Consider the following 72,089-nt stretch of genomic DNA (forward strand, 5'->3'; position numbering starts at 1 on the left):
GGTTGATTAATTAAGTCACAATTATCATACAGTGAATTGTGAATCTAAGCAACCAACATCCAAAAAGCCCCCACCCTCTCTCTCTCAAACGCACGCCCCTCACTCTCCCCTCTCACCCACGGCCGGCCACCCCTAGTGGCCACGTGGTGTTGCGCGGTGGTTCTTGGCTAGTTGATCGTTCGTTCATCTCCATAGAAGGTCGATAGAAGGGTTCTTTTGCGACTAACTAGCATTAGTGGAGATCTTACTATGTGCCCGTGGACCAAGTAGAGGAATCACGTTTGAGGTTCTTTATCCCCCCATTGTTCTTGCTCGATCACCGTGAAATCACGCTTCAAAGGTATAATTCTTACTTCTTTATGAGTTATGCATGAGATCCTTGGTTTGGTGCTATGTGAATATGATTCATGTTATTTCCGCATTTAGTACCTATAATCTCCTACAGTGGTATCAGTTAGCCTCTTGCATTTACATATATTGAGTAATAATTCTTTGATAATCCACAATTTTAATTCAATTAGGAGAGAAAATATTTAATTATGGGTCAATTGTTAGTTTAAATGTGATTTAACAATATAGAATCATTAAAGGTGTTTAATTTGCTCCATATTAACCATAATTTGATCCGAATTTTGACCCAAATTAATCGAAAAATTCTAACCCCTAAACCCTTATTTTTGAAAATTTCGATTGTTGCCCTAATTTGTGAAATTTTGTGTTTAATTTTGATTTATTTCGATGGTAATATGTTTAAGGAATTTAATCTATTTGATTACATGTTAAAATTATGAATTTTTCATGACCAAATTATTTAATTTAAGTGTTAAATTAAATTGGGGATTAATTTCATCAAGAACCCTAATTTCAAAATTGAATATGATTTAGTTTTGGAATTAATTGGACCACATAAAGTTTAATTTATTTTTACAAAAATCTGTTTTGTTTTAATTAAAAAAAAAATAGGAAAAGGGTGAATTTACAGCAGCAGCACTACGGCTGGGTGGCGCTGCCACGGTGGTGCCGCTGCTGGTGGTCCGGAGGGAGGGTCGAGGAGGGGCAGCTGCAAGGATAAGAATAGCAGCAACAGCAGTGTCGCGCTGCAGGTGCACGGTGCTGCTGCTGCCCTGCGCCGCTGCACAGCAGCGTACACCTTGCGGTGTACGGCCACAGTGGCTGGCTTCGGCTGGCCACACCACGGTGGCTGGCGGTTTTTCAAAAAAAAAAAATTATTTTATTTTAATTTAGATAAAATCTGATTTCAAATTTTAAAAAGTATAAGTTTAAATTTTAAAAAGATAATTAACAAAATTAAAGTTGTTATTTTTGTTAAGTTTTGATAATTATGGAGCAAAAGATTCTATTTGGATAATAATTGATTAAATAATGTGATTATCCCATGATTATTTATGGATAATAATAATTGATTTAAAATATGTGATTGGTTAGTAATTAGGATAGAATTTCCTAAATTAGTTAGGATAATCATGGAAAATAAATATGATTTATCTTCCATAATTCAAATAAAATTTTATTCTATCTCATACCTAAATTAAAATATATGATATTTTATGGTTGGTCATTAATATATGATATTATCTAATTACAGTAAATAATTAAAATATGAGATATTTATAGCCATGTTTCCTTTATTGTGAACATTCGATGTTGTAGTTTAGGAAAGCATGATGAATGATTTATTATATGGCACTTTATAATATATGATATTGTTTATTGCTATGTATAGACTAGTATGGCCTATAGATTCTAAATACGATCTGCGCATCGTGATGTATTTTTGTAATCTAAATACGGTCTGCGTACCGTTAAGTATTTTTGTAATTTACTTTATTTTATTTAAGTAGTAGATAGAGTAGAATAAAATTACAGGTTGCAGTTGATCTAAAAGCCAATGAAGTGAAGGCCCAATGGAGCAAGATGGATGAGATCCATGAAGGTTCAAGTGGGAGCATTTTGCTTTATTAGTTTTCTTAGGATTAAGGGGCCATACTATGTCATGTTTTATTGCATTACTAGATTATGCATGTTTAGGTTTATTTATGTTGCTTGATGATGCGCTAGAGTTCACTATATAATCACAACATAATAAATCTAGATCCCAGTAATATTGATGCAACTTTTCCAATTAAAAACCCGATGAAAACCTTGATCGTTTGTGATGGGTCAGCCTCAGCAGAGCGTTATAATATATCTTGGGGAAGTGGGGGTAGATCACGCTCTACACTTTTAATTGGTTATTGTAACACCCCAATAATTCTCCCTTTTCCAAACCACTTACTTTAAATAAAATAGTAGAGAACCATTGACGTGTTACCACCACGTGTTAAAACGTTAAGGCTTTATCAAAGTATTGCAGCGGAAAAACAAACTTAAATCTTTAAAATAACATACTTTAGAAAACGAATAAGTCAAAGCTTACAAATTGGAACCATATAAGGCCCTTATTTAAAACCAAACCAATTTTCAAAATCCCAAAACATAATTAAAAGAGTAAAACGTGAATAAGTTCAACACAAAGAACGAATACTCTCAATCACACCAATCCCTTGACAATGCGTATGTCAAATCCCCGAACTTCACATCATCAAGATAACCTGTGCAATACTGCTCCCTAATAATACAAGGGTAATAATTGGATCATCACAGGGTCATTTAAAGGCGAAGGCCATGACCAAAAGAAAACACACACAAAAGCACGCAATCATCAAAGCTGAGTACATACAAGCTACAACGTACAAAACCTAGCATGCTCAATTAATTATAATAAATAAACATACAACACGAATTCATTAATCAAGACTTTACACTTAGACAATTCAATTGAATCAACATACTTATGAACTAATTCCAAACACTTGACTCTTTATATATAATTTAATTAATTTAATTTATTTAGTTTGGAGTAAGCAATAGACGAGGTTGTCCAATCCACCAAATCATTTTGGTCCCAAATGACCATTTGAAATAAAAGTTTAGCGCAATTCAAGAATGGGCGCGACTCCATTCTCACAAAGTTTGTCTAGGATCCCATCTAACTTTCATTATAAAATAAAATGTAAATACCAAAAGGGAAGAGGACATGTTGATCAAACAAGCCTCGAAAAGCCACGGGCTACCACCGTGTACCCCAACCCATAATTGTCAATACTCTAGAAGTGCACGCTTTCCAGAGTTTTATTGCTCATCCATGTTTCACTTTACGTGATTACAATTTTAATTAATAGCCGACTCATTCAAGAAGACCATACATAACAATCATACATCAATTCATTTTTAATGTTATTTAGGACAATGGTGATCACATCACAAATTGACCTTTTATTCCAATTAAACTTCCAAATTATTCAAAATTGTTCAACATAGTCAACCCACCTAGCCATTTCGGCTTAATCCACCTTTACTCAACATACTAACAAGTTATGATTGAGTAATAAATAAATAATAATAACCTTGTGGAATAATTAATAAATTCATTTCACTTAAACCATTAAATTCCAATCCTTTAATAATCCAAATGTGGTTAACAAACCAATCCAATAAAATATGTTTGTATCAACATTCCATACAAACAATTAATCCAATATAATTCAACATACTTGCATCCATAATTCCATACAAGCATAATTAATTCACCAAAAGATGCCTCATAAATATAAATCCATGAATTAATAAAATATTTAACCAAACAATTTCCATCCAAGTGTTCTCTAATCATGAAACTAAGTTCTTTTCTTTGAAACCTAAACATGATACTACTTACAACGAAGTAGACATGTACGTACCTCGGGTAAACAATTCTTTGCGCCACTTTTAATTAATTAAAAGTCTCTTAGAGAAAAATTACCTCCTAGAAAACAACCAATAATCACAAATTAATACTTACAAAAATTTCCAGCAATATAATCTAGATTAAAAGTCCTTAAAACTTCATTAAAAACATGTTTTTATGGTTAATTAATCATTAGAAATTGACTAGGAACAAAAGCCCCAAATTAATTAGTCATAAGAACCCTAAAATCTCAATTTAAATAAATTGAAACCCTAGGTTTTAAAGTTATAAAATCTGAAAATTATAACATAAACAAAATCTGAAATTTATAAGTTTAAGCTATCAAAAACATGGTTTTGATACTAAAAATATAATCTTTACACTAAGAAATCAAAACCCAAAACTAATTATATGAAGATTAAAAAAAAATAAGAAAATAAAGGAGGAGGAAAGGGGGCAGCAAGGTGGGCCACGGATGGGCCCACGGTGGGTCGCCGGCGGCGGCGAAGGGTGGCAGTCCGGCCAGCAGGTGGCAGTAGGGGGGTGTGAGTGAGGTTTCCTCACGTAGGAGAGGAGGAAAAAGAAAGAAAGAAAAAGAAAGAAAAAAAAAAGAAAAAGAAAAAGAAAAAGGAAAAGAAAAATAAAAATAAAAAAAATAAAATAAAGGAGAAAGTAAATTAGACTAACCTTTTGTGTGGGGAAAATTTGGGGATGTATGGGGTATTTATAGGAGAGAGAGTGGTGTAGGGTTAGTTTTAAGATTGGGCCTCATATAATTAATGGGCCAATTAGGTAAATGAAATGGGCTAGCTTTGTTTAATATGTATGGCATAAATTGTTGAATGTACAATTAGAAATTCTTTAAGAACAAAATCAATCATCAACCCAAAAATAATTTGGAACTTTAAAACTTAAATCACGGAAAAACACATATAAAAATTATAATTAAAATAAAATTCATTTATAATATATTTATAAATACGGGGGATTACAGTTATATTCAACAAAGTTACCTAAAGATCAGTTTAGAACCTTGAAGCTAAGGGTAATAATTAAACATGTGATGGTTAATTATTCAACCAAGAATTACAAGAGTTGTAATTAGTAAAGAGTTTACTCACCTTGAAAATGTAATGGTTGATGGCAGGGCCTCAGTTCGGTTAATTATTGCACAAATAAAGGATCTTGGAATCATTTTATCCAATAGGGATCATTTAAAATTGAATAAAGTGCTTTAAAGCTACCAATAATTACTAATATTGTTTGTGGTACTTTAAATTCGTCAAACATAATTATTGAATTTTGCCTCGTTTTGTTTTTGTTTGTAGATGAATAACTTATATGACAACACAGATTTACCAATGAAACTCAATTTAAGGCTAAATCTCAGAAACTACAGGCAATGGGAGGGCGAATTGAGAAATGTTCTCACAAGCCACAAGCTTGAAGCTCGTCTGTATGTACCCATTGAGAACAAGTGTGCTCCTGGTCAGGACCCTGAAATGCATGCAAAATTAGTTTTGGATGCACAAAAGGTCAAGTACCTAATAATGGAATCTATTCCAAACTGTTGGTATAATAGGTTTAGACGGTATGAGGTGACCAACTTGTATCAATGTCTTCGTGCTATCTATAAAGGTGGCATGGGGGCATTGGGTAGTGGAGGTGTCAACGATCCAAATGTAAGAGAGATCGTTAACTCGATCCCTCAGATTTACTATTCCTCGGCTGACAGTTTAAGGTATGAGACTTACAGGATTCATGGTAAGATAATGGCAAAGAAACTCTTACCTGGTCAGTCAGTGAGGAACCATGTCAATGAATTGGTTGATATGATCAATCAAATGGATGTCCTTGGGAAACCGGTCGATGATGATTCTGCGTGTGACATTATCTTGTTCTCGCTCCATGCCGGTTTTGACATTTTAAGACTCTCTCATAATGATGAGGGATCATCAGCAAATTTGATCAACATCTTACTTAACCATGCTGAGGAGTACCTGATAAGGAGAGATTGCCAGTGTTTCTTTTGTGGTGGATGGCAAGCCCATACACCAGGGTGTCCCCATTACACACCAGTGAAAACAGAAGGTAAGGTGTTACTTGATGTTTTTGTTGTAGAGATTAATCTTACATCATCTTCCACTTGGGTATTCGATACCGGTTGTGGTGCTCGTATCGTTAATGACGTGCAGGGCTTGAAAGGAAGTAGGAAGCTAGATCCAGGACAAGTAACACTTCGAGTAGGAAATGGAGCAAAAGTTGATGCACTTGCTATTGGGAGTTATCATTTAAGACTTCCTTCTGGACTTATTTTAGTACTTAATAACTGTTATTTCGTACCTAGCATTACTAAAAACATTATTTCAGTTCCTGTTTTAGATACTGAAGGTTTTTCATTTGAAATAAGAGACAAACGTTGTTTTATTTCGAAAGAAAGTATGTGATATGCTAATGCTAAATTAATCAATGGCTTGTATGTTTTAGAATAAGCAACTCATGTCTACAACATAGATCATAAAAAGCAGAAAACAGATGGTTCAAACCCAACTTACCTATGGCATTGTAGGCTTGGACATATTAACCAAAAGCGCGTCCAGAAATTACATAAGGATGGACTCCTTTGTTCTTTTGATTATGAATCATTTGAAAACTGTGAGTCATGCTTGCTTGGGAAAATGACTAAGTCACCCTTTACGGGTATAGGTGAAAGAGCTAGTGACCTTTTGGGACTCATACATACAGATGTGTGTGGACCAATGAGTGAAAAAGCTAGGGGTGGGTTTAGTTACTTCATTACTTTTACTGATGATTTAAGTAGATATGGTTACATTTACTTAATGAAGAACAACTCGGAAGCCTTTGAAAAGTTCAAAGAATTCCATAATGAAGTACAAAACCAGCTTGGGAAAACAATTACGGCATTACGATCTAATCGTGGTGGCGAATATTTAACCCAAGAATTTGATGAACATCTGATTAATTGTGGAATACTTTCACAATTAACCCCTCCAAGGACACCTCAATTAAATGGAGTGTCTGAAAGGAGGAATAGGACTCTACTAGACATGGTTCGGTCCATGATGAGCTTTACTGATCTTCACATATCCTTTTGGGGATATGCATTAGAAGCAGCTGCAAGAATACTAAACAGAAGCCCATCCAAAGCTGTAGAAAAGACTCCATATGAGATGTGGAATGGAAGAGCTCCAAAGTTGTCTTTTCTCAAGATTTGGGGATGTGAAGCCTATGTAAAACGTTTACAAGGCGATAAACTACACCCTAAATCAGACAAGTGTTTCTTTGTGGGCTATCCCAAAGAAACAAAAGGGTATTACTTCTACAATCGCGAAGATAACAAAGTGTTTGTTGCTCGCGATGGTGTCTTTCTAGAAAAGGAATTTCTATCTAGAAAGCCAAGTGGGAGTAAAGTGGTTCTCGAAGAAATTCGAGACAAGCAAGCTAATTCCACTAGCGAGACTCCTATCATCCACTTGAATCTAATTCATGCGAAAATCTTCAAAGAGTTGGAGAGAAAATTTCTACTGTTGCTCCTACCCCACGTAGGTCTACCAGAATCAGAAACACACAGTTTGTCGAGGTTATGTTAACTGAGGATTCTGAAATCTTCTTTTTGGAGAATGAGGAACCCACAACCTACAAGCAAGCTTTTGTGAGCCCCAACTCAGATAAATGGCTTGAGGCCATGAAATCCGAAATGGAGTCGATGTCTGAAAATAAAGTGTGGACCCTAGTAGACTTGCCTAATGGGGTAAAACCCATTGGTTGCAAATGGGTCTACAAGATTAAAACAGACAAGGATGGAAATGCATACATCCATAAAGCAAGACCGGTTGCAAAAGGGTACAGACAGATTCATTGTATTGACTATGATGAAACTTTTTCCCCAGTAGCAATGCTTAAGTCCATTAGGATCCTTCTAGAGATCGCCGCATTTTTCGATTACGAAATTTGGCAGATGGATGTCAAAACCGCCTTCTTCAATGGGTTCTTGACGGAGGAAGTGTATATGACACAACCTGAGGGTTTTGAAGATCCAGAAAATCCTAGAATGGTATGCAAGCTTGAGAAATCCATTTATGGATTGATGCAAGCATCCAGGAGTTGGAATCTTCGTTTTGATGAAGCAATCAAAAGGTTTGATTTTGTCAAAAGCGAAGAGGAACCTTGTGTATACAAGAAGTCTAGTGGGAGCAGCGTAGTTTTCTTAGTCTTGTATGTGGATGACATACTTCTCATGGGAAATGACATACCAATGCTTGAGTCAGTCAAGGAATGGTTGAAGAGTTGTTTTTCCATGAAAGACTTAGGTGAAGCCGAGTACATTTTGGAAATCAAGATCCATAGAGACAGGTCTCGAAAGATGATTGGACTAAGTCAAGAGACTTATATTGATAAGGTGCTTGACAGGTTTGAGATGACAAACTCCAAGAGAGCTTTTCTCCCCATGTCCCATGGCATTACGCTCAGTAAATCTCAATGTTCGGTTATGCTAGATGAGATGAGACGTATGGCTATCATTCCTTATGCTTCTGTAATAGGATCGATTATGTATGCCATGATTTGTACAAGGCCGGATGTTGCATATGCTCTAAGCATGTGCAGCAGGTTTCAAGAAAATCCAGGTGAAGCACACTGGACAGCTGCCAAGAACATCCTTAAGTACTTAAGAAGGACGAAAGGAATGTTTCTAGTGTATGGTGGCGAAGATGAGTTGGTTGTCAAAGGTTATACGGATGTGAGTTTCCAAACAGACAGGGATGACTTCAGATCTCAATTTGGATACATTTTCTGTCTCAATGGAGGAGCAGTGAGCTGGAAGAGTTCGAAGCAAAGCTTTGTCGCAGACTCTACGACAAAATCATAGTATTTGGCTGCTGTTGAAGCAGCTAAGGAAGCTGTTTGGATATCGTACCAAGTGCTCAAAAGGGAATCGAGATATACTGTGACAATAATGGAGCTATTGCTCAATCGAAGGAAGCTAGGTCACACTTCAAATCCAAACATGTAGAGAGGAAGTTTCACCTCATTCGAGAGATCGTTCACAGAGGAGATGTCAAGATGAGCGAAATTCACACGGATGAGAACATCGTTGATCCGCTTACTAAACCCCTTCCAATGCCTAAGCATGAGAAGCATACTAGTGCAACTGGATTGAAGTGAATGGTGTAATTAGAAGTTTTTATTTGTTTTGAGAAAATAAATTACATATGTAATACATTCATTTTCAGAATTATGTTTAATCAGAAATTATCATTTCTCTTATTTAATTGTGGTTTAATTATTAAATAAAATGTCCTAAATAATTATGAATAGATGGGCTCACTAGATTGATGACCTTTTGAATGAAACCCCACAGGTGAACAAAATTCATACATTATTTAATTTCCTAGCTTGGAATCATTAAAGTGGACATAAATGATTTCAATTTGGACTAGCATGTTAAGATTGATTGGATAGCGCAGTTTCATGGGCTATAGGAGCGTAGTGATGCTCGGTCAATCACATGGATATGCATGAATGATGCATGATCGAACTACAGACCTACTTTGAAGTTCAAGTATAGAGCTTCCGGATATATTAGTGGATTCCTTTGACATGAGTGGAACATTGATCTCATTCAATGGATGATATAACTGTGGTACATTCAAACGTCTGCCCGTAACTGGAGATTATAAAGGGTGTTTCCTGGTTATTTCAGAAGTTGAGTGGGAGATTTGGTTACCACAAGATTGGATAGAGTCTACCTATTAAATTAGGAATGTGTCTTGCTTTGGCCTCTTAAAGAGGGAGAATTCAGAAAATGCATGGCCGTGCTCAAATGTGTTACATAGTAACCATTTGTTTTGTAATTCTAACTCAGATTTCAAGAAATGATTTGTAGAATAATATTGATTACATAAGATGCAATCATATTATCAAATCGACACAAAATGACTTAAGGAATTTGAATATTCCGCACTTGTCTCAGACAAGTGGGAGATTGAAGGAATTGTGTCTTCGATAAGTGCAATTACTAGATTTATCAAGGATCAATATTATGGAGATAATAAGTTCATTCTATTGGGGCGTCATCCTCTGTTTCTAGACTATGAGATATGATATTTGGGTTAGTCAAATAGCTCAAAGCCCTTTCGAATGGATCCTATATTAGTCACACACAAGGGTAATGGGTTAAGCAAGTTAGAGGCCCATTAATGGGCCTCATGAGCAATAAATTAGTCATAAGTATGATTGGGCTAAGTGTAGTTTGAATGGGATTAGGAATTGGGCTTGGAATTGGAATTGGACTATTATTTAGAGATATGATCTATAAATAATAGTCATGCCTAGGGTTGATTAATGAAGTCACAATTAACATATAGTGAATTGTGAATCTAAGCAACCAACATCCAAAAAGCCCTCACCCTCTCTCTCTCACACGCACGCCCCTCACTCTCCCCTCTCACCCACGGCCGGCCACCCCTAGTGGCAACGTGGTGTTGCGCGGTGGTTCTTGGCTAGTTGATCGTTCGTTCATCTCCGTAGAAGCTCGATAGAAGGGTTCTTTTGCGACTAACTAGCATTAATGGAGGTCTTACTATGAGTTATGCATGAGATCCTTGGTTTGGTGCTATGTGAATATGATTCATGTTATTTCCGCATTTAGTACCTATAATCTCCTACAACACCCACTCAATTGGACTCCCGGAATTTTGACGTTACGGGACCCGGTGGCGAAAAGTCTTGAGACACTAGAGGATACATCTTAGGGGCATATAATGACGTTTGGAACCATATATGACCCTTATATGTTGCCATAAATGTCCGTGGTAGGCTTAAGGTCACGATATCGGTGCAAGTTTGGAATGGGTAAATTGACTGATTAAAGGCATATTGGATGATTCCACCCACTTAATTGGACTCCCGGAGAGTATTAGGAACCATGGTAAACATCTCGGCAATTTTTATTTCCGGGCAAAAAAAGGTCAAAAAATTCCAAAATTGAAGGCTATAATCTACGCTTTTTGAGGAATTTTGAGGTTACGGGGCCCGGTGGCGAAAGGTCTTGAGACCTTAGGGGATACATCTTAGGGTCATATGATGACGTTTGGAACCATATATGACCCTTATATGTTGCCATAAATGTCCGTGGTAGGCTTGTGGACACGATATCGGTGCAAGTTTGGAACGGGTAAATTAACTGTTTAAAGGCATATTGGATAGTTCCACCCACTTAATTGGACTCCTGGAGGGTATTAGGAACCATGGTAAACATCTCGGCAATTTTTATTTCCGGGCGAAAAAAGGTCAAAAAATTCCAAAATTGAAGGCTATAATCCACGCTTTTTGAAGAATTTTGAGGTTACGGGGCCCGGTGGCGAAAAGTCGTGTGACCCTAAGGGATATATCTTAGGGTCATATAATGACGTTTGGAACCATATATGACCCTTATATGTTGCCAAACATGTCCGTGGTGGGCTTAAGGTCACGATATCGATGCAAGTTTGGAACGGGTAAATTGACTGTTTAAAGGCATATTGGATGGTTCCACCCACTCAATTGGACTCCCGGAGGGTATTAGGAGCCATGGTAAACATCTCGGCTATTTTTATTTCCGGGCAAAAAAAGGTCCAAAAATTCCAAAATTGAAGGCTATAGTCCACGCTCTTTGATGAATTTTGAGGTTACGGGGCCCAGTGGAGAAAAGTCTTGAGACCCTAGGGGATACATCTTAGGGTCATATGATGACGTTTGGAACCATATATGACCCTTATATGTTGCCATAATTGTCCGTGGTAGGCTTGTGGTCACGATATTGGTGCAAGTTTGGAACGGGTAAATTAACTGTTTAAAGGCATATTGGATAGTTCCACCCACTTAATTGGACTCCTGGAGGGTATTAGGAACCATGGTAAACATCTCGACAATTATTATTTCCGGGCGAAAAAAGGTTTAAAAATTCCATAATTGAAGGCTATAATCCACGCTTTTTGAGGAATTTTGAGGTTACGGGGCCAGGTGGCGAAAAGTCTTGTGACCCTAAGGGATACATCTTAGGGTCATATAATGACGTTTGGAACCATATATGACCCTTATATGTTGCCATACATGTCCGTGGTGGGCTTGAGGTCACGATATCGATGCAAGTTTGGAACGGGTAAATTGACTGTTTAAAGGCACATTGGATGGTTCCACCCACTCAATTTGACTCCCGGAGGGTATTAGGAGCCATGGTAAACATCTCGGAAATTTTTTATTTCCGGGCGAAAAATGGTTAAAAAATTCCAAAATTGAAAGCTATAATCCACGCTTTTTGAGGAATTTTGAGGTTACGCGACCCGGTGGCGAAAAGTCTTGAGACCCTAGGGGATACATCTTAGGGTCATATAATGAAGTTTGGAAACATATATGACCCTTATATGTTGCCATAAATGTCCGTGGTAGGCTTGAGGTCGCGATATCGGTGCACGTTTGGAACGGGTAAATTACCTGTTTAAAGGCATATTAGATGGTACAACCAACTCAATTGGACTCCGGAGGGTATTAAGAACCATGGTAAACATCTCTGCAATTTTTATTTGCAGGATAATTAAAAAAGGTCAAAAAATTCCAAAATTGAAGGCTATAATCCACGCTTTTTGAGGAATTTTGAGGTTACGGGGCCTAGTGGCGAAAATTCTTGTGACCATAGGGGATGCATTTTAGGGTCGTATAATGACGTTTGGAACCATATATGACCCTTATATGTTGCCATAAATGTCAGTGATAGGCTTGAGGTCACGATATCGGTGGAAGTTTGGAACGTGTAAATTAACTGTTTAAAGGCATATTAGATGGTACTACCCACTCAATTGGACTCCGGAGGGTATTAAGAACCATGGTAAACATCTCGGCAATTTTTATTTGCAGGCTAATTAAAAAAGGTCAAAAAATTCCAAAATTGAAGGCTATAATCCACGCTTTTTGAGGAATTTTGAGGTTACGGGGCCTGGTGGCGAAAAGTCTTGTGAACCTAGGGGATACATCTTAGGGTCATATAATGATGTTTGGAACCATATATGACCCTTATATGTTGCCATAAATGTCTATGGTAGGCTTGAGGTAACGATATCGCTGCATGTTTGTAACGGGTAAATTGACTTTTTCAAGGCATATTGGATGGTTTTACCCACTCAATAGGACTCCCGGAGGGTATTAGGAACCATGGTAAACAACTCGGCAATTTTTATTTCCGAGTGAAAAATTTTCAAAATTGAAGGCTATAATCCACGCTTTTTAAAGAATTTTGAGGTTACAGGGTCTAGTGGAGAAAAGTCTTGAGACCCTAGGGGATACATCTTAGGGTCATATGATGACGTTTGGAACCATATATGACCCTTATATGTTGCCATAATTGTCTGTGGTAGGCTTGTGGTCACGATATCGGTGCAAGTTTAGAACGGGTTAATTGACTATTAAAAGGCATATTGGATGGTTCCACCCACTCAACTGAACTCCGGGAGGATATTAGGAACCATGGTAAACATCTCGGCAATTTTTATTTCCAGGCAATGAAACGTCAAAAAATTCCAAAATTGAAGGCTATAATCCACGCTTTTTAAGGAATTTTGAGGTTACAGGGCCCGGTGGCGAATAGTTTTGTGACCCTAGGGGATGCAACTTAGGGTCGTATAACGACGTTTGGAACCATATATGACCCTTATATGTTGCCATAAATGTCCGTGGTAGGCTTGAGGTCACGATATCGTTGGAAGTTTGGAACGGGTAAATTAACTGTTTAAAGGCATATTGGATAGTTCCACCCTCTTAATTGGACTCCCAGAGGGTATAAGGAACCATGGTAAACATCTCGGCAATTTTTATTTCCGGGCGAAAAAAGGTCAAAAAATTCCAAAATTGAAGGCTATAATCCACGCTTTTTGAGGAATTTTGAGGTTACGGGACCCGGTGGCGAAAAGTCTTGTGACCCTAGCGGATACATCTTAGGGTCATATAATGACGTTTGGAACCATATATGACCTTTATATGTTGCCATACATGTCCGTGGTGGGTTTGATATCACGATATCGATGCAAGTTTGGAACGGGTAAATTGACTGTTTAAATGCATATTGGATGGTTCCACCCACTCAATAGGACTCCCGGAGGGTATTAGGAACCATGGTAAATATCTCAGGAATTTTTATTTCCGGGCGAAAAAAGGTAAAAAAAATTCCAAAATTGAAGGCTATAATCCACGCTTTTTGAGGAATTTTGAGGTTACGGGGCCCGGTGGCGAAAAGTCTTGAGACCCTAGGCGATACATCTTAGGGTCATATAATGAGATTTGGAACCATATGTGACCCTTATATGTTGCCATAATTGTCCGTGGTAGGCAAGAAGTCACAATATCGATGCAAGTTTGGAACGGGTAAATTAACTGATTAAAGGCATATTGGATGGTTCCCCCACACAATTGGACCCCAGAAGGGTATAAGGAACCATGGTAAACACCTCGGCAATTTTTATTTCCGGGCTATAAAAGGTCAAAAAATTCCAAAATTGAAGGCTATAATCCACGCTTTTTGAGGAATTTTGAGGTTACGGGGCCCGGTGGCGAAAAGTCTTGTAACCCTAGGGGATGCATTTTAGGGTCGTATTATTACGTTTGGAACCATATATGATTGTTATATGTTACCATAAATGTCCGTGGTAGGCTTGAGGTCACGATATCGGTGCAAGCTTGGAACGGGTAAATTAACTATTTAAAGGCATATTAGATGGTTCCACCTACTCAATTGGACTCCGGAGGGTATTAAGAACCATGGTAAACATCTCGGCAATTTTTATTTGCAGGCTAAAAAGGTCAAAAAGTTCCAAAATTGAAGGCTATAATCTACGCTTTTTGAGGAATTTTGAGGTTACGGGGCCCGGTGATGAAAAGTCTTGTGAACTTAGGGGATACATCTTAGGGTCATATAATGACGTTTGGAACCATATATGACCCTTATATGTTGCCATAAATGTCCGTGGTACGCTTGAGGTCACGATATCACTGCATGGTAAACATCTCCGAGCGAAAAAATTTCAAAATTGAAGGCTATAATCCACGCTTTTTGAAGAATTTTGAGGTTACGGGGTCTCGTGGAGAAAAGTCTTAAGACCCTAGGGGATACATCTTAGGGTCATATAATGAAGTTTGGAACCATATATGACCCTTATATGCGGCGATAATGTCCGTGGTAGGCTTGAGTTCACGATATCGGTGTAAGTTTGGAACGGGTAAATTAATTGTTTAAAGGCATTTTTAGATGGTTCCACTTACTCATTTGGACTCCCGGAGGGTATTAGGAACCATGGTAAACATCTCGACAATTTTTATTTCCGGGCGAAAAATGGTTAAAAAATTCCAAAATTGAAGGCTATAATCCACGCTTTTTGAGGAATTTTGTGGTTACGGGGCCCGGCGACAAAAAGTCTTGAGACCCTAGGGTATATATCTTTGGGTCATATAATGACATTTGGATCCATATATGACCCTTATATGTTCCCATAAATGACCGTGGCAGGCTTGAGGTTACGATATTGGTGCAAGTTTAAAACGGGTAAAATTGACTGTTTAAAGGCATATTGGATGGATCCACCCACTCAATTGGATCCCAGGAGGGTATAAGGAACCATGGTAAACATCTCGGCAATTTTTATTTCTGGGATAAAAAAGGTCAAAAAATTCCAAAATTGAAGGCTATATCCACGCTTTTTGAGGAATTTTGAGGTTACGGGGCCCGGTGGGCGAAAAGTCTTGTGACCCTAGGTGATGCATCTTAGGGTCATATAATGACGTTTGGAACCATATATGACCCTTATATGTTGCCATAAATGTCCGTGGTAGGCTTTAGGTCACGATATCGGTGCAAGTTTGGAACGGGTAAATTGAATGTTTAAAGTTATATTAGATGGTTCCACCCACTCAATTGGACTCCCGGAGGATATTAAGAACCATGGTAAACATCTTGGCAATTTTTATTTGCGGGCTAAAAAAGGTCAAAAAAATTCCAAAATTGAAGGCAATAATCCACGCTTTTTGAGGAATTTTGAAGTTACGGGGGCCGTTGGCGAAAAGTCTTGTGACCCTAGGGGATACATCTTAGGGTCATATAATGACGTTTGGAACCATATATGACCCGTATATGTTGCGTTAAATGTTCGTGGTAGGATATAGGTCCTGATATCGGTGCAAGTTTGGAACGGATAAATTGACTGTTTATAAGCATATTAGATGGTTCCACCCACTCAATTCAACTCCTTGAGGGTATTAGGAACCATGGTAAACATCTCGGCAAATTTTTTTTTCTGGGCGAAAAAATTCCAAAATTGAAGGCAATAATCCACGCTTTTTGAGGAATTTTAAGGTTACGGGGCTCGGTGGCGAAAAGTGTTTTGACCCTAGGGGATACATGTTAGGGTCATATAATTACGTTTGGAACCATATATGACCCTTATATGTTGCCATAAATATCCGTGGAAGGCTTGAGGTCACGATATCGGTGCAAGTTTGGAACGGGTAAATAGACAGTTTAAAGGCATATTCTATGGTTCCACCCACTCAATTAGACTCCTAGAGGGTATTAGGAACCATGGTAAACGTCTTGGGAATTTTTATTTCTGGGCGAAAAAAGGTCAAAAAATTCCAAAATTAAATGCTATAATCCACGCTTTTTGAGGAATTTTGAGATTACGGGGCTCGGTGGCGAAAAGACTTGAGACCCTAGGGGATACATATTAGGGTAATATAATGACGTTTGGAACAATATACGAGCCTTATATGTTGCCATTAATGACCGTGGTAGGCTTGAGGTCACGATATCGGTGTAAGATTAGAACGGGTAAATTGACTATTTAAAGGCATATTGGATGGTTCCAACCACACAATTGGACTCCTGGAGGGTATCGGGAACTATGGTAAACATCTTGGCAATTTTTATTTCCGGGAGAAAAAATTCCAAAATTGAATGCTATAATCCATGCTTTTTGAGGAATTTTGAGGTTACGGGGCTCGGTGGCGAAAAGTCTTTAGACACTAGGGGATACCTCTTAGGGTCATATTATGACGTTTGGAACCATTGTATGACCCTTATATGTTACCATAAATGTCCGTGGTAGGCCTGAGGTCACGATATCGGTGCAAGTTTGGAACGGGTAAACTGACTGTTTAATGGCATATTGGATAGTTCCACCCACTCAATTGGACCCTCGGAGGGTATTAGGAACCATGGTAAACATCTTGCAAATTAGTATTTCCGGGCGAAAAAAGGACAAAAAATTCCAAAATTGAAGGCTATAATCCACACTTTTAGAGGAATTTTGAGGTTACGGGGCCCGGTGGCGAAAAATCTCGAGACCCTAGGGGATACAAATTAGGGTCATATAATGATGTTTGGAACCATATATGACCCTTATATGTTGCTATAAATGTCCGTGGTAGGCTTGAGGTCACGATATCGGTGCAAGTTTGAACGGGTAAATTGACTGTTTGAAGGCATATTGGACGGTTCCACCCACTCAATTGGACTCCTGGAGAGTATAAGGAACCATGGTAGACATCTCGGCAATTTTTATTTTCGGGCGAAAAAAGGTCAAAAAATTCCAAAATTGCCGAGATGTTTACCGTGGTTCCTAATAAAAATTGCCGAGATATTTACCGTGGTGACTAATAAAAATATAGCCTTCAATTTAGGAATTTTTTGACCTTTTTTCGCCCTGAAATAAAAATTGCCGAGATGCTTACCGTGGTTCCTAATACCCTCCAGGAGTCCAATTGAGTGGGTGGAACCATCCAATATGTCTTTAAACAGTCAATTTACCCGTTCCAAAATAGCACCGATATCGTGACCTCAAGCCTACCACGGACATTTATGGCAACATATGAGGGTCATATATAGTTCCAAACGTCATTTTATTACCCTAGTATGTATCCCCTAAGGTGTCAACACTTTTTGCCACCGGGCACCGGCAACCTCAAAATCCCTCACTTTTTGGAATTTTTTGACCTTTTTTCGTCCTGTAAAAAAAATTGCCAAGATGTTTAATGTCGTTCCTAATACCCTCCGGGAGTCCAATTGAGTGGTTGGAACCATCCAATATGCCTTTAAACAGTCAATTTACATGTTCCAAAGTTGGACCGATATCGTGACCTCAAGTCTACCACGGACATTTATGGGAATATATAAGGGTCATATATGGTTCCAAACGTCATTATATGACCCTAAGATGTATCCCCTAGGGTCCCAAGACCTTTCGCCACCGGGTCCTGTAACCTCAAAATTCCTTAAAAAGCGTGGATTATAGCCTTCAATTTTGGAATTTTTTGATCTTTTTTCGCCCGTAAATAAAAATTGCCGAGATGTTTACCATGGTTCCTAATACCCTCCGAGAGTCCAATTGAATGGGTGGAACCATCCAATATGCCTTTAAACAGTCAATTTACCCGTTCCAAACTTGCACTTATATCGTGACCTCAAGCCTACCACGGACATTTATGGCAACATATAAGGGTCATATATGGTTCCAAACGTTATTATGTGACCCTCAGATGTATCCCCTAGGGTCCTAAGACCTTTCGCCACCAGGCCCCGTAACCTAAAAATTCCTCAAAAAGCGTGGATTATAGCCTTCAATTTCGTAATTTTTTAACCTTTTTTAACCCTGAAATAAAAATTACAGAGATGTTTACCACAGCTTCTAATAGCCTCCGAGAGTCCAATAGAGTGGGTGGAACCATCCAATATGCCTTTAAACATTCAATTTACCCGTTCCAAACTTGAACCAATATCGTGACCACAAGCCTTCCACAGACATTTATGGAAACATATAGGAGTCATATACGGTTCCAAACGTCATTATATGACCCTAAGATGTATCCCCTAGGGTCTCAAGACCTTTCGCCACCGGGCCCCGTAACCTCAAAATTCCTCGTAAAGCGTGGATTATAGCCTTCAATTTCGAACTTTTTTCACCTTTTTTTCGCCCGGAAATAAAAATTGCCGAGATGTTTACCATGGTTCCTACTACCCTTCGGGAGTCCAATTGAGTGGGTGGAACCATCCAATATGCCTTTTAACAGTCAATTTACCCATTCCAAACTTGCATTGATATCGTGACCTCAAGCCTACCACGGTCATTTATGGTAACATATAAGGGTCATATATGGTTCCAAACTTCATTATATGACCCTAAGATGTATCCCTTAGGGTCTCAAGACCTTTCGCCACCGGCCCCCGTAACCTCAAAATTCCTCAAAAAGCGTGGATTATAGCCTTTAATTTTGGAATTTTTTGACCTTTTTTTGCCCTGAAATAGAAATTGCCGAGATATTAACCGTGGTTCCTAATACCCTCCGCAAGTCCAATTGAGTGGGAGGTACCATCCAATATGCCTTTAAACAGTCAATTTACCCGTTCCAAACTTGCACAAAATATCGTGACCTCAAGCCTACCACGGACATTTATGGCAACATATAAGGGTCATATATGGTTCCAAATGTCATTATATGACTCTAAAATGTATCCCCTAGGGTCTCAAGACTTTTCGCCACCGGGTCCTGTAACCTCCAAATTCCACAAAAAGCGTGTATATAGCCTTTAATTTTGGAATTTTTTGGCCGGGAAATAAAAATTGCAGAGATGTTTACCATGGTTCCTAATACCCTCCGGGAGTCTAATTGAGTGGGTGGAACCATCCAATATGCCTTTAAACAATCAATTTACCTGTTCCAAACTTGCACTGATACCGTGACCTCAAGCCCACCACGGACATTTATGGCAATATATTAGGGTCATATATGGTTCCAAACGTCATTATATGACCCTAAGATGTATCCCCTAGGGTCTCAAGACTTTTTCGCTGCCAGGCATGTAACCTCAAAATTCCTCAAAAAGCGTGGATTGTAGCCTTCAATTTTGCAATTTTTTGACCTTTTTACGCCCGGAAATAAAAATTGCCATGATGTTTACAGTGGTTCCTAATACCCTCCGGGAGTCCAATTGAGTGGGAGGTACCACCCAATATGCCTTCAAACAATCAATTTACCCGTTCCAAACTTGTACCGATATCGTGACCTCAAGCCTACCACGGACATTTATGGCAACATATAAGGGTCATATATGGTTCAAAACGTCATTATATAACCCTAAGCTGTATCACCTAGGGTCTCAAGACTTTTTGCCACCGGGACCCATATCCTTAAAATTCCTCAAAAAGCATGGCTTATAGCCTTCAATTTTTGAATTTTTTGACCTTTTTTCGCCAGGAACTAGAAATAGCCAAGATGTTTACCATGGTTCCTAATACCCTCTGAGGGTCCAATTGAGTGGGTGGAACCATCCAATATGCCTTTAAACATTCAATTTACCCGTTCCCAACTTGCACCGATATCGTGACCTCAAGCCTACCACGGACATTTATGGCAACATATAAGGGTCATATATGGTTCCAAACGTCATTATATGAACCTAAAATGTAACCCCTAGGGTCTCAAGACTTTTCGCCACCGGGCCCTGTAACCTCAAAATTCCTCAAAAAGCGTGGATTATAGCCTTCAATTTTGGAATTTTTTCGCCCAGAAATATAAATTGCCGAGATGTTTACCACGGTTCCTAATACCCTCGGAAGTCCAATTGAGTGGGTGGAACTATCCAATATGCCTTTAAATAGTCAATTTACCCGTTCCAAACTTGCACCGATATCATGACCTCAAGCCTACCACGGACATTTATGGCAACATATAAGGGTCATACATGGTTCGAAACGTAATTATATGACCCTAAGATGTATCCCCTAGGGTCTCAAGACTTTTCGCCATCGGGCCCCGTAACCTCAAAATTCCTCAAAACGCGTGGATTATAGAACCTTGTTGGTTTTATTAAGAGGCTTTGTATGGTTCTTCCTTCTTCTTATTGGCTTTCGTTGGTGTGATTCTATTCTAAGCTTTTGTATTAATAATAATAATAATAATAATAAATAGTGGATAATAAATACATAATAACAATAATTATGTGGTGGGTTGTGTTGTCATGAAGCTGATTAGCAGTGTCAATTTTGATTCATTGTTATGTAATGCAGCTTTAAAAAATGTACTTGATTATTGAACTTGAATAAGGCATGACCTGGACATTCTGGAAAACATTTGATGTGCTGCAAAGATTGGACTTTCTCTTGAAATCATACTTTGGACGTAATAATTTTGTTGTGATATTTGAGCAATAACTCTTGGGTTTCACTTGAATTGTTGTTTCATTTTTGTATTGTGGTGTTGGTTTTTTCTATAGCTCTATGTTGTAGGATTTTCTTTATTATCTATGAATAATCTTATTGAAGGATTTTATTCTGATTTATTGTTTACAATGTTGGCCTATTATTGGAGGATTTTCTTTTGATTTATTATTTACAATGTTGGCCTATAATCTATTATTTATAATGAATATTCACAGGAAAATCCTTCAAATCCTTGAAGTGAAGGATTATTGAAGGATTTATCTGTGATTTATTATTTTCCCAATTCTTAGGAGAATCTGTTTGTTAAAATATTATGATGGTTCCCGATTTAGCTGTGTTGCTGTGTTTAATTTTCTATCTATGTGGTTAAGAAGAATAATAAATCTTGTGTTGCTTGAATTTGCCATTTTCTAACAACTAAATCTTCTTTTCCATTGTATTTGTAGCTTTGTCATAGGGTATAATTCAGTGCGATCAGGTTGATCACACGTATTCTGAGTCTGCTGGTATGTTACTATCATAAGACTCATTGATATTATATTCTGTATTATGGGTAAAGTGTGATATTGGTTACTGAATTGTTTATAGTATTATTGTGTTGTGGATGTTCCTCCATGTAAAGTTTGATATTGGTTGGTGAATTGTTTATATTCTTATTTTGCTGAACATGTTGGTCTTAAGTTGCTAACTTTGTTCTGCAATTGTATGCTATTACATAGAAATCTTTTTTGAGGCATGATAATTGTAGTATGCTCAAAATCTCTGTTCCTTGTGTTGGCCAATATTTGTTTTGATCTTAGGGACATATTTAGTATCATGGGAAGAATCTTTACTAATTAGAGTTGATTAAGTGTATGAAATTGATGAAGTGTATGGTTTTAGCAAGTTGAATTGGAATTTAAAATGCTGCATGACCAGTATTATGAGAGGTTGTAGGACTTTTATGTAGAGTGTTTGTGTTTTAAAATGCTGAGTGGGAAAAGCTAGGATGAGTGTCATTGTTATGCATAATAGGTATTTAAAAATCATCATAAACAAATCCCTATGGCTTATTGCATTACACAGGTTAAGGTGTCAATGACTGCAACAATTTCCATTCCTCTTCAGCCATTGCTGGAACAGATTACTGATTGTATTGGCCTTGAAAGACCGATTTATGTAATTGATGATTTTACCTCAAACAAAGTTTCTGTTAGGATTAAGTTGAAAAATGGTCAGCAGACCTGTGTTTTCAATGGTGAGGGAGCAGGCAGCTTGAGGAAAGCATCTGAAAAGGCTGCGGAAAAGGCAATTCATGGGTTGATGGATTTGTATGATGTAGCTGTTGATGATTTTACTGCTGATAGAATTCGAACTTACAGGAGATGTGCCAATTTATTTCGAATGAAGCGACGCCAGTTACGACTTACAACTGGACATGGAACTGAGCCTGCCAATGAGTCTATTCCTGATTACAGATCTCACTTGCCTGTGTACACTGTTGCCATTGATTATAAAGCATACTTGAAGGTTGTGTTGGTACGCACTGGTGCTGCTATGACTCCAATTGTGACTGTTGAATTTAGTGGTGAGCAGTATTTTGCTTGGACTGCTGTGACTTTCTATCCAAGTGAAGATTTACCTGAATGCATATTTGGTGATGTACGTCCTGACCCTGAAGTTGCAGAGCAGAGTGTGGCGAAGAAAGTGATATATTTGCTGTTTTACAACTATAATTTCAATATAGTTGATGCAAATTCTGGTCGCCATTCTATAAAGGGTGCCCTTTCCATTCTTGAGAAAGAGAAGACATTGACTGAGGAGGTGTGCAGGCAACAACCTGCAGTTCAAGGCGAAGTGGTATCTGCTGGTACTAAGGATCAGTGTGTCACTCTTGATGGTAAAGAAGCAAGTATTCCTGCTCAAATTGCTGTTCCACGCCCTCCTAAGAAGCGTGTGTCACGGCCATCATTTGGAGCTCCTTCCACTTCTGCTGCTGGGACTGGAAAGGTTGTGAGGAGTATTCTTGGGGAACTTGAGACTGTCTTTAAGCGCAGGAAGATTGGGTAGATGCCTGGATGTTGAATAGCTAGCCACTTTTTGGGCATTTAGTGTGGTTTTAGTTTTCTCAGTAGCTTTGGATGATGTCTGTGTCATGGTTTTTGGCCAGTTGTTGATGCTAACTGGTGATCAGTAAAGAATATTAGCTGCACCAATGTATTCCTATTGAGACTTTTAATTTCCTAGCCAAAATGAACTACTTCAGGCTATAGTATGTAACTAGATGTTATGAACATGTGTGCTGCAAATCTGATCTTAGATTTTGCAACATGAATATCCTAATGTAATGGTAAAGTCTGCCTTTTGTAATGCTATTGTGATTGGAATGACAACATCTTGCTATTAAGTCAACATTTATCAATATGTGGCTTTATTTAGCTGAGTATAAACAGTGGCATGCTACATTTAGCTTCTGTGTTGTTGTAGTAAAATTATAACTAGAATTCTTTGGGTTGTCAGCGTTTACAGGGTTATATCAGATAATGCGTACTATGTTGCAGCAAAGGCGTGGGCTTTTGCAGAATTAAATCACATGCTACATTTCAAAGAGAAATGAATTGAAAGATGCTTTCATGCCAAGTCTAAAACATGGGTTCCAATCTCTATACATGCTTTTTAGTAATCAATATATGAATATATTCTATGTTTTTATGTGCGTATGCATGTGTTAGTTTACAGTTAGTAAGAATAAATTTGAAAAGAAGCATATGTTCATTTGGATAGCTCAAAATATTAATATCCTATTACATAAATAGAGGGCGATCATTCCCTATAACTTTAGTTTACAGTTAGTAAGAATAAATTTGAAAAGGAGCATATGTTCATTTGGATAGCTCAAAATATTAATATCCTATTACATATATAGAGGGTGATCATTCTCTATAGCTTTAGTTTGTGATGCAAAAATACTTGCTGCAGAATCGAACACTAGATCGTGCAAATTAGTAAAGCGCATAACTAAGGATGCAGAGTTTCCTATTGCTGCAAAGCAACCTGTGACTGTAGTGCAATGCCTGCCAAGTTCGCCTGCAGTAGCAACACGTAAATCAAAGCGTTCTGAAACTTCTATTGATGCTGGTACACGTTATTGTGTCAAATCAAGTTGTACGCAGTATAGCACCAAGCGTTTGAAGGGTTTACAGCCTGGAATTAATTTGAGTGACCTTGACCAGGCCACAACTGATGTTCTTAAGACTTCAAAAGATCCTAAAAAACGTGGCCAAAGAACAAAACAACAAAATGGAGGTATTCACAGAATTTTTCCTTTCTTCAAATAGCCATAGTTACTTTCAACGATCAATTTCAATTACTATTGTTCACATATTCTATTTATGTATCAGTTGAAGCTATTGCCTTGATATGTGATAGAGATGTACCTACCGAAGCTCTTAAGCTGCCTGCTCCTACATTCTGTTCCAAGTGTTATGCAAAAAGGTTTGCCTATGAGCCATTGTTCTTTTGCTGTCTGAATGGTGGTGTTCAGTTGGCTGAAAATCCATGGCCACCACAATTAATTTGGATGTTTACTTCTAAGGATAAATTAAGCGATCATTTAGAGAATATTGTCGCATGTATAATAATTTATTTGCATTTACTTCCTTGGGGGGATCCGTTAAAGCTGATACTAAGAAAGGAATATACGTATTCAAGCTGCACGGTCAGATATATCATAACCTTCCTGACTTATTGCCTCATGATACGCGCCCCAAGTATTTGCAGATGTATTTCTATGATGCAGAGCACGAGATCAGGAATCGTACATCTACCTTTCCACAAGTGCAGCAACAAATAGTTGAGCTCCTTATGCAGATAATGGAGTGCAATCCATATGTTCAGTTTTTTCGTTCACTGAGGGATATTTCTGTTGTTGAAAGCACTGAAATTCATTTGAACCGGAATCTAGTTCTTGACCAGAGAGTTTACAATGCCCCAACTGCAAATGAGGTGGCTGTCATATGGTCAGAAGAAACATCGTCTAGCGAATATAGCAGTGTTCATATTGTTGCTTATGGTCGAAAGAAGACAGATAAACCTCATCGAATTAAGCATTATTATGGGTGCTATGATCCTCTTGAATATCCTTTTCTATATCCGCATGGAGACAGTGGATGGAATGAGAGTCTAGAAAAAATAGATGGAACTACCAGTAGCAGACACTTGCAGGAAGAAGTTTGCCCTGTAGAGTCAATGAACAGTGTTGAGGATATACTGGCTGAAGAAGAAGCAAGTGAGTCATCATTTTCTGCTTTTTGTGCTTCTTTTTGGTCTAATAAGTGTTTATTTATTTATGTTACTATATAAAGTATTAATACTCTTTGCAGTCAGCTAATGAGTATTTCATTAGGAATATTTATATGTTATACTATACTAATTTTTTATTTAGATCTTATTCATGAGCTTATCAGCTAAGAAGCCTATTTTGTTAATTTGTTATTGTATATTAGCTAAGAAGCCTATTTTGTTATGATTCTTAATTTTATATTTATGTATATAATGCAGATATGACCAATGGCAAGCGAAAAAAAGTGCAGAAGATTTCTTGTAGAGAATATTATGCATATAAGTTGCAAATAAGACAGGGGGAACTACTTACTGCGTGCTGCACGATTACTGCAACAGTATATAGTTCACATGTATGTAAAGCTAGAGAACACAAGGCTGGAATTTTTCCGTCAAAATCAAGCTGCCATTCGTGCTGATCTTTAAAAGGGAATTCTTGATTGTTTTGAAAGCGGAGAAAATAATTCTGCAAATGTGGGTCATTATGTCATATTACCCCCTTCTTTTTTGGGTGGTCCTAGAGATTTACGTAGTAGATACTTGAATGCAATAACTTTGGTGCAGCGGTTTGGAAAACCAGATTTGTTCATAACTATTACATGCAATCCAAATTGGCCAGAGATTAAACAAGAACTTGCTCCTGGAGAGCTTGCCCAAAATAGGCCAGATTTAATTGCAAGGGTTTTCCATGCAAAGTTAATTGCTTTTAAGAAGCAAATCATGGAGGAGAAAATTTTTGGAGAGGTTGCTGCACTGATATATGTTGTTGAGTTTCAAAATCGTGGCCTTCCTCATGCTCATATTTTATTGATATTGGCTCCCGGTTATAATATTAAAGATGCAGCAGCTTTTGATAAGTTTGTAACTGCAGAGATCCCCTCAACACAAAATCCTCACTTAAGGCAAGCTGTGTTGTCTCACATGATGCATGGCCCTTGTGGGAAGGAAAATCCTGAATGCGCGTGTATGAAACACAAGGGCCGATTGGGTGTTTGTAATTCGGGCTGTAAAATATCTCTACAAGTATGTATACAAAGGGCCATGATCGTATTTCTTTTAATGTTTCTTCTGTGGATAATCCAAAATCCAGAGATGAAATAGAGCAGTTTTAATCGGGACGCTGGGTTTCTCCTTGTGAAGCTGCATGGCGTTTGTTCAGTTTTGGACTCTTTGAAATAATACCACCAGTCTTGCCTCTTCAATTCCATCTTCCTAATTTGCATACTGTTCAATTTAGGCCAAGTGAAAGTGTAGGCTCTGTTGTCAATGACAGCAAGAGGCAAAAAACTGCTCTCACAGAGTTCTTTGCAATGAATGCTGCAAATCCAAATGGTCCACAATATTTGTATTCAGAATTCTCAGAGCATTTTGTTTGGAAGCATCTGCAAAGACTTGGACTAAGCGCGAGACTAAAAAAAAAGTCATTGGTAGGATGGTCGCCTTTGTATCCCCATCTGAAGGTGAGCGCTATTTTCTGCGCCTTTTGCTTGCAAATGTTCACGGACCTAAGTCCTTTGAAGATTTTAGGACTGTTAATGGCTACATTCATGCAACTTACCAAGAAGCTGATGTCAAGCTTGGTCTTATAGTCAAAGATGATGCTGTGGACAAATGTATGTCAGAAGCTTCTGAAACTCATATGCCCAGGGCTTTAAGACGTGTATTTGCAACTATACTCATTTTTTGCAATCCTTGCAATCCACTTGCTCTCTAGAACAAATTTTTTCCTCATCTTTCCGAAGATTTTGCAAGTAATCTTTCAAACCATGCTGATAAGGTTCTACAGCTAACAATCCGTTCTGTTGAGCAGTTTTTAGAGGAAATGGGTAAAACTTTGGATGAATTTGGGTTAGATTGTCTAATCCATGAGATAGATGATGAAATCAGAAGGACTCGGGATATTGTTGATGCTTTAGATGCACCAGTACCTGATATGTACAAGCAAGCATGCTTTAACCTCAATCCAAAACAACAATATACTTTTGACTCCATTATGGAGCATGTTACAACAGGACAACCAGGTACATTCTTTGTTGATGGGCCTGGGGAAACAGGGAAAACTTACCTATATTGTGCGCTTTATGCAGCCACAAGGGCAATGGGTAAAATTGTGCTCCCTACTGCTACATCAGGCATAGCAGCATCCAATATAGTCACTGGAAGAACAGCACATTCCCGATTTAAGATTTCAATTGATCTTGCTGCTTCAACCTCTTGTTCTGTTCCTAAACAAAGTAGCTTAGCTGCTTTGCTAAAAGAAACATGTTTAATAATTTGGGATGAAGCTTCAATGGCCAAAAAGGAGAATATTGAAGCTGTGGATATTCTTTTGCGTGATTTGTGTTCGTCATCTTTGCCTTTTGGTGGGAAAGTCATTGTTTTCGGAGGAGATTTTAGGCAAGTATTGCCTGTCGTGCCCAAGAAATCACAAAGTGAAGCCGTGGAAGCAAGTTTAGTTTGCTCCTCTATATGAAACCAATTTAAGAGATTTAGACTCACTGACAATATGAGAGCAAGGACAGATAGCAAATTTGCTGATTTTTTGCTTGCCATGGGTAATGGTCAGCTGCAGGCTGCAGAAGTTCAACAAATACAGGTGCCTGGTCATATGATAGTGCCTTATGATGAGTCAAATAATCCTATAGCCAGCCTTACTGATTTTGTTTTGCCAGAAATGAAAATGGCAATCTTCAATCAAAGCATGTTTGTTGATAGAGCAATCTTGACTCCTCTCAACGCTGCTGTGGATGAGATCAACTCTACCCTAATTGATGAGTTCCCTGGGGAATCTGTTTGTTACAAAAGCTATGATTCATTGCTTGATGATACAGAAAGTGTTTATCCAACAGAGTTCTTAAATAGTCTTTCTCCTTGTGGTATGAGTCCACACGAATTAGTGCTAAAAGAAAATTGTCCTGTAATCTTACTAAGAAACCTGGCTCCTACATCAGGTCTCTGCAATGGCACTCGTATGCTATGCAAGCATTTTTACCCTAATATAATTGAGTGTGCCATAATAACTGGCCATCATGCAGGAGAACATGTTTTCGTCCCACGAATAAATCTGCGGCCATCAGAAACACTTCACTATCCATTCAAGTTTCAAAGAATACAGTTTCCTATTAAACTTAGTTTCGCCATAACTATCAATAAGGCTCAAGGACAGACTCTATCACAAGTTGGCCTCTATCTAAACACCCCTTGTTTCTCACATGGGCAACTATATGTAGGTCTATCCAGGGCTCAGACATCGGCTCAAATTAAAGTTTTATCTAAACCTACGACAGATCAGGTTTCAGCAACAATGGTCAGAAATGTTGTATCCTTCAGCATTCTTGAAAAAGTGGGCATCATCTAGGAACAAGTTGTATATAGGCATATTATACATTAATTTCTTCCTTCACACATGTTTAATCGTGTTCGTCACTATTCAAATGACATATTTGATTATATTTGATTATTTTTTGGACAGGTTTTGAAGCTCCAATTTGCTTATAGTATTTTGAAGATTCTCAAATTAACCAATGGTTTCAAAAATACTCAAATCAAACCTCAGCCTTGGATATTTTAAAGCTTCTGAATTTTGGTTTTGATAATTTGGAAGATTCTGAATATTGGCTTTGATTTTCTACCACAGTTAGAACAACATGGTTCCTAAGTATGACTTACACATGTTGGTAAGCATGTGGTTATTTATGCTATTACTATTTATAGGCTAAAACATGCTATTTCCTAAATGAACTTAGCATATTCTCATATTATGCTATTGCAGCTACAGATGCAGTCAGAATTGTGCTTATCACACTTCCTAAAGTGTGATCCTGCAGAAGATGGTTACCAGGCATGAGTTACCAACAATGGAGTAATCACAAAATCTTTAATATTATGATCTTAAAGATATGACAGCAGCAAAATTAGTCAGTGATTAAAAGTTCTTTTGGAGCCAAACCATCAGCAATATTCTTAGGAAAAACGACACGTAAAAATGATGAATGATCAACTATCGATTCCATTTTATTACCAGCTCAGCTATTATTCTTCATAAAATTATATATAACCTCTAATATCTAAGCATGTATAAAAACTAATTAGTACCACAGGACAGTCCTTAACATTTGCAGATTCCTTAAATTAAGTACATGACTCATTAGCAAATGATTCTGTGGAACAGAACATGCTTTTATTTTGCTATTGTTCTCTAAATTTTGCTCATTCCTACCTAATTAGAAGTACAGAACCTTCACTGATTTGTAAACTGGTTCATACGATTTGATGTCAATTTATACATGAATAATGCCACTTCATTTTGACAACACTATAAATGAAACAATACAAATCTAAATTGGTCACTCATAAGTATCACAATGTGAATACTTCAAATTTATGTATGATGAATTGATCAACCCTAGGTGAAAAATGTTATAGAACATTCCAAATTTGATCAAACTATCGTATATCATAAATAACTAACAATCTAACAAAATTGAGCATTCCAAATTTGATCACAATATCATATATCGTAAATAGCTAACAATCTAATGTATAGAATACTAAAGACTAAGAGAATACCCAAAATGTTACTATTTCATATATGGAATATATATGCTGAACATATTACAAAAAGTGCATTGAAGCTAAAAGAGAAACCTCTCACTGTTCTATTTCGACTTATGATTAATCAAAATTATGATTAATCAAAATTATAATTTTTCAAAATTATGATTAAGCACAATTATGATTAATCTCATTACAAAAGATGCATTCTAAATATATGAGAAACGTCTCACAGTTCTTTTTCAACTTATGATATTCTATTAACCATCCATCATGTACAAACTTATAAATAAGCATAATCAACTTAGATATCAGCATCATGAATTCTACCCAAATGATAAATGGAGTGCCTATCATTATCCGAGTCATAATCTGATTCCTTGGAAAGCTGTACTGGAGAATCAGTCTCATACCATCTCTTAATTCTCTTAGCTCTCTCCTTCATACTCTCTAAAATTTGCTTTTCCTTTGCTATTTCCTTTCTCTTTCTTAGTTCTTCCCCCCTTTATCTTACTCTTTCAGCCATTTTTTCTCTTGCTTCTTTTTCTCTGAGCACTTGATCAAGATCATCCTTGTGACTCAGGAGCTCCTTCAGCATCTGTTCCATTCCAATTTGCACTTGGCGAAGATACAGGACATACCATTCACATTCCTCCAGCAATTCCTTCCTCTTTGCTTTATCATTCTTGGTATCCTTCAACCTTCTTTTAATGTCTGAGCAATTTTCTACCATTTTGTTATACCCTTGCGCTGCATTTCGCAATTCAACGAGCATCTCAATCACATAAAATCAAAAATTCACCACTGCTCTGAGCCTACGCTCATCTGCACTTTCTTCTTTAGAATTAGATGAGGAACCTTTTGCCATTGAATCAATATTTAGAAATTAAAATGCAACTTTTAGTCTGAGGATTTTAGGGTTTATGAATTGTGATGAAGAGTGTCAAGAATTGCAGACAGAAAAGTGAGTTTAAGAACGTCTAATCTGAAGACAACTCTTCCAATTCCACTTTGAATAGTTGATGTAACAGATGTAATGAATAGTCGACATGCACCTTTGTATTTAGAAAATGAGCTATGTAATAGTCACAATACTTATATGCATATTTAAATTATTAAATTAAAATTTAAAAACACGTAAATAAAATGCGATTTATCATCATGTGATTGATGATTAATTTTTTTTTAAAAAAAATTCCAATGTTAGAAGCAAGTTTTTTTACATTTTAAATAAATATCGGACAGGAATTCATTCATCCACGGGAAAAATCATACATAGTTTTGATAAACAACAATATAATTATCAATGAGCCTTACACAAAATATAGGCGTCCAAATTTAGATTTATTAATTCATTTAGAACTATAGTCAACACGAGAAGGACAAGACTGGAAAATAGACATGTTATACTTAGACAGTAATTTCCCAATGGAAATTGACAAACGTAACTCACTAAAATAAATGCGCATTTCTTTTGTTTATCATATTTGATACATTATATTTAAACGAATTCGGTATGAATTTTTAGCTCATTTTAATCAAAAATTTTTAGCGCGTTGATTTGGGTTACGGAATTTTGCTTTGCTTATTTGACATTGCAATCTACATTGCTATGATTACTTTCCAATATAGTTAAATTTACAAGAATGCACAACAAGACCAATTTTATTACCCAAATTTATATATATATATTTATTATTAAAATGTCAAATTGGTTCTTTCCTAAACAAACATATAATATATATAATATAATACTAATATACAAGAATCCTTAAAGTAGGGTGATTTTTACATTGTAAATGTACCTTTCTTACATTATTATGAATACTTGTGCTATAATAATCTAAGACCTATTTTTATTCTTTCCCATAAGATATATGGCATTAACATGTCCAAAAAAAAATTGCTAGAGTACATTCTCAACCATTCATAGCTATGACAAGAGTCATATACACATAAATCATAGGAAAAAACAAAAATCCTTAAAATAGGGGATTTAGACATTGTAAAAATAACCTACTCATTTTGCATTAAATGCTTGTAGTACACAATCTTAACCTATTATTGAATTGTATATGCAAAAATATATCTTTATATGTACCATGAATATGAAACATTGAAATTTAACATTTTTCATAATGCTAGATAATGATTTCATATTAAATCATTAAAATGTTAACAATAAATCTTAACCTACTTTGTATTAAGAGATTATCTTTCACGATCTAAGTTCATGTTTCTATTATTCGACGTAAAATAGAAAACATTAAAGTGTGAAAAAAAAATTATTAGATTTCATTCTTAACCATTCATAAGAGGGAAAAAGTATGACAACACTCATCCATAAATAAATCATGAGAAAAAGCAAAAATCCTTAAAATAAGGATTTTAAACATTGTAAAGTTAGTCACTCATTTTGCATTTAATACTTGTAGTATACAATCTTAACCTATGATTGAATTCCTATATCATAGCATTCTATGTACCATGAATATGAAGCATTGAAATTTAGCACAAAAAAAATATATCACAATAGCCATGCATAAAGATATACATAAAGAAATATCCTTAAAAAAGGGGATTCTATCATGGTAGGTTAATGTACTCAGTTTGCATTAAATGCTTATACTATACAATCTTACCATATTTTTGACCAAAAAGCACTTATAATATTGTATGTATCATTTATGATCAACATACATATAGAATTTAACTTATATTATATTTCTTAATTCAATTTTAAATACCTAAATTACTACTTATATATTATTTAATCGAAATTGATTGTTGAAAGTAACCATGGCTATTAATAAAACCAAAATCGAGATAGTGAATATAAGTATGAATACATCACCAAATAGTGAATATAAGCTATGATCAACTTCTTTGCTCAGGTGTAATTTTAAAATTGGTATTCATTCAATTTTGTTAGATTGTTAGTTATTTATGATATACGATAGTTTGATCAAATTTGGAATGTTCTATAATATTTTTCACCTAGGGTTCATCAATTCATTATACATAAATTTGAAGTATTCACATTGTGATATTTATGAGTGACCAATTTATCCATTTCACATTGTGATACCTAATTTTATTTTAAATACCTTAATTACTACTTCGTATATTATCTATATCTATAAAATTTTAAACAACCCATTAGAATTCATTGTTGTAGATTTAAAAGGGTTATAGATTACATTAGGGAACAGGTCATCATGAATCAAAAGAATTGAATAACTAAATTACTACTATATGAAACAAATCTGTCCATTGTTTTAATTCAAATAAATTTATCTCAATTTTAGACCTTTAAATAAAATGAATATTAATGAAAACTAATTATATAAAAATAATGTATGAATAAATTTCAATATTTATCAAATCAAATATATAATTAAGTTTAACTTTGGCATTATCTAAATTCTATAATCTATTTTCCTATAATTTTAAATTAATTTAATTATTATAATCTTTGCATAGTCTAAACATTCTAGAATAAGATTATAAATAAAATTTACGTGCACCACAAAAAAAAAAAAAAATCATCTGATAAGTATTTATCATTAATACTGATATAAAAAAGATATTGCCAAAAGAAAATTATCATATTATGGCTAACTATAGGTATTTATCATTACAAAACAAAATATTACTGATATAAAAAACTGAAAGTGAAAAAAAATCTTGAACGTAAAAAACAGTAATTGATAAAAACTATAACTTATAAAGCAAGCTTAAATAACATCCTTCCTTAAAAAAAGGAAGTCTAAGTATATATACCAACTTTTGAAGTTTGCATTTAATGAAAACACTGTTGATTCTTAGCCTATGATACAAATTTCTTCACGGAAGAGTAGTTTGACAGCTTGCTTCAGTTTATAAAGGAATTTCTCATCATCAATTTCCATTCCTACAATTCATACTACCAACTCTCACAAGTGCAACTGAAATTCTGATAAAGTCTGCTGTCATAAGGTAAGTCATTCTTCCCTGCAAAACAGTTTAAAATTTATTATTCTCCAATCGTGCTTACTGATTTATGCTCATTATACTTGCCATTAATATACAACAGATTATTCCTCTTAAATGCAGAACAAGTTATTTCAGTTACTTCCATTAATGAAAACAAAATTCTGTTGTCAAGAATAGAATATCTAACATCTGCCATTTTGTTATATATGCAATTAATGAAATAGAATCTTATACAACATGTAGAATGCAACATACAGATGATATATAGTTGTACTTGCATAATTATACTTGCATAATAGTATAGTCACTTTCTTACAAAATCATATATAACTATGTTTTAAAGTGATTCTAGATAACAGTATACTATCTCAAAATGTTGCTAATTAAACCTCTGTAACTATATACTTCTGATTACCTCATTAGGATCACTTGTACCTACTTGTATTTGGACCTCAATGCAAATTATGTAGAATAATTTCAACTGTCAAGGTTTACTCCTATCTTAATGATCACAAAGTTTGGATTTCAGTTTTACACATACCTGTACTAATCACTCTTACCTAGATTTACACATGACACTAAACCTGTTTCTCTTACATGCTCTAGGAAAACATCATGAAAGAGGAAAAAGACCAATCATCTAATCAGTCTTTCTTAAAAGATTTCAAGCCTAATTCAAGAAACTACAAAGTTAAAGTACAAGTTGTTGAGAAATCTCGGGTTCTTATTTCTCCACAGAAAAAAAAAACAAAATTTGTGGTTGTCACATTCAAAGATGATGAGGTATTCTCTGATCTTACTTTTTATAAATTTACAATATATATACACCATTCTTGTGACATTGTTGAAATCCAAAAAAATTGAACACATTCATAATGAACACAGCAATGTAACATTTAATCCATATTATGTTCATTATTGTGTTGCTGTGTTTAATTCATTATTGGGTTGCTGTGCCAAAGGATATATCACAGACTCTAATATATTATGAGTGATACTTATTCATGAATTCATAAATGAATTCTTTGTGGAATGTGATATATCCTTTGGTGAAATGTGATATATATTCATAATGAACACAGCAATGTGCCTTTGGCTTCTATTTGTTCCTCGTGTTACAGAAAATATATCTGTTGCTAAAATGTGATATATACACCATATCACAATAATGAACACAACAATTTGACGAATAGAATTTAGTCTTGTGTGGCCATAATCTTTGCAATGAGTCTGTCCTAGGAAACAATAGTGAAAGAAACTCTATATAAAAATCAGATGAACTTACTTTTTTCAAATTTACAACATTTACACACCATTCTTACTAAGTTAGTATTGTCTACCCTAGGGAATCAAAATGAAAGGAACTCTATTTGAGAATCAGATCAAAGAGTATGGAGACATTTTTCAGAAAGACAATGTTTATCAGATTTCTAATGCACCATTGGAGCCTGTACATCCAAAATATAAAGACCGGGATGGTGATTGCTCACTAAGATTTGGTGGCCAGACAATGGTCCAGCCTATTGCTACTGAGGTTACTCCAACCAAAGTGCAATATGTCCCCCTTGCCTCAATTTCATATGAAAGTGGTCCAGATGATCGTTATGGTATTTTAGACACTATCCACTCTTTCATTTCTATAATAAATTTTATAAGTTGCTTTCATAATTAAATAAATAATCATGATAACACAGATATCCTAGCTTTGGTGCTCTTCATCAGCGATATAAGAACAATAAAAACTGAAACAGGCATTGAGCATCCAATTCGAGACATCAGTGTGATAGACCACAGGTCAGTGCAAATTCTGCTATAACCATGATACAATTTCTAATGTTATACAAGCACTTGGCTAATATTTTCAGCTAACAATTGTTTACTTACTTTTACAGTACCACCGTGCCAATGACTATCTCTATATGGGATGATCTCACAGACATCAAAGATCCTAAACTACTTTCATGGAACACTTAACCAATTATAGCTGCCTTCCTAGGATTAAGGGTGACAACAACCAGAGGTATATCTAATCATATTACTATACTCCTCTAATCAATAATATATATAATGAGCAACAATAAAACTTTTAAATTATACAGGATTCATTCTCACAAGCAGTCTCTCGACGACTATTGACACTAATCCAACTGGATAAGAATTTGTAGCTTTTCATGACTGGTAAATTATTTCTAGACACCAAAAATATACTTTTGAACATGTATTTAATTGGCTATACACTACTAATATTCTATACATGCCAATGGTTTGAAGGGTGATGGCAAATTTTGATGAACTTGCAAACAAGATGGCGCAGTTGGTAGATACCAAAAATCCAGCTGCAGAGAAAAGCATTCTAACCATTCAGCAACTTCTGGTTAAGAAGGTTATAAACTATAGCCAACTTCTCTATTGTGCATTAATCATTTCAATATACTTTTAAATTAGTATAATTATTTGGATTTCTATCTGTTATTAGTCCTCCCAAACAATTCAACAAGAAATTCATTGGATCAAAGTCAAAATTCCTGAGCCAAATCAAACTAGGCTGATTGCATATGAAGGATGTAACAAATGTGGCAAAAGAGTTGATCTACCATTGAATACATCAATGACTTGTCCAAAGTGTTTTAAACTAGATTGCACAAGTATTCCTAGGTAACTCTACTCTTTCATAACTTCTCACATAATCAACTGCTACATTTATTTGATCTAAAGCCTTATACTAAATATACATATGTTGACTAATTCCCAGGGCTACATTCAAGTTTGATGCAGTAGATGAGACAGGAGAACTAAGTCTAACGGCTTTTGTAGAAGATTGTGAAAAATTATTTAAGCTACCAATAATATAAATATTCGAGCAAACAAACACTGTAAGCATTTCACCACCAAATCTATAAATTCTAAAAATTAACACAAATGATAACTTACCATTTAATATTATCAAATGCAGGGAACGCTTGACTTTGGCTCCATTTCTCGAGACCTCAGTTCAAACGAGTTTTATGTTGCAGTTGGCCCATCATACATGTTGACAAAGAAGCAGGTTCTGTCATGGGTACTTAAGGATGTCAGCTGGACTGGAGCTCCCAGCAATATTTGTACTTCTGCTTTTGTGAAATGATCAGCCTTCCTGGAATACATCAGGCCTTTTGAATGATATCCATGTAGCAACGGCCTAATTGGAAGTGAAATCTGCCAATATTCAACAGAAGTAAAAAACTTGAGTATAATGCATGTTAAGAAACATTGCACTTTATAACTTTTGCTGAACCAAACAAATATATCCTAAATATTTGTAAGGACTTTTAGAATCTTTTGATGTAACATAGTTATCCTATGCTGAAGTTTGAGAATGGGAACAAAGTGAGAAAAGGAGGGTGTTAGAGCTAAACTATGTTGTTTTTTCTTTCAGTAGTTGGGTCATCCAATCACGTTCTTTCAAATTTGATGTTATAAACTTTTGAACTTTCTCCTCTATTAGATAGCATATGTCATACTGTGGTAAATTTGCTCTCTTCCAAGCATGATTTTCTTCTTTACATTGTAAGCTCTTTGCTTGATTTCCTTTTTCTAATTGCATATTATTGTTAAATATTTTAACTTAATGTTTTCTTTTCCCTTTACAAATTCTCTTTGATTGCTTGCAAATAAATTGTTAATGTTAATGCTGAGGAATCACCCTTACTGACAATATCAAAAAGACTCTAATCAGACCAACAGAAGGAAATCCAATATCAGAAATACTCAAATCAGACCTCAGCCTTGCAAATTTGTTATATCCCTAATGTTGTTAATGTTTTATCAATGCTAAAAAAAAATGGAAATCTGCTTTTGAGCCCTATTTTATTAAATTCCATTACAATTTACCAGTATTCAAACTAAACTACAAGCCAAAGTATACATCATAGACAACAATGCACTATTACTGACAATATTTTAAAAAGGGGAAAGCAACTATTTTGTTTTTACTTTTTCTGATTAATAATTATGCCAATATTTTTTGCTATAAATACACAACCTCTTATCTCACCTATACACTAACCAAAAGGAATCAAAAAGGAAAAAAAAAAACCTCTCAATATAGTAAATTGAAGAACACACTTTTTTCTCATCATCTACTTTCCAGCATGTCTCTGGAAACTCTACCTAGAAAAATTTCAACCCTCCCTCTCATCAACCAGCGCACAATACGTGCGTACTTACACATTCCATTACCAACAATTAAACCCATACATTCGGCAGCAATGTTATTGCTAATACATGGAATTTGTAGCAAAGTTTTTGCTAACGTTTTCCTAAAATCAGGTGCAATGTCAACTAAAATTAAAATATAATAGTTGACATTTATGCACCTAAATAACACCCAAGTTCAATAATACACAACACGAGGTTGGGGTTTATGTGAAAGAAATGGCCATCCTTCACAAATAACACCACACTGATCCGTGCCATTTATGGCACCTTTAGGCTATGTTTTCTTTATATTTCTATGCTCGTTTTTATTCGTTTGTGTCGTGTTTATAGAGAATAATGCTCGATTTGTGTTATTTTGTGTTAGTTTAGAGAAATGCATGCTTTTAATGGTTTTCTTATCATGTTATTCATTTCTCGGCTATTTCTCTCGCTTCTCCGTTTCTTTGTGTTGTTTTGTAGGTACGTCGCGGGCTATATGCATGGAAAATGAAAATAGAACCCACTAGCATCAATAAACACTTTTCGGAATTGAATTTGAGTTTGAAACAAAGGAAAACGAAGGATTGCAAAGTTTCAAATAGGACCTTTGTTCATTGTTTCAGCCATATCTCAAGTTCTACAACTTGGATTGATGTGATTCAAGTTGGGTTGGAAACTAGACTTAAAGATATTTCCAATGATAGGTTGCACGCCCTCATACAATTCATAGATTGAGAGTTACAGCCTTCAAAAGGTAGCCCTGAAATTCTGCCGCGGGCGCAGGCTACAGTACCCGCGGGCGCGGGGTTGCTGCAGCTCCAAAACTGCCGTTTTTGGGCAGTAAGCACCCGCGGTTGTCCCTAGGGCTCCCCGAGGGCGCGGGCCTTGGCCCCGCGGGCGCGGGCTTGGGCCGCGGGCGCGGCCATCGGGGTTTCCGTCTTCCTCCGCGAGCGCGGGTTTTCGGGTCTTTTACGATTTTTAAGCTTCTTTTCTCCTTTTGTTTATATAGTTTTTTGTTTCCTTTTTTCTTCATTGATGTAATTCTTTAGTTTTAGAATAGTTTTCTCTCTCTTAGGTTGAGAGCTTCTCTCTCTAGATTAGGAGTAGTTTTAGAGAGAGAAAGTGAGGAATTTCAATGGTGATTGAGAGATTGAAGATGCAAGTGTGACAATTGTGTTGGAGATCTTCCTAATTATCAATGAGCATTTCTAAACTCTATCTCATTCAATTGTTTTGTTTAATTAGATGTTTTTTTGGTTTGATTTTGATATTTGACGTTTGATTAGAGTAATTGTTCTTGATATTTTGTTAATTCTTGTTTTCTATAGTTGATAGTAGATTTGATGATGATGTTTCTTGAGTAGTTTACTTGCTAGGGTTTGGGTAAACATGTGTAATTGATGGATTGAGATTGATTTGGGAATTTGAGTAGTTCTTGTGTTGTGATTAAATTGATTCATGGAGGTTTGCATGTTGCATAAGTTTGATTGGAGTAGCTAACCATGATTGCTAGCATTGATTGCATGATTGAATTGATTGACATGACCACTTGATATCGATTTGATCATAATTAGTTGAGTATTTGATTATGTTTCTTCATATTGTTTAGCACTAGAGAAATCTATGTTAGAGAGTGTAAGGATAATTAGTTGAATGCCCCTAATTGCTCCTACTATTTGTCTTTGCATTGCTTGGATTGCTTGACTCCCTAATTAGCTTGGTTATCATGAATGCATGTGGATCCCCATTCCCTAGTGTTTCATTTGTTTGATTCTTGATTTAGGAAGTAGAATAGCGCTACCTTTCACCTTAGACTTCGACCTAGCTTAGGCGTTAATTAGAAATACTTGAACATAACCGTTCCTAGTGGTTCGACCCTTGACTTACCTCTATACTTGTATTTAGGTAGTTGAGTGATTATAAATTTGTTTGACCGTAGGGAGGATTAGTTCAACGACATAGTTTTCCCCACGTCAAAATGTCGCCGTTGCCAGGGAAACGGTGTCTATGTTTGAGTGTTTTTAATTGCTTGAGTCTAGGTATTTGTGTATACTTTTCTTTTATTTGTTTTTGTTTGCTTTATAAAAATGGCATGTCTCTCATTTCCTCAATTTGACAATGAGCCCTTTTGTGAATAATAGACTAGTGGGATTTCTTGACTGTAATTGTTGTAGCCTTTGGGAAGCTTGTGAGATTTGTTATTTTGGTTTGAATGAGCAAACTAGGGAAGAAGTTGAATGCATGTATAATGGTGAATTTAGAGCAATGTCAATTGATGATGCTTGGGATTTCTATGTTTGGTTTGCTAGGGATGTTTATAATAGGGGTAATCATGATCCTAATATTGATATGCAATGTGTTGATTCTTCTAATATTAGCATGATTTCCCATGATTTGTCACATGATCCCATTAGTGAACCTAGAACACATGATTTCAACTCTATTTCCCCTTTTGTTCATAATGATGAAGTACATGCTCAAGTTGATGCTAATGGTGTGTTTCAATATTCTTCATTATTTACCATGCCTTCTCGTGATGTGCTTCGTTCCCTTGATGATGAATCTCATGTGTTTGATTGTGCCCCCACTCCCCAATGTGATGTATATGCTCATAATCTTAATGTTGGTTCTTCCAATCTTGGTTGTATTTCTTCTCCTATTGTTGAACCTCAACCTTCTACATATTTTGAATCTCTTGTTGATGTATTTGAATCTCAAATTAGGCACATTGAGCTTGATAATGAGTTTGGGCCTAGTAAGGAGATGATTCTTAATTCTATGAGAGGTCAATTAGAGATAATGAAAAAGAGTGAGGAGCGTCTTGAGGAGGGAAAGAGAAGAAAAGAAGAGTTAGAAGGCCAATTGTCATCCTTGATGCTTATTTGTGAAAAATCCCAATTTAATGTGTGTATTGAAGATGATGATGATTTTGAGCAACCAAGAGAGTGTGAGGATCCCATTTGTGAGCATTTGAGTGATGGTCAAGGAGTTGAGAATGAAGAGAGTGTTGATTTTGAAAATCCTATTCTTTTTTCCCATATTGACGAGTCTCTAGTGCATGATTGTGATTCTTCTATCCATGAGTATTTGGATTCAATTGAGGTTATGTCTAATATGTTTTTTGAGTGTCAAATGAAAACCCATAGCCTCTTGAGTGAGTTTATTATGAATGCTTCATGTGAGAGAGATGAGTTTGAAATGAATTTACATCCATTCATGCATGGGTTTGAGACTTTATGCTTTAAGGAAGTTGAGGGAGCTATTGTTCATGAAGGTAGTGGAGGAGATTATGTGGTTCCTCTTGGGAGTTGGATGTTTGAGGGAGATGGTGATCATGAGTGTTCTTCTTTTGAGGATTCTATGATTGATTTTCATGCCCTCATTGGCGATGTGAGACCTTGTGTTGAGGGAGTCGCGAACCCTTTGCCTAATTCTCATACCCCTTTTTCTCAAAGGTTTGACCACATCCCCTATTGCCCTATTTTTCTCCCTTCCTTTGTTGATAAACCTATTGAGGACTCCCTTGTCTATGATGACCTTAATTTCCCTCATTCGTCTATTGTTGAGGAAAAGGGTGATGTTGCCACCCAAAAATATTTTAGTGAGGAGGTTTTGCCTTTTTCTTTTTCTTTCCATTCTTTTATTCCCCCTTCTTCTTCTTCTTCTTCTTATTTTCTTGTTTTTCCTTTTGATCCCTCTTCTTCTTTCTTTTGGCATCTCCCTTCTCACTTGCGTGCAACGATCTTGTTGCACGTTCTTATCCCGTCATTTGCCTACCTTCTATCATATGAAATGTGTAGTAGTGCATTTGACAAGCTCTTGCGTGCGTTGAATTATTATTTTCTAGAGCGGTCAAGCTTGGACCTTAAGCAAGCCTTTCACGGGAAGTAACCCGTGGTTTATTGCTTTCATTTTATTTTCTTTTTAGAATAGATTTTATCTCATGGAAATGTTTGTGTGCCTTTTGCTAGGTACATGACTTGATATACTTTGGTGCTTCAATATGGATCAAGAATCAAGGAAGGTTGACTCCTATTTTTGCTTGCATAAGGAAGGCAAATTTGATACTAGAGGTTGTTAGCCTTGAAAGGGTAAAATTGGGCCATTTGCGGGTATTTACACCCACCTAATATCCGGTAATATCCTTCCTTGCTCTTTCTCTAGTGGATGATGACTTGTTCGACATATGTTGGTTTGTTGGATTGATATCCTTGTTTTCCCTTCCCATGGATTTTTTGGTTTATGTTTGAGTGTAATGTCTCATTCAAGCTTGGGGGATGGTATTCTATCATGTTTGGTGGGATGTTGATTCATATATGCTATGCACCTTTGTATATGCTTTTCCATGTTCTTTTATATATTTTGAAAAAACTCGAAAAAGATTTTTTTTTTTATCAAGGCAAATTTGCAATGTGTTTTGTTTTGTTCTTGCTTTGGACATAATAACATTTGGACTTGTATAATTGAATGCTTTTCTTCCTAAATGGTAGTGGTGTGCACGGTTTGAGATTAAGTTTGGTTGATTCTAGGATAAAGCATGCTAAGGTAGTTGTCTAGAACTAGGGGGATCATGAAGCCGGATTCTACTTGGTTGTGGCATGTTTGGTAGTTGCTCCCTATCTTCGATTTTACAACCTTAGTGAGTTTTTGCTACAACCATGTGAGATTTATATTTGTTCATGCTTTCATCATATTCTTGCATGAGCGGCATGGATCCTTGACTTTGCAAGCCTAATCTATAAAGCTTGATATATGATTCTCAAACCCGAGACCGAGCTATCTAGGGAGGACAAAGGCACCTTTTTCGGGGTGGTATTTTTCATTTTTAGGCTAGTTTGTTTTATATTTGTTTTTGAGTTTCCATATGCCTTCTTGCAACCATTTGAGCCTATTTCCGTCTTTTCAAGCCACATCTTTAGTTCTTTCGCCTTTTGTTTCATTTTCTTTCTATTCTTGGTTTTTTGTGAAGCAAATTGAGCATGTTTGATGGAGTTTGTGGTGGATAAGTTGGAAATTTGGTTTTTATGAGTGCTAGTTTGTGATTAAGTCTTCTTTGTGAATAATGGCAAGTGTTTGAGTAAAAGCCGTCCTTAATCATAAAAGGCATGGACTAATAAATTGCATTATAGAAATAGCCGTTCGAATATAGCAAAAGGCGAGGACATTGCAAGTTTCAATAAAAAAAGAAAAAAATTGAAAAAGTAAAAATTCAAAAATATTTTGTTGTAATCTTTTCTCCTTCTAAGCATTGAGGACAATGCTTCATTTAAGCTTGGGGGAGAAGCGTTTACGCTTTTTGTATATATTTCTTGTGAGTATAGCTTCAAATAAGCTTGGGGGTGTTGCTTTTGTTTGGTGATTTCTTGATCGTGTTGTTAAGGATTGATCACCCTTTTGCTTCACTTTTTAGGACAACCGCCAAATTTTAAAAATTTTAGCCTACCTTCACCCTTTATGCCTTACGTTACAACCTTGGGGAAAGACCTTTCGACCTAGAAAGTTGAGTCACTATTCGGGGGAGGGAATCATGGGTCATTGCCTAAGGAAAGGGGATGCGAAGTCAAGATGTCGAGTAACCTAAGATTATGATCTTTTTCCGGTTCCTTCACGGAATCTATGAGATGCTCACTAAGGGGAGATATGAGATTAGTAGGGGGAACGCGGTAAGACCGTTTGGGATGAAAGTGGAGTGTGATAACTAGTTCATATGCTTAGCATATTTATGTTTCAATCAACCTTAGGTATCTTATAGCGTGCACTCCCTTACTTGTTTAGAAAAATTTGCATTCACTTGTGGTGGTACATTTGCAAATTAAAAGTCCTCTCATGAACATTTGTTTGCTTTTCTTGTATTTTGTTTTCTTTTTCATGCTTTGCCTTGTTTGTATTATTATGAGAGTTATGGGTAAACTCTTAGGATACCCTTACGAGAGCATCACTCGTCCTCTAGGGCGATCTAGGGGTTTAAATGGCTTGTCTTTAGTTGCTAAAATTGACCGTGATTCCTACGAAAGTTAGTTAGTGTATATTCCCGTCTTCTCTAGTTCTCTTGTTTCTTTCTTTGCTTGAATAATGTCATCATTTTTCCCTTGGGTTTGATTTTGTTTTGCTCGAGGACGAGCAAAAGTTTAGCTTGGGGGAATTTGATCCGTGCCATTTATGGCACCTTTAGGCTATGTTTTCTTTATATTTCTATGCTCCTTTTTATTCGTTTGCGTCGTGTTTATAGAGAATAATGCTCGATTTGTGTTATTTTGTGTTTGTTTAGAGAAATGCATGCTTTTAATGGTTTTCTTATCATTTTATTCATTTCTCGGCTATTTCTCTCGCTTCTCCGTTTCTTTGTGTTGTTTTGTAGGTACCTCGCGGGCTATATGCATGGAAATTGAAAATAGCACCCACTAGCATCAATATGCACTTTTTGGAATTGAATTTGAGTTTGAAACAAAGGAAAACGAAGGATTGCAAAGTTTTAAATAGCACCTTTGTTCATTGTTTCAGCCATATCTCAAGTTCTACAACTCGGATTGATGTGATTCAAGTTGGGTTGGAAACTAGACTTAAAGAGCTTTCCAATGATAGGTCGGACGTTTTCATACAATTCATAGATTGAGAGTTACAGCCTTCAAAAGTTAGCCCTGAAATTCTGCCGCGGGCGCAGGCTACAGTACCCGCGGGCGCGGGGTTGCTGCAGCTCCAAAACTGCCGTTTTTGGGTAGTAAGCACCCGCGGTTGTCCCGAGGGCTCCCCGAGGGCGCGGGCCTGGGCTTGGGCCGCGGGCGCGGCTATCGGGGTTTCCGTCTTCGTCCGCGGGCGCCGCCAAGTTCTCCGCGGGCGCGGGTTTCCGGGTCTTTACGATTTTTAAGCTTCTTTTCTCCTTTTGTTTATATAGTTTTTGGTTTCCTTTTTTCTTCATGGATGTAATTCTTTAGTTTTAGAATAGTTTTCTCTCTCTTAGGTTGAGTGCTTCTCTCTCTAGATTAGGAGTAGTTTTAGTGAGAGAAAGTGAGGAATTTCAATGGTGATTGAGAGATTGAAGATGCAAGTGTGACAATTGTGTTGGAGATCTTCCTAATTATCAATGAGCATTTCTAAACTCTATCTCATTCAATTGTTTTGTTTAATTAGATGTTTTTTTGGTTTGATTTTGATATATGACGTTTGATTAGAGTAATTGTTCTTGATATTTTGTTAATTCTTGTTTTCTATAGTTGATAGTAGATTTGATGATGATGTTTCTTGAGTAGTTTACTTGCTAGGGTTTGGGTAAACATGTGTAATTGATGGATTGAGATTGATTTGGGAATTTGAGTAGTTCTTGTGTTGTGATTAAATTGATTCATGGAGGTTTGCATGTTACATAAGTTTGATTGGAGTAGCTAACCATGATTGCTAGCATTGATTGCATGATTGAATTGATTGACATGACCACTTGATATCGATTTGATCATAATTAGTTGTGTTTTGGGTGTTTTTGTACGTACCCGAATGGAGGGTGTGTATGTCCCTCGGGAGACAGATCCGCAATGCAACACTCGAACGGCCTGGATACCTGCAAAACAACGGACCCCGGGGGGGGGGGGGGGGGGGGGCGGAGGTCCGCCTCCGACGATCAAGTCAGTGATCGAAATAATGTATTTTAGAGAGAGAAAGTAGAGAGAAGGGAGAGTATTTGTGGGGGGCATTGCCCTTGGAGAGAGAATTGGATCCCTTGAAACTGATGTAAAGATCAGTATTTATAGAGCATTGGGATATGTGCCTCTTAGGTTATTTAACCTAAGTAGATTGGCTTTCCCATCATTTTACGGTTGCTAGGGTTGTGGGCTTTGAGCCCATTTCACCCTTCTATCATTGAGTGACACGTGTCATGCTCTAATTGGCTCATTGAGCGCTGAGCTTGCGGACAGGTGTCGAGGTGGCATTGGTCCACATATAGGGGGTATTTTTACCCCAAACATTAGCCCCTCGAAAAGGGGTAATTTCTCTTTTAAGAGGAGTTACTCCTTTCGAAATCAAGGCTTTATTATCCGCTTGTTCAAAAGCTCTATGGGCGGCATATGTCTAGTTCAACAAAAGAGCGATTTGATTAACTTGGAAAATTTGACACCTTAAAGGGTATGATATTTTGTAAGTTAATCAATCATAATAATGATTGCCGCCTGAACTAGACAGATGACGACTTTTATTTCTTTTAGCCCCACTATGGTGGTGATATGACCTTTGGGTGACTTAGAAAATTTTTGAGACGTTTGACATCCCATAAGACAGGAGGCAAATGGCCGCCTGGGGGCAGGAGGCAAATGGCCGCCTGACTCTTCACAGGGCAGGAGGCGAATGCCGCCTGGGGGCAGGAGGCAAATGGCCGCCTGACTTTTCATAGGGCAAGAGGCAAATGGCCGCCTGACCATTCATAAGGTAGGAGGCGAATGCCGCCTGGGGGCAAGAGGCAAATGGCCGCCTGACTTTTCATGAGGCAGGAGGCAAATGGCCGCCTGACTCTTCACAGGGCAGGAGGCGAATGTCGCCTGGGGGCAGGAGGCAAATGGCCGCCTGACTTTTCATAGGGCAGGAGGCAAATGGCCGCCTGACCTTTCATAAGGTAGGAGGCGAATGCCGCCTGGGGGCAGGAGGCAAATGGCCGCCTGACTTTTCATGGGGGCAGGAGGCAAATGGCCGCCTGACTCTTCACAGGGCAGGAGGCGAATGCCGCCTGGGGGCAGGAGGCAAATGGCCGCCTGACTTTTCATAGGGCAAGAGGCAAATGGCCGCCTGACCTTTCATAAGGTAGGAGGCGAATGCCGCCTGGGGGCAGGAGGCAAATGGCCGCCTGACTTTTCATGGGGCAGGAGGCAAATGGCCGCTGACCTTTCATAAGGTAGGAGGCGAATGCCGCCTGGGGGCAGGAGGCAAATGGCCGCCTGACTCTTCACAGGGCAGGAGGCTAATGCCGCCTGGGGGCATGAGGCAAATGGCCGCCTGACTTTTCATAGGGCAGGGGGGAAATGGCCGCCTGATCTTTCATAAGGTAGGAGGCGAATGCCGCTTGGGGGCATGAGGCAAATGGCCGCCTGACTTTTCATGGGGCAGGAGGCAAATGGCCGCTTGACCTTTCATAAGGTAGGAGGCGAATGCCGCCTGGGGGCAGGAGGCGAATGCCGCCTGGGGGCAGGAGGCAAATGGCCGCCTGACTTTTCATAGGGCAGGAGGCTAATGTCGCCTGGGGGCAGGAGGCAAATGGCCGCCTGACTTTTCATGGGGCAGGAGGCAAATGGCCGCCTGACTCTTCACAGGGCAGGAGGCGAATGCCGCCTGGGGGCAGGAGGCAAATGGCCGCCTGACTTTTCATAGGTCAGGAGGCAAATGGCCGCCTGACCTTTCATAAGGTAGGAGGCGAATGCCGCCTGGAGGCAGGAGGAAAATGGCCGCCTGACTTTTCATGGGGCAGGAGGCAAATGGCCGCCTGACTCTTCACAGGGCAGGAGGCGAATACCGCCTGGGGGCAGGAGGCAAATGGCCGCCTGACTTTTCATAGGGCAGGAGGCAAATGGCCGCCTGACCTTTCATAAGGTAGGAGGCGAATGCCGCCTGGGGGCAGGAGGCAAATGGCCGCCTGACGTTTCATGGGGCAGGAGGCAAATGGCCGCTGACCTTTCATAAGGTAGGAGGCGAATGCCGCCTGGGGGCAGGAGGCAAATGGCCGCCTGACTCTTCACAGGGCAGGAGGCTAATGCCGCCTGGGGGCATGAGGCAAATGGCCGCCTGACTTTTCATAGGGCAGGAGGCAAATGGCCGCCTGATCTTTCATAAGGTAGGAGGCGAATGCCGCTTGGGGGCATGAGGCAAATGGCCGCCTGACTTTTCATGGGGCAGGAGGCAAATGGCCGCTTGACCTTTCATAAGGTAGGAGGCGAATGCCGCCTGGGGGCAGGAGGCAAATGGCCGCCTGACTTTTCATGGGGCAGGAGGCAAATGGCCGCCTGACCTTTCATAAGGTAGGAGGCGAATGCCGCCTGGGGGCAGGAGGCAAATGGCCGCCTGACTTTTCATAGGGCAGGAGGCTAATGTCGCCTGGGGGCAGGAGGCAAATGGCCGCCTGACTTTTCATAGGGCAGGAGGCAAATGGCCGCCTGACCTTTCATAAGGTAGGAGGCGAATGCCGCCTGGGAGCAGGAGGCTTATGGCCGCCTGACTTTTCATAGGGCAGGAGGCAAATGCCGCCTGGGGGCAGGAGGCAAATGGCCGCCTGACTTTTCATAGGGCATGAGGCAAATGGCCGCCTGACCTTTCATAAGGTAGGAGGCAAATGCCGCCTGGGAGCAGGAGGCAAATGGCCGCCTGGGGTGTTTGTAATCCAATTATACTTTCAATGTCCTTTTACCCCATTGGGAGGACTTGTATAATTTCAAAAGTTAATCTAAGTTAGAACTTCGATCGGTCACCAGCTGATGTTTTTTGGACATCTGGTTGTCGAAACTTGGTTGTTCCTTAGATTGTTCAGGTCAGACGGCTATGGATGGCTGATTCAGCCGTCCAATTGTGGCCGCCTGCATTGGTACGTAGAGTAAGCAGGTTGGCTTCTCTCTGCGACGATTGCACCCGGAGGGGTGTCGCCGGACGCCTTTGTCCATGTTGGGACAGACGGATTTGTGAAAAAAGCAGCCATCCGGCCATTGGCCTCTGGTCCAGGTTGAGACCGGCTGTATAGCCACTAAGCGGTTTTGTGCTTCGCTTAATTATCTGGCCATTGGCCGCATGTCACTTGGACGTTTGAATTTGATACTAAGTTTCAAACTTAGTTTATTATCCGGCCCTTGGCCTCACGTCTCTAGGACGTTAATTTAGCTACTAAGTTTCAAACTTAGTTTATTATCCGGCCCTTGGCCTCACGTCTCTAGGACGTTAATTTAGCTACTAAGTTTCAAACTTAGTTTATTATAGGAGTTTGGACGGTCCGTCAGATTATATTGAAATTCAATCAATGAATCAATAATAACAATTATAATAATAACAGTAATAATGAAGACTATCATTACTATCTTAATGCATTAATGCTGTTGGAGGGAATCAAAACAAATCATATTGTTACCTCCATTATTCAACCGGATTTAATTGATGAACAAATCACCCACTGCAGCCGGTCCTTATTGAGGCATAATGCAACCCCACAGCCAGGAAGAGTAGATGAGCAAAGCAATTTCTACAACACATACAGCCGGCCTTGATTGAGGAACAAAGCAGCCATGGCAGCCGGCTTTGAGCTTGAACAAAGTAGCCATGGGAGCCGGCTTTGAGGTCGATTAAGGCAACAATCGCAGCTAGCGTCGAGGTTGAATAGAGCAGAAATGGAAGCCACTTAATTGGGACACAAAACAGTCGCACATTAATTGCGGCAAGTAGCAGCCGTACAACTGGCCTTAATTTTGAGAGCAAAGCTGACTATGATGGCCACTTGAACTAGCTTACAATCAAGCTCTTTCTAGCTCTCCTCGCAACCGTTTCTCCAAGAGTATAATCATGCGCAACCCAGCTAACACCATGGATAATGGTAATCCGGCTGCTATAATATGAGTCGACATATTCGCCGCTTGTATTGGAGTCATCTTGGGCCGGCTGATTTGAAAGACTTACTCAACAATTTTGCCATCTTGCTATGTTGAGATTTGATGAACACTTGATATCCGCCAGCTTCATTAAGTGGAAAAGTCAAGCATGATATTTTAATTGAGTTATCGTGCGCATGAAACTCATAACTTCCCTCTAATGGAGAATAGCCGTATGTAATATCATTGTAATAGTGGATTAGCTTAATAGTGCTTGCCATCCGGTCAGTTTACTGCTTGACTCGCGTACACACAGCCTGCTTTCCTGATTTTGAGCAAACTCTCGGCATCACACTCGTCTCCATGGCTGGATGCCTTGCACAAGGTATCGACCTCTCGACTTTTAAGTTAAGAGATGACCATGTATGAATATTGCTGCTTGGATACAAGAGATTGAGGTTTCCCTCACATTAAGGGGAGCTTGCTCATTTTACTTGGCTCTTATGCCGCCTGTGCAAAGGTATAGCCCCTAATGACGCTTGAGTACAGCCGAATTCAATGCCGCCTATATAGTTCGATGAGCCAAAGCTTGCATAACCACAGCCGTATATAAATTTGAGTCATATGAAATTGCCGCATGCCGTCTCCCTGGCAGTCGGTTTTATTGAGGATGGAAACGACCCCTACAGGTGGCTTAATTGATAAGTAACAATGCCACTGCAGCCGATCTTGATAGGTGAGCAAAGATGGAAGTTTGCTGCTAGAACAATCTTGGGGGCCTACTTTGGCTAATGAGTTATATCACCTTGTTTGAGCTTATTCCCAAAACCTTGTCAATATGGAGCTGCTCTTGAGAAGACATATTGAGCTTTGGCACTTATATATTTATATATAAATGTTTATTTAACAAGCTCACAATTGCCGCTTGACACATGGCCGGCTTACTAAAAGATTACATAAGTGCAGTTGGTTAATTTAACCAACTCACTAATATCATTTTTTTTTTTTTTTTTTTTTAATCATAATAATGATTTGCAATTTTGCATGGTAGCCCAACTAGCTTCACGTACAAAAGCTGCCTAAGGGGTGATACAGCCACTTAATTGACGAGCATTTGAAATGAACAAAGCATCCCACAGCCGGGGATATTTGACGAGCAATTGAGCCTGAGCAAGTGGGATAAATTGGCGAGGAGAGCTGCACCTACAGTCGGCTTTTGTGATGAGCAAAGCTGTCACTACAGCCGAGGCAAATTGGTGGGATAAGCTGCTCACACACAGCCGGATTTGAAGTTGTTCAAAGCAACCCCCGCAGCCGGGTTTTATTGAGGCACAAGGCACCCCTGCAGGCGGGCTTAAGTATGAACCAAGCAGCCCCGCAGCCAGCTTAATTTCCGAGCAATGATGCTCCATGCCGCCTGCATTGCAACTGTGTGGAGCTGATTATGGCTGCTCATTTAAGTACAAACTGATGGTAGCCGGCATAAGATCCGTCTTCATTATTGTTGCTTTCAACATCATCATTTCCGAACTAGGAGGAGCTTGGTATTCAACCGTTTGGGTGAATATGTGAGCATTCTCAAGTCTTTATTTTACATAGGAGGCCATATCATAGGAAGCCGAGTGACTAAGCTTCAAGAAACAAATAAACTCGCTCTTATCAGATTATACAAACGGTAATTTATGTTATTTGAAGAAAAAGCCATCAAATGCCGGCTACCGCATTGATCAGGTTCCAACTTGAAGCCGCTTGCTCCCTCATGGTCAATTTGACAATATTGCCGAGCCTAACTTGTTAAGGCAATAAATAATGGAGCTTTTCCTTTTTTGCACCAAAGTTGTATGTTCATACAAAATAGTAGAACATCAGTTAGGCGGATTTTTTTAATTTTTTTTTTTTTCGATCACAATCATAATAATGATCATTATGATTAATAATGATGATGCTGGTTAGACCAGCCGGATATATCAATGAACAAAGCAGCCCTTCATCAAGCTCAATGAGCCAAGGATACCTTCGGACTTGATGAAGAACTAAGCAGCCCCTACGGCTGTGCTTGAGTGAACCAAGCAACCCACAGCCGGGCTTAACAAAGGCGCAAAGCAGCACTGCAGGCGAGCTTAGTTGGTGAATAAGGCTGCCCTTTGCTTGATTCATGAGAATGAGCTCTTCAAATGATAACAGGCGAGCATGAGATGTCAAAAAGCTTTTAGCTCGAGAAATGGGTTTGCTCAGATCACACATGCGGCTTTCTATGCCGTCTGACCCTTGCTTGGGTGGGCTGCCGCTTGAACAAGTTCACAATCGAGCTCTTGCTAGCTCACTTCACAGCCGGCTTTGAGGATGAGCCAAGCAGCCATTGCAGCCGGCTTAATTTCTGAGCAATGATGCTCCATGCCGCCTGCATTGCAACATGGCTTTGAAGAGTGAACACAACAGATATGGCAGCCGCTTAATTGAAGAATATAGCAGCCACGCAGCCAGCTTAATTGAAGAACAAAGCCCTTGCGGCTGTGCTTGGTAGGAGCGCAAAGTAGCCCCGCAATTGTCTGATGACCTTATTGATTATGCTGACCGGCTGCCACCATTGATGGTAGTAACTGGCTGACATTATTGATGATAGTAACCGCCTAATTTGTTTGGCAAAAAATTTGCCAAGCCGCTTGATGGTGCCGCCTGTGTCATTGCTAACATTGAGCTCACAAATTCCCTCAAATGGAGAAATGCTGCTTATGTTAATAAGGAGAAGCGTTTTAATGAAATAATGGAGTAGCTTGAAATATAGTGCCGGTTGTCCTAATACAAACAAGGCAGCCGCTGAATTGAACAATGAAAAATGATGGAATCTCCTTAATTAATGAGCTAGTGAACTTTTGTGAATAAAATTAATGAACAGGCTAGCTGTCACAAACTTGGAAGTATGAAAATGAATGTCACTTGCCGCATGCATGTACCCCACTAATAACAAGAGTTTACTCTTTAAAATTTATTGTATTATATTATGTATAATACAATTAGTAACATTCATATACATATACATTTGTTAATATATATGATGCTGATAGTATCAAACTATCAACCATGAATAGCATGCGGCCATGATGTTGATAGTATCAAACTATCAATCATAAATAGCATGAGGGCCGGCTAGGTGACCTAAGCATGCGGCCGACTCATTAAATGAGTCGGATTAAAATATTGGAGTTGGCCAATTTAGCCGTCTTTCCCCTAATAAAATTTAGATTAAACGGCATTGCCCTTTAACCTTCAAATATGCACGACTTAGTCTGACAGGCCTTGTTGGCCGCCTGACTCTCGACATTCAGCCTCATGACGCCTGCTGTACTTGACATCTGGCCTCATGACGCCTGCTGCCTCCCAAAGGAGGCTCGTCTCTTGAGTCGGTGATCCACAACCGTTATGCCATTACAGATGTGTTTCCCCACAGACGGCGCCAAATGTTTTGGGTGTTTTTGTACGTACCCGAATGGAGGGTGTGTACGTCCCTCGGGAGACAGATCCGCAATGCAACACTCGAACGGCCTGGATACCTGCAAAACAACGAACCCCGGGGGGGGCCGGAGGTCCGCCTCCGACGATCAAGTCAGTGATCGAAATAATGTATTTTAGAGAGAGAAAGTAGAGAGAAGGGAGAGTATTTGTGGGGGGCATTGCCCTTGGAGAGAGAATTGGATCCCTTGAAACTGATGTAAAGATTAGTATTTATAGAGCATTGGGATATGTGCCTCTTAGGTTATTTAACCTAAGTAGATTGGCTTTCCCATCATTTTACGGTTTCTAGGGTTGTGGGCTTTGAGCCCATTTTCACCCTTCTATCATTGAGTGACACGTGTCATGCTCTAATTGGCTCATTGAGCGCTGAGCTTGCGGACAGGTGTCGAGGTGGCATTGGTCCACATATAGGGGGTATTTTTACCCCAAACAAGTTGAGTATTTGATTATGTTTCTTCATATTGTTTAGCACTAGAGAAATCTATGTTAGAGAGTGTGAGGATGATTAGTTGAATGCCCCTAATTGCTCCTACTATTTGTCTTTGCATTGCTTGGATTGCTTGACTCCCTAATTAGCTTGGTTATCATGAATGCATGTTGATCCCCATTCCCTAGTGTTTCATTTGTTTGATTCTTGATTTAGGAAGTAGAATAGCGCTACCTTTCACCTTAGACTTCGACCTAGCTTAGGCGTTAATTAGAAATACTTGAACATAACCGTTTCTAGTGGTTCGACCCTTGACTTACCTCTATACTTGTATTTAGGTAGTTGAGTGATTATAAATTTGTTTGACCGTAGGGAGGATTAGTTCAACGACATAGTTCTCCCCACGTCACACATTCCACCAAAGGACTTGGGAATGTTAGAAAAGGTCCTCCCTGCCAGGGGACTTAAGCCAATGGCTGATGAAATTGCTGGTGCCAGTTAGTCACCAACTTTATCTGCCAAAGGACTTAAGCCCATGGCAGATGAAATCGCCGGTGGCAATTAATCACCAGCTATACCTACCAAGGCAATGCAGCCCATGGCAGATGAAATAGCTGGTGAAAATCATCCACCAAAGGTGCAAGAGGAAAAAAAAAAATTTTAAAGGAAAGAGATTGTTAAAATCTGAGTATATGAATGAGCTTCAAATTAAGAACAAAGATGAGAAACACAAATGGGAACAAAGGAATTGTTTTGGGTTTTTTTGTCCCTCGGGAGAGTTACAACTCAAAAACTGGTCCTGCTGGCTTCTGTACCAGCAAAATCAACGAAGACACCGGTTGGGTGGTGCTCCGCCTCCAACGCTCAAGTTAGTAACTTGAAGGAGAGTAAAAAATGCGGAATTTAAGGTGGGGATCTGCTTGGATTCCAAACTCAGGAGTTCTCTGATGAGAGAGAAAGTAGGGTGTAATAAATGATTGTGAATGCCCCCAAAATGGGGGAATATCTCCCTATTTATAGGGTCATGGGGAAAATTGCCCTCCCCTAGGTCATCTAACCTAGGGCGGGTGGGCTGCGCCGCAATCAATGCATTTGGGGAATTGGGCCTCTGAAAGCGGCCATTCTAAGAATGTATCTGGGGAGGCCACGTGTCAGCTGGGGATAGGTCAGAGATGACCTGCCAGCCCTTGACACGTGGCAGCCCCTCATTGGTCCAAGTATCTAGGGTAAAAATCCCCTAAACATTTGCCCCTAACAGGTGGCACGTGGCAGGCCACCTGGTGCCTGAGACACATGTCAACCTGTGGGAAGTGAACAGTAAAATGGCTAGGGTTAACAGTCATTTTTTCGTTTACCCTGCCTATAAATAGGAGTTTACCCCCCCTTCTCTCTTCTCACATCATTCATAATTTCCATTTTCTAGAGAGACAAAAAGAGAAGTTTTTAGAGAGAGGTGCTCTGACTCCGACTGCGTACTTGCCATTTCAAGATTCCCGCGTGCACACTCAAGAACACCCGGTCACCGGCTGTAGCAGTTTTCAGATTTTTCAGAGCTTTTTCAAAGTAAGGTAACTATCCGTTTCCTTCCTTCAATTTTCTTTTACTTGTATACATTCTTTTTCCGCCTGTATACATTTGTTTTTCAAAACAAAATAAATGGACTCTTCACCCACACACACAGCACGGCCTAGGACGCTCAGCCGGTCTCCTGGTACGGCTGAGTCTAGAACCGGGGGTGCCCTTTCCAGACAATCAGATCTCCTTTGCTCATCCCCAAATCCCTGCCTCTCTGTGTCTGTGCAGGACACAATGGCCAGAGTTAAACAAACGACTATCAAGCCGAGGCACCGGCACGCTAGAAGAGTGCACGCTGACGAGGTTACGAGGGAGGAGGGCTATGAGAGTCCGGATGAGCCGGAGAATTCTGAAAGTGGCGCCTCCTCACAAGAAGAAGTGAGGGAATCAGGCGGCGAAGAGGCCGCCTCATCCTCTGAGAGAGGAGAAGGAGATAGGTCAGGCGGCGAAGAGGCTGCTGAGAGATCAGGGTCGGAAGCTTTCGGCTCTGCACAAGAGAACTTCGCGGCTGACTATCAAGTGCCGGCGAAGACTGCAGATAAGCCTTACCCTAGGAAAATAAGGATGCTGCCGGCGGACAGAGCCCTTCTGAAGAGCAGCTTCAAAGCCTTCAAAGAGAAGCACCCATTTGGGAACGGGTGGTATATGACGGTTCCGCCTGCGGACGCCGTTATAGCTAGGAAGGATGATATCCCAAATGAAAACAACTATTTCGTCTGCTACGAGGCGGTTACCGAAGCAGAGGTGACCTGCCAGCCCTTGACACGTGGTAGCCCCTCATTGGTCCAAGTATCTAGGGTAAAAATCCCCTAAACAGGAATGGTTCTCAATCTCTAGAGACATGTGAAGGGAAAAAAAGGAAGAAAAATTGAGACATCTCATGGAAGAATGAATATAAAAAAAGCTATTATTTTGAAGAGTAGGCAAGAATAAAGAAGGAATAAGTATCATCCTTCCAATTCTATACTATAATCTTATTGTGTACATTTTTATTTCTATTTATTAGTTGTTACTATTTAGTAATTGTTCCATCTCAATTATTGTAAACAATTAGTTCTTTTAATTATGATATTTCCTCAATTATTGCTTAATCTTCTTTATTAGAGTCAAGGAATACAATCATGCATGTAATAATTATGATGGTACAACCACATGTCTTACAAAAGAGTACTAAGGCATACTAAGTTCCTTTAATTATTAGAAAACTCATACAAAAACAGAATACTCATAAAAAACAGAATACTCACAAAGCTCTTTATAAATAAAAAACAGAACATAATTTCCTCAGTGCTCTAAAAAGATAGGTATTGTTAGCATGATCAATATGAAATCTGATCCTTCGCCATAACATTAAGCCTAAAATTATAGGTACTTATGCTAAAATTTAAATGCTAACAAACCATGAAGCACTTATAAACCTTCTTTATTTGTCAAGGACTAATTAATTACTCAAGCTAGAGTTCCCATCCAACTTTACTTAGATAATCACATATTAACATAACTTTGAGACTAATATATTAACCTAACTTAGTTTTAATAAGTATCGGTTGCAAATATATCGAAAGAAAACTTAAGAAAACTTGACTAACCACTAAAATACCATTTACAGTACATCATAAACATAGACAACACCTAATCACAAAAATATCATTCACAATACATGGTACACACAGACAATTTCACCTTCAATCACATATAACAACTGATAGATTCCAGACATGCAATCCATAAGAAGATCTATGTACACCTTGCTCAGAAAATGCTAAACCACATCTTTAAAATATTTCTACTGCCAAACAATAGCCTTTCACTATTGAAGATTCCCATCCCATTGGTACAGTCTAGACTATTATAACAAATCAACCATGATCTTTTTACAGGAACCATAGCTACTGACCAATCTTTATACTTTAAACTTCTTAATAGATTTTGGATAATAAAAACATAATCTAACATGCTGAATCACTTACTATATTATTGCATGTGATTAACAATTAATTCAATCATCATACTAAAACACATGCAACATAAACACATGCAAATTATCTGTGCTAATACTCATAGTTTAATCATATATTCTGATCCAATTATACAATTTTCTACCACAGATTTCACATTACAATCTTAAATAGTCAGAAATTACAACAATAAAATAGCTAAAATCAAAGCATCAGCCAACCTACTAAGCTCCAAACCTTGGCTTCTTCACATTGGAAGTTCCAGCACACATGGAGGAAATCTCTGGACACGCCTTCCTTTTCAGAGCTTTGATCGCAACAGCTTCTTCTTCCTCCAATTCTTTCAAAGCTTCCTTGCCTTTTGCCTCCAGCTCTCTGGCAAACACCTTCAGCTGACACCGCACCCAAGACCAGTAGCTCCTCAGCCTCTCATACGTAGTGTCTCTAGGAGCTGGAGACCAAACACAACCATCCTCAATTGTTAAATCAATAATTTCATCACCCATTTCCAAAACAAAGAAAATTAGTGAATTAAAAAAAAAAAAAAAAAAAAAAAAAAAAAAAAAAACTAAACCTAGCCTATAAGAAAGCCTCCAAATAGAGAAAACACAAATGGCAAAAAATAAAGTAATAAACTAACTTATAATATTTATTTAAACAAGAGGCAAAAATCTTTTTTCATTAACTTATATAACTTATTCCATTATATTTAGCTACTTTAGTATCTTACACAAGTTAAAAAATTATATTTCAATTCAACAAAAAAGTAAATAATTACTTATTTCAAGGAAAAAATAATTTTAAAAATAGCAAAGTCATATATACCCCTACAATTACGCTTATACATTATTGTAAATTAGAAAAATAAATTAGACATGTGATTGATGGAAATTGTTTATGTAGTATATAAAAGCAATAATAATAAACATAAAAATAAGAAAATATTAATTAATTTAGCATATACATAACCATGCTATTATTATATACCCTTAAAATTATTACAAACAATTCATCAATTTTCCCTTCTCAATAATATCTAACCCAATTTGAATGTCCTTTGTAAAATTTAAAAAGCTATACAATATAATATAACTTAATAATCATTATATGCTATTCATTTCGTAATACAACCACAACAATATAACTTAATAATCATCTTATACCGATGTGCATGATAATAATTTCACAAATTTCAGCCATTGTTTTCTCCCTTTTGTTTATAAACTAAAAAATACTAATGTGTACGATAATAATTATCAAATTACACATGATGCATACATGATTCATAAATTACAACTGAGAATACTTGTAAAAACAAATCATACATATCGGCAACGATTAGCTCTTTACTGATTTCTCAACAAAATGAAAAAACTTCAATTTTAAATTATAGTACATAAACTTCAAAACAAGTTTCCATTTCATCCACCTACATAGCTAACTTATTACAACCAAGTTCTAACAGAAACTACTAATACTACAACATATTAACTTAGTGTGTTTCCTTAGTCTTCTCCACCGAAAGCTCTACCTATCTTATTATCCCTCGCCAACACCAATGCTCGTTGATAGCTTCATCTTCTTCGTCTTTCTCAGCTAACATATCATCTTGGCCATCATTAACTATCATAGCATTTTCAGCAGCTTCAGTTCTGTGCATTTGTGCTTCACTTAATTGCAACACAAGCAGACGATTATTGTTTCTACTCTTCATGAGCCTCTTCGCTGTGCCAGAGTTCTTGATCTCCAAAATTTTATCTGATAATTTATCCAGTTTTCTTTTTAGCTTACCTATTCTTTTCTCAGCATGAACTCGAACAGCCTGTGCATCAGATAGCTTGCCCTTTAGCTTAGCTTCCCTAAGCTGTAAGCCTAGAAGCCTAGCTTCGACATTGCACTCTTCAATATCTACACAATCACTGCCATTTCTTCCCATGTTCAATGTAGACTAATGCCAGATTATGAAATTTAATAGTTATGGCAGAAGCAAATACACAAACAATTGAATAGCAGGGAATGAAACTAAGACTAATGCCAGCAAGCAAATACCCTAACAAGACTAAGAAACCTATAATTTATAAAAAAAAGAATGGCAAAGAATAGCTTTTCCTTATTCAGGAATAAAATACAGTATTTCACTATTCATACCTCAGTAAAATACTAAGTAAGTTAATCAAATAAGCATCTTTTAAATTATAAGCTATTCACATAGAACTTTCTAAAAACCAGAGTGTGAGCAATTGAAACCAACTGATAGTTCTAACTAACACTGAATCAATATTCTAACCATACATAATTATTAATAAAAGATAGAAACCTATAGCAAAAGCTACTAATCCAAAAGTTCCTTATTAGAGACCCATCTTCTATCAATCTTTTGTTATATCTCCTTCATAAGTAACTACTAATCTAACTTCTTCTTACAGTCCCAATCTAAATGGTAATGCTTACACTGACTGTCTCTTAGTAATTCAAACAACCTTAACTGATTTTGAATTGATTTCTAAATATAAGCACTTAATCCTTTGATTTAAATACTGAAATTCAAATACTTTGAGAATTTTTTATTTAGATTATTGTGATTCTCTATCGTATAAGCTTAATCTCTGCCTTGTGTTCATTAAACACTATTATGAATGAGCAAATTAATATAAGATAATGCGGACTAATCAAATTTAATGAAACAAAATATGCAAAGTGACCCTTGATGTACAGTTAGAGTGGCTGCTTAGTGCTAGGGTGGCTTGCCCATACCTCAACTGTTCACTGAACAATGACAGACTCTCCTTGTTTCATGCAACATTGTCTTGCTTAGTATATTTGTGATTGTCAATCCCCTAAGAGTTTAGTCAGCAAGTGTATGCAAGTTTTGAAAAATCACAACAGCTTTTACATCATTTGGAACTCAAAATACTAACCATCACTCATACAATCACACACAATAGCAACAACAAAATAAGTAACAGTTTTTATATCATTGCAATCTCATAAAACAATAATTCACAGGTAGAATTCACCAAAACCTTGCAGAATCAACCAGCATTCATCATTATTAAATTTTTCTATCGCGCGCAGTAAGGTATGAAGATAGTTTTATTCAAATTGAATCAATACACAAATAAAAATTTACTATAAATAGTAGAACAGAATACTTACCAACAATTCTTCTCAGAAAAACACATAAAAATTATTAATCCCTATGGAGTGATAGAGCCAATTATACAAAAAACATATCTATTGCTTAAACATCACAACAAAATTATTACGTCCAAAGTATGATTTCAAGAGAAAGTCCAATCTTTGTAGCACATCAAATGTTGTCCAGAATGTTCAGGTCATGCCTTATTCAAGTTCAATAATCAAGTACATTTTTTAAAGCTGCATTACATAACAATGAATCAAAATTGACACTGCTAATCAGCTTCATGACAACACAACCTACCACATAATTATTATAATTATGTATAGGCTGCAGAAGTTCAACAAATACAGGTGCCTGGTCATATGATAGTGCCTTATGATGAGTCTAATAATCCTATAGCCAGCCTTACTGATTTTGTTTTCCCAGAAATGAAAATCAGTAAGGTAATTATCAAAGTGAAAATGCTTTAGGACACTGGTTTGATAATTAGGACACTGGTTTGATGCTTTAGGTAAGAGTAAAGCTCTTTCACTTTGAGACTTATGATAAAAATACCTACAAAGAACTCTGTTATATAGAGAAAAAAAATATACAGAACACTCAATCAAATAATGTAATAACAAATTTGCTGTCAATTATTCATTACCACTAATAATCATCACAAATAAATCATTTAACTCTAACAATGAATATTTATCTTTCGTATGATTATCCTTATTACTAAGAAGCTAGATTATATGGCTTAATTTTATCTTACAAATGTCAGTAACTATTTTTTAAGTCATTTACTCAGGAAAATTACACTATTATCGTGCTTTATTATTGAACACTTATTTAATTAGCCTTCTCCTGAGCAAACTCAATTATTGTACTTTATTTTCAGCCAAAGGCTAAAAAAAATCTTCAAATTCATTTTTCACAAGATTTTGGACAGTAAATATAGACAATTTACTGAACTATTCTAGATTCCACAAGCTTAATACATAACCCTCATTTTTAAACAGTAAAAATATATATATATATATATATATGAATTTAGGACAGCATTATCATAACAGCTTTTATCATCTACAATGATTCTCCAACTTTGTTTTAGAACACAGAATAAAAATCCAAACACAGTATTGTTAATAATACAATAGTTATTTCGATGTTATTGTGAACCTCTAACACAAGAATGTTGCTAATGTCCTAATGGACCAGAATCACAGAGCCCAGGCTAATTAAGTCTAGTAATTTCAACCAGTTTAGCTAATTACAACTCTTTATGCTACTTTATCTTATAAGCTACACTCTAATTAATACGATTTGTCCTGTTATCCATTACTAATGAATTTTAAAATGAACTTCTAGGCTTGCATTCTACAAAGCAATTTCTAATAATGCTTGAACCTCTCATACCTGATCACTTTGATGTGCACTTGCTATGCTCTCATCCAGTAGTGTCACCAAAGACATATTCAGCTCATTATGCTCAACCATCTCCAGCAAGATCTTTGTAAGACTTTGCTTTGCTTTAACAACCACACTCTACATTTTATCATATGCTTTTTCATACCTGCAAAGGACCTAAATACATGAGTTGAACATGCAAAAGAAAAAGACGATCGAAAAATCATCTTAAATTAATAATAACAGACCTATTGCTTTTGAAAGAGCCTTCTGCAATGCCTCCAAGTCCCCAACTCAATCAATCTGTCCTCCATCCTCCATTTCCTGCACAAGTAAGATTAGTTTATCATACTTTAATTTGGAGTCAAATACAGTATCTTTGGTAAATATGTGATGTGTGTCATAAATGGCACACATTTGATGAGCATTTAGGTCCTTTTTGTCCTCTTTTCATTGCTTTCTTGCTCAATAAATGCTCGGTTTTATGCTTTCTCTCTCTATTCTACCTTTGTTCTCTTATTTTACGGCTTTTGAGCATTTCTTTGGTTTTCTAGTATTTTCTCTTTTATTTCTTTTATTTTCTTTATTTTAGTTGTTTCCTTTTTATTTTGGATTTTATAGATTTAGTTTTATTTTATTTTATTTTAATTTATTTGATTTTATTTTTATTTCATTTTCCTTTACTTTATTTTATTTTCATTTTATTTTATTTTCTTTCTTTTATTATTTTCATTTTTATTTTATTTCTTTTACTTTTTTTTATCGGTTTTAGTTTTATTTTACTTTATTTTTATTCCTCGGTTTTGTGTGTTTTGTAGGTGTTTGTTCCAAAGTCCAAATTGGTGTAGCTACTGCACACTTTGGTCTTCGTCACCATCATGGTGATGATGGTGATGGTGATGAAAGGAGGCAGGAATTTTGTCCTCCATTTCCCCTGTTCCCGACTTCACAGCAACAACAACAACAATCTTCACTTCCCCTGCTCCATCTCCACCACCACGCAACACACAACACACACGCAGCCACCACCCAGCAGCACCAACACTCAACCGCAATTAACAACCACAAGCAGCGCAGCCCTGCTTCACTCCGACCACCACTCACCACGCACCTTCCCCTGTTCTCCAGCCACCTTCGCACCACAAATCCCAGCCACCACTCACGCAACCTCCCTTATGACCTCCTCAATCGCAGCCACCGCAGCCCTGTTCCACCAGCCACCAATTCAAGCAACAACAGCAGCAATAATTCCAGCCATTCCCGCAACCAATTGCGCCTTCCTCGAAGCAAATCCCAGCCGCAGCAAACGCTTACCTCACCTCCGCAACCGCCGCTGCTCCGCCTTCAATTCAAACCTCAGCAGGTGCGGCCGCACTCGCAGCCCCTGCGGCCGCACACAGCTGGGTCTCCATTTGTGCGTGGCAAATTGTTGGCCGTTGATTGATGATGATGATGGTTGTGATGAAGGTTGATTGATGATGATGAGTTGCGTGAGACGGTGAGAAGCAGGGGATCATTTCCCCTTGAATGTTGCAGCAACCGTTTTCCTTTCCTTTTCATTACTTTTAATTTTAGTTTTCCTTTTTATTTATTTTATTTTTCTTTTCCATTTTCTTTTATTATTTTATTTTAATTTCTTTTCTTTTCTTTTCTTTTCCTTTTCCTTTTTATTTTCTATTTTATTTCTTTTCTCTATTCCTTGTATTTATAAATACCCATTTTTGGGTAGAGAGAGAAACAATTAGAAGTAGTATTACAATTAGATCATTTTTCCTAGCTTAGTTGAGAGCTTCTCTCTCTAGTTTAGGGTTAATTTTAGGAGTAGATTTTAGAGAGAGAAAGTGAGGAATTTCAATGGTGATTGAGAGATTAAAGATTCAAATGTGACAATTGTATTGGAGATTTACTCTATCATCAATGAGCATTTCTAAACTCTATCTCATTATTGCTTTGTTTAATATTCATTGTTTTGATTGATTGATTTGATTGGATTTTGATGAATTGATGATTGATTTTGGATATTCATGTTTGTATTGGTAGATTTGATGATAATGTTTGAGTAGTTGTTTGGTTAGGGATTTGGTGAAGCTTATGATGTAATGAATTGATGTAAATTGGGGATAATTGATGGAGTTGATGATGTGATTAAACTTGGTTGATTGATCATGTGCATGTGTGTGATTAATTAGAGAGTAGCTAACTTTGATTATTGCACTAGATTGCATTGTAAGTTCACATTGATACGGACCATTGATTTGTGGCTTGCATTTACTCGATTGAGGTGTCTTGTGATGTTTCCTAGTTAGTGTTTGATGTAGTTGACGCTAGTTAGACCTCTAGGAGAATAGCTTGACATGCTCTTTTGGTTACATGATTGATTTTCCCTCACATTGCTTGACTTAGTCGACTTTCCATTCCAATTTGCATCTTTCATTGCCATTATTTGCGGATCCTAATCCCTAGCTCTTATATTTGGTTGGTTTCCTCGTTTTAGTAGTTGTTAGAGCCACCTTTTATCTCTTGTCTCGACCTAGCTTAGGCGTAAAATTGGAAGCATTTAGGCATTACCGTTCCTTTGGGTTCGACCCTTGACTTACCTCTATACTTGTATTTAGGTTTGTTAAGTGTTTATAAATTTTGTTTGGCTTAGGGTGAATTAGCCCAACGACCTAGTTTTCCCCACGTCAAAATGGCGCCGTTGCCGGGGAACGGTGTCTATGTTTGAGTGTTTTTGATTGCTTGAGTCTAGGTCTTTGTTTATAGTTTCCTTTTATTTGATTTCTTTTGTTTGCTTTATATAAAATGGCATGTCTATCTTTTCCTCAATTTGACAATGAGCCTTTTTGTGAATATTTTAATAGACTAGAGGGATTTCTTAATTGTAATTGTAGTAGCCTTTGGGAGGCTTGTGAGATTTGTTATTTTGGTTTGAATGAGCAAACTAGGAATGAAGTTGAATGCATGCACAATGGTGAATTTAGAGCATTGTCAATTGATGATGCTTGGGATTTTTATGTTTCGTTTGCTAGGGATGCCTATAATAGGGATAATCATGTTCCTAATATTGATGTGCAATGTCTTGATTCTTCTTATGTTAGCATGATTTCCCATGATTTGTCACATGATCCCATTAGTGAACCTAGAACACATGATTTCAACTCTATTTCCCCTTTTGTTCATGATAATGGAGTACATGCTCAAGTTGATGCTAATGGTGTGTTTCAATATTCTCCATTATTTACCATGCCTTCTTGTGATGTGCTTCGTTCCCTTGATAATGAATCTCATGTTCTTGATTTTGCCCCCACCCCCCAATGTGATGTACATGCTCATGATTTCAATGTTGATTCTTCCAATCTTGGTTGTACTTCTTCTTCTTTAGTTGAGCCTCAATCTCCTACATCCTTTGAATCTCTTATTGCTACCATGGAAACTCGAATTAGGCATGTTGAGCTTAGTGATGATCTTGGGCCTAAAATGGAGTTTACTCTTAATTGTTTGAGAAGTCAATTGGAGATGATGAAAAAGAGTGAGGAGGGTTTTGAGGAGGAAAGAAGGAGAAATGAAGAGCTAAAAAGCCAATTGTCATCTTTGATGCTTGTATGTGAAAATAACAAATCCAATGTGTGTGTTGAGGATGATGATGGTGATTTTGAGCAACCAAGAGTGTGTGAGGATACCTTTGGAGAGCATATGAGTGATGGTGAAGGAGTTGGGAGAGAAGAGAGTGTTGAATTTGAAAATCCCAACCCGCCCACCCATTGTGATGAGTCTCAAGTGTGTGAATGTGACTCTTCTATCCATGAGTATTTGGACTCGTTTAAGGTTATGTCAAATGTGTTTATTGAGTGCATAAGGAATAGCCATAACCTTTTAAACAAGTTGATTAAGAAAGCTTCATGGGAGAGAGATGATTTTGAGTTATATTTGCCTCCATTCATGCATGGTTTTGAGACTCTAGGCTTTAAGGAAGTTGAGGGAGCTATTGTTCATGAAGGTAGTGGAGGAGATTATGTGGTTCCTCTTGGGAGTTGGATGTTTGAGGGGATGGTGATCATGAGTGTTCTTCTTTTGAGGATTCTATGATTGATTTTCATGCCCTCATTGGCGATGTGAGACCTTGTGTTGAGGGAGTCGCGAACCCTTTACCTATTTCTCATACCCCTTTCTCTCCAAAGTTTGACCACATCCCCTATTGCCCTATTTTTCTCCCTTCCTTTGTTGGTAAGCCCATTGGGGACCCTTTTGTCTATGAGGATTTGCATGTGGGTCATTTGTCTCCAATTGAGGAAGAGAGTGATATTGCCACCCAAAAACATTTTAGTGAGGAGGATTTGCCTTTTTCTTTTTCTTTCCCCCCTTCTTCTTCTTATTTTCTTGTTTTTCCTTTTGATCCTTCTTCTTCTTTCTTTTGGCACCTCCCTTCTCACTTGCGTGCAATGATCTTGTTGCACGTTTTTCTTCCGTCATTTGCCTACCTTCTATCATATGAAATGTGTAGTAGTGCATTTGACAAGCTCTTGCGATCGTTGCAATATTATTTTACTAGAGCGGTCAAGCTTGGACCTTAAGCAAGCCTTTCTCGGGAAGTAACCCGTGTTTTAGATTAGATTTTCCTTTTCTTTTTAGAATAGATTTTTCTCTCATGGAAATTTTTGTGTGCCTTTTGCTAGGTACATGACTTGATATACTTTGGTGCTTCGATTTGGATCAAGAATCAAGGAAGGTTGACTCCTATCTTTGCGAGCATATGGAAAACAAGGTTCAATTCTTGAGAAATTAGCTTTGAAAGGTTTAAATTGGGTCATTTGCGGGTATTTTCACCCACCTCAAATCCGGTAATATATTTCCTTGCTCTTTCTCTTGTGGATGATGACTTGTTGGACATATGTTGGTTTGTTGGATTAATCTACTTGTTTTCCCGTCCCATGGATTATATGATTTATGTTTGAGTGTATTGTCTCATTCAAGCTTGGGGGAGGGTATTCTATCATGTTTGGTGGAATGTTGATTCTTATGTGTTATGCACCTTTGTATATGCTTTTCCATGTTTCTTATATTTTGAAAAACTCCAAAAAGATTTTTGTTTCTATCAAGGCAAATTTGCAATGTGTTTTGTTTTGTTCTAGCTTTGGAGATAATAACATTTGGACTTGTATAATTGAATGCATTTCTTCCTAAATGGTAATGGTGTGCACGGTTTGAGAGTACGCTTGGTTGATTCTAGGATAAAGCATGCTAAGGTAGTTGGTTAGAACTAGTGGGAACATGAAGCCGGATTCTACTTGTTTGTGGCATGTTTGGTAGTTGCTTCCTATAGTCGATTTGACGCCAATAGTGAGTTTTTGCTACATCCATGTGAGTTCTTTGTTTTTCAAGCCTTCTACCTATATTTGTATGAGCGGCATGGATCCTTGACTTCTTGCAAACCTAATCTTGAAACTTGACTCATAGATCTTGAATCCGAGACCGAACCATTTAGGGAGGACAAAGGCACCTTTTTCGGGGTGGTATTTTTCATTTTTAGGATAGTTTATTTCTTTCTTTATTTTTTGGTTTACATTTGCCTTCTTGCAACCATTTGAGCCTTATACCTTCTTTTCTAAGCCACATCTTTAGATCTTTGACCTTTTGTTTCATTTTCTTTCTTTTCTTGGTTTTTGTGAAGCAATTGATCATTCTTGATGGAGTTTGTGGTGGAGAAGTTGAAATGTTTGGTTCTTATGAAAGCAAGTTTGTGTTTTGTCTTCTTTGTGAATAATGGCAAATGAGTATGAGTAAAAGGCGTCTTACATTATAAAAGGGCATGGACAAATAAGTGCTAAGTCGAAAAAGCCGTCCAAAGTTAAAAGAGGCGAGGACAAAGCACTATTAAAAGAAAAAAAAAGTGAAAAATGCAAAATCCAAAATATTTTGTTGTGAGTTTTCTCCCTTTTTGAGCATTGAGGACAATGCTCCATTTAAGCTTGGGGGGAAGCGTTCTCACGCTTTTTGTGTATATGTTTGTGATTTATAGCTTTGAATAAGCTTGGGGGTGTGAGTATTTTTGTTTGGATTGGTGATTACTTGATTGTGTTTCTAAAGAAAGGCGCCCTCTTTGCTTCACTTTTAGGAAAACCACCAAATTTCAAATTTTTTCCTACCTTCACCCTTATTGCCTTACGTTACAACCTTGGGGAAAGACCTTTTGACCTAAATGGTTGAGTCACTCATCGGTGGAGAGGAATGTGAGTTTTAGGAGTAGAGAGAGGGGATGCAAAAGTCAAGATGTCGAGAAGCCTAAAAATTATCTTTTTCCGGTTCCTTCGTGGAATCATTGGGATGCTCACTTGAGGTCGATTTGAAGCTATTAGGAAGAACGCGGTAAGATCGTTTGGGATGAAAGTGGATTGTGAAAGCTAGTTCCTATGCTTAGCATATTTATGTTTCAATCAACCTTGGGTATCTTGGAACGTGCACTCCCTTACTTGTTTAGAAAGATTTGCATCCACTTATGCTTGTACATTTGCAAAAGTCCTTTCATGAACATTTGTTTGCTTTTCTTGTATTTTGTTTTCTTTTTCATGCTTTGCCTTGTTTGTTTTACTATGAGAGTTATGGGTCAAACTCTTAGGATACCCTTACGAGACCTCACTCGTCCTCATAGGCGACTTTGGGGTTTAAAGGGCTTGTTGTAGCTAAAAACAACCGTGATTCCTACGACAGTGAGTTAGTGTATATTCTCATCTCGTCTCTTGTTTAGTTTGTTTTAATAAGCTCGTCATTTTCACTCCCTTGGTTTTGTTTTGCTCGAGGACGAGCAAAAGGTAAGCTTGGGGGTATTTGATGTGTGTCATAAATGGCACACATTTGATGAGCATTTAGGTCCTTTTTGTCCTCTTTTCATTGCTTTCTTGCTCAATAAATGCTCGGTTTTATGCTTTCTCTCTCTATTCTACCTTTGTTCTCTTATTTTACGGCTTTTGAGCATTTCTTTGGTTTTCTAGTATTTTCTCTTTTATTTCTTTTATTTTCTTTATTTTAGTTGTTTCCTTTTTATTTTGGATTTTAAAGATTTAGTTTTATTTTATTTTATTTTAGTTTATTTGATTTTATTTTTATTTCATTTTCCTTTACTTTATTTTATTTTCATTTTATTTTATTTTCTTTCTTTTATTATTTTCATTTTTATTTTATTTCTTTTACTTTTATTTATCGGTTTTAGTTTTATTTTACTTTATTTTTATTCCTCGGTTTTGTGTGTTTTGTAGGTGTTTGTTCCAAAGTCCAAATTGGTGTAGCTACTGCACACTTTGGTCTTCGTCACCATCATGGTGATGATGGTGATGGTGATGAAAGGAGGCAGGAATTTTGTCCTCCATTTCCCCTGTTCCCGACTTCACAGCAACAACAACAACAATATTCACTTCCCCTGCTCCATCTCCACCACCACGCAACACACAACACACACGCAGCCACCACCCAGCAGCACCAACACTCAACCGCAATTAACAACCACAAGCAGCGCAGCCCTGCTTCACTCCGACCACCACTCACCATGCACCTTCCCCTGTTCTCCAGCCACCTTCGCACCACAAATCCCAGCCACCACTCACGCAACCTCCCTTATGACCTCCTCAATCGCAGCCACCGCAGCCCTGTTCCACCAGCCACCAATTCAAGCAACAACAGCAGCAATAATTCCAGCCATTCCCGCAACCAATTGCGCCTTCCTCGAAGCAATTCCCAGCCGCAGCAAACGCTTACCTCACCTCCGCAACCGCCGCTGCTCCGCCTTCAATTCAAACCTCAGCAAGTGCGGCCGCACTCGCAGCCCCTGCGGCCGCACACAGCTGGGTCTCCATTTGTGCGTGGCAAATTGTTGGCCGTTGATTGATGATGATGATGGTTGTGATGAAGGTTGATTGATGATGATGAGTTGCGTGAGACGGTGAGAAGCAGGGGATCATTTTCCCTTGAATGTTGCAGCAACCGTTTTCCTTTCCTTTTCATTTCTTTTAATTTTAGTTTTCCTTTTTATTTATTTTATTTTTCTTTTCCATTATCTTTTATTATTTTATTTTAATTTCTTTTCTTTTCTTTTCTTTTCCTTTTCCTTTTATTTTCTATTTTATTTCTTTTCTCTATTCCTTGTATTCATAAATACCCATTTTTGGGTAGAGAGAGAAACAATTAGAAGTAGTATTACAATTAGATCATTTTTCCTAGCTTAGTTGAGAGCTTCTCTCTCTAGTTTAGGGTTAATTTTAGGAGTAGATTTTAGAGAGAGAAAGTGAGGAGTTTCAATGGTGATTGAGAGATTGAAGATTCAAATGTGACAATTGTATTGGAGATTTACTCTATCATCAATGAGCATTTCTAAACTCTATCTCATTATTGCTTTGTTTAATATTCATTGTTTTGATTGAGTGATTTGATTGGATTTTGATGAATTGATGATTGATTTTGGATATTCATGTTTGTATTGGTAGATTTGATGATAATGTTTGAGTAGTTGTTTGGTTAGGGATTTGGTGAAGCTTATGATGTAATGAATTGATGTAAATTGGGGATAATTGATGGAGTTGATGATGTGATTAAACTTGGTTGATTGATCATGTGCATGTGTGTGATTAATTAGAGAGTAGCTAACTTTGATTATTGCACTAGATTGCATTGTAAGTTCACATTGATACGGACCATTGATTTGTGGCTTGCATTTACTCGATTGAGGTGTCTTGTGATGTTTCCTAGTTAGTGTTTGATGTAGTTGACGCTAGTTAGACCTCTAGGAGAATAGCTTGACATGCTCTTTTGGTTGCATGATTGATTTTCCCTCACATTGCTTGACTTAGTCGACTTTCCATTCCAATTTGCATCGTTCATTGCCATTATTTGCGGATCCTAATCCCTAGCTCTTATATTTGGTTGGTTTCCTCGTTTTAGTAGTTGTTAGAGCCACCTTTTATCTCTTGTCTCGACCTAGCTTAGGCATAAAATTGGAAGCATTTAGGCATTACCGTTCCTTTGGGTTCGACCCTTGACTTACCTCTATACTTGTATTTAGGTTTGTTAAGTGTTTATAAATTTTGTTTGGCTTAGGGAGAATTAGCCCAACGACCTAGTTTTCCCCACGTCAATATGGTTTAAAAAGTAGCACCTCAGCCATAGCAAAACGAAGCTACCCCAATTCAGACTGTAATTTTCTAAAAAAATTCATCATTCAATCTGCAAATTCAAAACATCAGCATCATATTAGCCATGCAAAAACTCACAAAGTAAAATTAATGTCATCAGCAAAACATCAGCAATGTATCGATAAAAACATCAGCATCATATTAGCCATGCAAAAACTCACAAAGCAAAATTAATATAATTGACCAAATTTTCCAACTCTGTAACAGGTTTCATAATCTAACCTATTAATTAGGTCAAATATAATTGTGAAACTTGTAACTGTAATTAATTAAGTATAATTTGACTTAGGTGCATAATTAGTAAATTGTAGTTAGACTGCTGCCTATAAATTAACATTTGCAATCACATTTTCTTAATGTATAAGTTAGTTTCATACATATGGCACCTATAGGTAGTAATGTTAGGGAGAAACGTGGTCGAAAGCCTTTGATTAAAGGCTGTTCGACACTGATGATCGAAACAAATTCTTGGGCAAATGCTATTTCAGCAAGATTGAGAAGACTTAACTTTCAATTTGTATTCTCAGAATCTTATCATTCGCAAGGAGTCATAGTATGTGTATTCCTATTGATTTATTTACATGAAGAATCTCTTTATTTGTCTATTATATTTTTTGGATTTGTTTTGATTTATTTTTTTTGATATCCTGTTTTAAAATGCAGAATGTCCCGGTAGATTTTGCCCGAAAGCATTTTCAAAACCTTACAGACAAGACTAAGGTTCTTCTACGTCTTTATGATACAAATTTCGAGGCTGAGTTGAAGGTTCAAATTGTTGAAGATAAAATTGTGAAATGTTTTATAAACAAGGGTGTTGATAAATTGATTGAGTATTATGAAGTACTAATTAATGAAGGCGCTATGCTAAAACTTAAGAAGGGGAGTGTTATTACATTCGATGTTTATTTGCAGCTTAATAATGATTCTTAAATCATTAATAAATGAATTTCTTTCGTTAATCTAATTTTGCAAGTTAGTTCTCAAGTAGCATGTGTGATTAAATACATTTCAGATTTGTAAAATTTGGATAATTTATGGGACTAATAAAGATAGTTATATTAATAGATTAATAGTTGATATACTATTTCATAATTAATGTGTATTTTATTGAATAAGAGATAAAAAAATAAAATTAGATATTAAAAAGTGTATATTTAGTTGAATTTAACCTCATTTGAGTTTAAGTGAGATTTGATAATTTATGAGCCTAATAAAGATAAAAATATGAGTATCTCTCATGTCCTTCCAAGGATTCGAATTATTCTAAGCCTAATGTTAGAACAATGGAAAAATCCAAAC

At 37.4% G+C, this 72,089-nt stretch overlaps 1 protein-coding gene across 1 annotated transcript; it reads left to right on the forward strand.

The window, feature by feature from the left end:
* The first annotated feature begins 27,868 nt into the window (after window positions 1-27,868).
* Window positions 27,869-28,720, forward strand: LOC145607089 (uncharacterized). Its single transcript, XM_081662856.1, has one exon. It carries the CDS (start codon window positions 27,869-27,871, stop codon window positions 28,718-28,720), a length of 852 nt encoding a protein of 283 aa, XP_081518982.1.
* The last annotated feature ends 43,369 nt before the right edge of the window (window positions 28,721-72,089 follow it).

The sequence above is a fragment of the Chenopodium album genome, chromosome 23 (genome assembly GCF_948465745.1).
Source record: "Chenopodium album chromosome 23, dcCheAlbu1.1, whole genome shotgun sequence".
Taxonomy (NCBI): Eukaryota; Viridiplantae; Streptophyta; class Magnoliopsida; order Caryophyllales; family Amaranthaceae; genus Chenopodium; species Chenopodium album.

Excerpts from the sequence above, each read along its gene's own strand:
- LOC145607089 (XM_081662856.1), top strand. The coding sequence starts at position 27,869 with ATGAGAGCAAGGACAGATAGCAAATTTGCTGATTTTTTGCTTGCCATG.